The 54,256-nt window shown below is 44.7% G+C and overlaps 2 protein-coding genes across 2 annotated transcripts; one reads left to right on the forward strand and one right to left on the reverse strand.

Annotated features, from left to right (window-relative positions):
• Nucleotides 1-7,980: 7,980 nt before the first annotated feature.
• Nucleotides 7,981-38,974, forward strand: YWHAG (tyrosine 3-monooxygenase/tryptophan 5-monooxygenase activation protein gamma). The gene is made up of 2 exons (XM_060756737.2): nt 7,981-8,364; nt 34,872-38,974. The coding sequence occupies exons 1-2, from the start codon at nt 8,278-8,280 to the stop codon at nt 35,526-35,528; spliced, it is 744 nt and encodes a 247-aa protein (XP_060612720.1). The 5' UTR covers nt 7,981-8,277; the 3' UTR covers nt 35,529-38,974.
• Nucleotides 38,975-44,721: 5,747 nt separating this feature from the next.
• HSPB1 (heat shock protein family B (small) member 1) lies at nt 44,722-49,407 on the reverse strand. Its single transcript, XM_060757721.2, has 3 exons — nt 48,995-49,407; nt 46,936-46,999; nt 44,722-44,986 (listed from the first exon to the last, which is right to left on the reverse strand). Exons 1-3 carry the CDS (start codon nt 49,380-49,382, stop codon nt 44,797-44,799), a joined length of 642 nt encoding a protein of 213 aa, XP_060613704.2. The 5' UTR covers nt 49,383-49,407; the 3' UTR covers nt 44,722-44,796.
• Nucleotides 49,408-54,256: the final 4,849 nt, after the last annotated feature.

A 54,256-nucleotide genomic window follows, 5' to 3' on the forward strand; every position in this document is an offset into this window, starting at 1 on the left:
AGTGAGGTTTTCTATATCTGTGGAATGATGTCCAGGGTGGGAGAAAGAACTCTTGTTTCTTTGAGGCAAATGTGAATGTTCAGCATTGAATGGCCTTGCAGATTCAAAGCCTGGCTGCTTCCTGCCTGGGGGAATCCTATGTTGGGAGGTCTTAGCTGTCTGGCCATGTTCCAGAAGCATTCTCTCCTGGCGTTTTGCACACATCTAGGGCAGGCCTACTCAGAGGTTGTGAGGTCTGTTGGAAACTAGGCAAGTGAGGTTTTCTATATCCGTGGAACGATGTCCAGGGTGGGAGAAAGAACTCTTGTTTCTTTGAAGCAAATGTGAATGTTTAGCATTGAATGGCCTTGCAGATTCAAAGCCTGGCTGCTTCCTGCCTGAGTGAATCCTATGTTGGGAGGTCTTTGCTGTCTGGTCATGATCCAGAAGCATTCTCTTCTGATGTTTCACCCACATCTATGGCAGGCATCCTCAGAGGTTCTGAGGTCTGTTGGAAACTAAGCAAGTGAGGTTTTCTATATCCGTGGAATGATGTCCAGGGTGGGAGAAAGAACTCTTGTTTCTTTGAAGCATTGACTGGCCTTGCAGCTTCAAAGCCTGACTGCTTCCTACCTGGGGGAATCCTATATTGGGAGGTCTTAGCTGTATGGTCATGTTCCAGAAGCATTCTCTCCTGAAGTTTCTATGGTAGGCATCCTCACATCATTCTACGAATATAGAAACCCCATTTTCCTAGTTTCCAACAGATCTCACAACCTCTGAGGATGCCTGCCATAGATGTGGGCGAAATGTCAGGAGAGAATGCTTCTGGAGCATGGCCAGACAGCCCAGAAAATACACAACAACTTTCCCATCTATTTATCACTTCTATCTATCTATCTATCTATCTATCTATCTATCTATCTATCTAATGGAGCCTCCTGTGGCGCAGAGGGTTAAACTGCTGAGCTGCTAAACATGCTGACCAAAAGGTCGGTGGTTTGAATCCTGGGAGCGGGGTGAGCTCCTGTTGTTAACCCCAGCTTCTGCCAACCTAGCGGTTCAAAAACATGCAAATGTGAGTAGATCAATAGGTACCGCTCTAGCGGAAAGGCATCCTCACGTCATTCCACGGATATAGAAACCCAATTTTCCTAGTTTCCAATAGACCTCACAACCTCTGAGGATGCCTGTCACAGATGCAGGTGAAACGTCAGGAGAGAATGCTTCTGGAACATAATCAGTCCAGAAAATACACAACAAACCTATCATCTATTTATTTATCACCTATTACTATCCATCTATCTATCTGTGGCACAGTGGGTTAAACTGCTGAGCTGCTAAATGTGCTGACCAAAAGGTCGATGGTTTGAATCCTGGGAGCAGGGTGAGCTCCTGTTGTTAGCCCCACCTTCTGCCAACATCAATCTATCTATCGAATGGAGCCTCTGTTGGCGCAGCGAGTTAAACCGCTGAACTGCTAAACTTGCTGACCAAAAGGTCGGTGGTTTGAATCCTGGGAGCAGGGTGAGCTCCTGTTGTTAGCCCCACCTTCTGCCAATCTAGTGGTTCGAAAACATGCAAATGTGAGTAGATCAATAGGTACCGCTCCAGCGGAAAGGCATCCTCATCCTCCAGCGGAAAGGCATCCTCAATCCTGGGAGCGGGGTGAGCTCCTGTTGTTAGCCCCACCTTCTGCCAACATCAATCTATCGAATGGAGCCTCTGGTGGCGCAGCGGGTTAAACCGCTGAGCTTCTAAATAGGCTGACCAAAAGGTCGGCAGTTTGAATCCTGGGAGCGGGGTGAGCTCCTGTTGTTAGCCCCACCTTCTGCCAAGATCAATCTATCTATCGAATGGAGCCTCTGGTGGTGCAGCAGGTTAAACCGCCGAGCTTCTAAACATGCTGACCAAACGGTCGGTGGTTTGAATCCTGGGAGCGGGGTGAGCTCCCATTGTTAGCCCCACCTTCTGCCAACCTAGCGGTTTGAAAACATGGATGGAATGAAACAAAAACACGAATCAAACAGATGATACAGATACCGGGCCCATGACTAATAGATACTGCTTCTGCAGAAAGGTAACGGCGCTCCATGCAGTCATGCTGGCCACATGGCCTTGGAGGTGTCTAGGGACAACGCCGGCTCTTCGGTTTGGAAATGGTGATGAGCATCAACTCCCAGAGTTGGACACGATTGGACTTAACCTTTACCTTAACTATCTATCTATCTATCTATCTTTTTGAGCGATGCTGCAAAAATCCGGAAAACCTTCTGCTGTTCGATATATTCGTTTCCGAAACGTGCTCCCGAGGGTCCGTCCAAGGCTTGGGGATGCCTGAGGCCGCCCTCCCTCCTCCCAGTCTGTTCAGGCCTGCTTCCCTGCTGCGTTGCTGGCTCACGGCTCCTTCGAAAGAGGGGAAAGCGCCGCTTGCGCTGCAATGCAGCAGCAGCGGTGCCAGCGCATGCTTCTTTGCCGTAATGCAATGTGGGTTGGGAAATGGATTGCTTTCCGTCCAATGGCTGCTCCTCTTTCCTTCCTCCTGGAGAGAGAACGGATAGTCAGAGTACCACGGGTTGAGCATGAGCCCACAGTGGCCAAAGAAGGCACCATCTAATCACTCCCGACAGATGGCCGCCCAGCCCCAGCTTTGTCCTAGGCCTTTTGGGGCTCTTCAACATATTTATTATTCTTTATTCTTTATTATTTTTTTATTATTATTTATTTATTATTTATGTATTAATACTGATGATTGATTATTGATTTATCATGGGTTCTTTCCGTCCAATGGCTGCTCCTCTTTCCTTCCTCCTGGAGAGAGAATGGATAGTTGGGAGTGTTAACTAAACCACAAGTTGAGCATGAGCCCACAGTGGCCAAAGAAGGCACCATCTAATCACTCCTGACAGATGGCCGCCCAGCCCCAGCTTTGTCCAAGGCCTTTTGAGGCTCTTCAACATCTTTCTTTCTTTCTTTCTTTCTTTCTTTCTTTCTTTCTTTCTTTCTTTCTTATTATTATTATTATTATTATTATTAATTGTTTATTTTTATTTGTTATTTGTTATTTATTATTTATTATTTATTATTTATTTATTATGGGTTCTTTCCATCCAATGGCTGCTCCTCTTTCCTTCCTCCTGGAGAGAGAACGGATAGCCGGAGTGTTAACTAAACCACGGGTTGAGCATGAGCCCACAGTGGCCAAAGAAGGCACCAACTAATCACTCCCGACAGATGACCATCCAGCCCCAGCTTTGGCCAAGGCCTTTTGAGGCTCTTCAACATCTTTCTTTCTTTCTTTCTTTCTTTCTTGATTATTATTATTATTTATTGTTTATTGTTTATTATTATTTATTAATATTTATTTATTTATTTATTTATTTATTATGGGTTCTTTCCATCCAATGGCTGCTCCTCTTTCCTTCCTCCTGGAGAGAGAACGGATAGCCGGAGTGTTAACTAAACCACGAGTTGAGCATGAGCCCACAGCGGCCAAAAAAGGCACAATCTAATCACTCCCGACAGATGGCCGCCCAGTCCCAGCTTTGTTCAAGGCCTTTCAGGGCTCTTCAACATCTTTATTTATTTATTTATTCATTCATTATCATTTATTTATTTATTATTTATTATTTATTATTTATTATTATTTATTATTATTATTTTATTATTTATTATGGGTTCTTTCCATCCAATGGCTGCTCCTCTTTCCTTCCTCCTGGAGAGAGAAGGGATAGTCGGGAGTGTTAACTAAACCATGGGTTGAGCATGAGCCCACAGTAGCCAAAGAAGGCACCAACTAATCACTCCCGACAGATGACCATCCAGCCCCAGCTTTGTCCAAGGCCTTTTGAGGCTCTTCAACATCTTTCTTTCTTTCTTTCTTTCTTTCTTTCTTTCTTTCTTATTTATTATTATTATTATTATTATGTTTTATTTATTTATTGTTTATTATTATTTATTATTTTTATTAATTAATTAATTATTATTTATTTATTATGGGTTCTTTCCGTCCAATGGCTGCTCCTTTTTCCTTCCTCCTGGAGAGAGAAATTATAGTCGGAGGGTTAACTAAACCATGGGTTGAGCATGAGCCCACAGTGGCCAAATAAGGCACCATCTAATCACTCCCGACAGATGGCCATCCAGCCCCAGCTTTGTCCTAGGCCTTTCGGGGCTCTTCAACATCTTTATTATTTATTTATATATATTATTTATTTATTATTTATTATTTAATAATAAATAATAGAAAGGAGGAAACCATGAAAATGAACAAAATCTGGCTACCAGTATTATTTATTTATTTATTTATTTATTATTATTATTTATTCATTAATAATACTGGCTACCAGTATTTAAAAAAAAAAACACTCTAAAATTAGAACAGCACGACAACAGAGAGGAAACAAACCAACAAGGACATCGAATCACCTCTCACCAAAAGATTGCTCCAGGCACTGCCAGGCCATCAAATGCTAATCAAGGTAGTCCATTGAAACATTCCCACCTAGTTCCAACAGACAAGTGTCCTTTGTCCCACCCTGGACATCATTCCACAGATATATAAACCCCTTTTTCCTCGTTCCAACAGACCTCACTACCTCTGAGGATGCTTGCCATAGATGCAGGCGAAACGTCAGGAGAAAATGCCTCTAGAACATGGCCATATAGCCCGGAAAAACCTACAACAACCCAGTGATTCCGGCCATGAAAGCCTTCGACAATTTATTTATTTATATTTATTTATTTATATTCATATTTATTTATTTATTATTTATTTATTATTTATTTATTATTTATTTATTATTTATTTATTATTTATTTATTATTTATTTATTATTTATTATTTATCTTTGGACGATGAGATCACATTGGACCATCTTCTTCTTTGAGGTTTTAAGCAGAGGTTTGGATGGACCATCTGTCAAGAGGGCTTTGATTGTGTCCTCCTGCATGGCAGAAAAGGGTTGGACTAGATGGCCTTTGGGGATCCCTTCCAATCCTACGCCTTTGCACATCCAAAATGACCGCAGATTGGAAAGGGTTGTACTAAATGGCCTTTGGGGATCCCTTCTGGACCTTTGAACGTCCAAATTTAAGATCTGGGCCATCCCTTTGAAACCCATTGGGATTGGATGGAGCAAAGACAAAGGGAAGAAGCCAAACAATGGGGCAATTTGGCAGATGTTTGGGCGGCAAGAAGACATCACAGCCGAGGAGAGGAAATAATAGTGGGGTCTGCCACCTGGACCCTTTGACGCCCATCGTCCTGGGTTAATTAATAATAAATACACTATTAATGAATGATTAATAACTAAATGCTCATCCACCGAGGCCAAAGGCGCGGTCGTAAACAAAAAGACCTGGAAAAGCCATTTGCTCACTACCTCTGAGGATGCTTGCCATAGATGCAGGCGAAACGTCAGGAGAGAATGCCTCTAGACCATGGCCCTATAGCCCATTTGCTCTATGCTTGAATTCCACCTCCACATTAAGGACTGTGTCTCCTCCTCTAGAGGCTTTGAAGCACAAGCTTGGGTGGCTATCTGTTGGGAGGGATCTGATGGTGCCTTCCTGCCTGGCAGAAGGGGACTGGACTGGATGGCCTTTAGAGGGACCCCTAGGATATTTTCATTAGGTGTATAGATTATTATTATTATCAGAGGGCTGGATGACCATCTGTCAGGACGGATGGTGTTTTTCTTGTGTTTTTCTTACATGGTGTTTTTCTTACATGGCAGGAATGGGGTTGGACTGGATGGCCTTTGGGATCCCTTCAACCTCTGAAATTCTGTGGTTTGTGTTTTTAACTGAGGCTGGATGGCCATCTGACAGGAGGGATTGAATGGTGCCTTATCTATCAATACGCATAATGATTTGGAAGGGACCCCTAGAATATTAGTATTATAATATTATAATACTAATTATAATCGAATATATAATATATTATAATATAACATTATAATACTAATTATAATGTAATATAATCCTGAATAGACTACTGCAACACACTCTACGTGGGGGTTGCCCTTGAAGACTGTTCGTATAATATAACATTATAATACTAATTATAATGTAATATAATCCTGAATAGACTACTGCAACACACTCTACGTGGGGGTTGCCCTTGAAGACTGTTCGGAAACTTCAACTGGTCCAGCGAGCGGCAGCCAGATTACTCACCAGAGCATCATACAGGGAGCACCCCACCCCCCTGTTGTGTCAGCTCCACTGGCTGTCGGTCCAGTTCCGAGCACAATTCAAGGTGCTGGTTTTGACCTACAAAACCCTATACGGTTCCGGTCCAGCGTACCTGTCCGAACGCATCTCCCTCTACGTCCCACCCCGGAGTTTGAGGTCATCTGGCTAGGCCCTGCTCTCAACTCCACCTCTATCACAAGTGAGGTTGGTGGAGACGAGGAGCAGGGCCTTCTCAGTGGTGGCCCCTCACCTGTGGATCTCACTCCTGGGGGAAATTAGGTCATCAACTTCCCTCCTCTCCTTCAGGAGGAAAGTAAAGACGTGGTTATGGGACCAGGCCTTTGGGCAATCTGACAACTAGATAAGGACAATCAGACAATTAGGACTGACAGGACTGACAAAGTGGAATTGGAAACTGGACTATGAGATGGCGAACGCTGACCGTTAATGAGGTGCAATTGGTTTTTAGTGGTTTTATCGGCTTATTAGTTTTATTGTTATATGCAGAACTGTTTCTTAACTGTTAATTGCTGCTAGATTGTTTTATACTACTGTTATGTGATGTCGGCATCGAATTGTGCCTTTGTAAGCCACCCTGAGTCTCCTCCGGGGTGAGAAGGGCGGGGTAGAAGTAACCGAAATAAATAAATAATAAATAAGTTTATTATATATTATCTTACAAAATTATAATACTAATTATAATATAATATAGTATTATAATATAATATATTATAACATAATATTATAATACTAATAATTATATCATCATCATCACTTTATTTCTTAATTAGTCGCTCTCTACCAAGGTGCTCCGAGCGACTTACAATTTAAAACAGTTTATACACAATATAAAACATTCAATATAAAATATATTATATAGAAGATATAATATGTTATAATATAACATAAATATAATGTAATATATTATAATATAATACTAATTATAACAGAATATATTATAATTTGGAATGTTAATATTATGTTATAATATTATGTATTATAATATAATTATAATATACTATATAATATAATACCAATTATAATAGTATATATAACATTATTATACTAATTAAAATGTAATATATTATATATTATACTATATTATAATATAATTATAATAGAATATATTATAAAATAATATTATAATTCTAATGTAATATATTATAATATATAATATATTACATTATAATTCTAATGTAATATATAAAATAATACTAATTATAATATATGTATTATAATATAATCATAATATTCTATATATGATACTAATTATAATATAATATATTATAATATAGTATTAAATATTAGATTAGAATATTATGTATTATAATATAACTATAATATATTAAAAATAATATAATACTAATAATTTACTATATTATATATTATAATATAGTATTAAAATATTATAATATTATGTATTATAATACAATATAATGGAAAGGGACTCCTAAGAGCCATCCAGTCCAAGCCCTGAATGAGTGTGTGGCTTGAGGACAAAAAGCAGCGCGCGTGGCTTGCTGGGAAATGTAGTCCCCTCCGCCGCGGCTTCAGCTCTGACCGCGTTACTATCATTCGGCAAGGGAACTCTATCTCCCGTCGTGCTTTGCGCGCGGGGAGAGGGCGGGAGCGTTTTAGAGAAGAGGAAAAGGAGGGCGTGGCTCTCCGGAGAGAAAGAGGCGGGGCTTCTGTTTGGCAGGAGGGCCGCGCAAGCGCAGAGGGGCGGGGGAAAAAGGAGGGAGAGAAAGGGGCGGGGCTTCTGTTTGGCAGGAATGCCGCGCATGCGCAGAGGCGCGCCGCCGCCTTCGCTGCGTCGCCTCTGCCGTCAGAGCAGTCGCGGCGCGAGCGGGGAAGGAGCCTTGTGCGCGCTCTCCGTCTCTCTCCCTCTCTTTCCCTCTCTGAAGCCCGGCCAGCCAATCAGATCGCTCGCTTGCTCTTTTTCTCCTCTCTCTCTCTCTCCTTCAGCCCGGTTGGTTTTGTGTTTCTCTCTCCGAGGCGACTCGGTCGGGCGAGAAATTTCCCCATCTTCTTGTCTTTTGAATAGATATATTTAAATTTTACTATTTCTATCTATTTTAAAAACAACCGCAATCCAGGAAGATGGTGGACCGTGAGCAGCTGGTGCAGAAAGCCCGGCTGGCCGAGCAGGCTGAGCGCTACGACGACATGGCGGCTGCCATGAAGAACGTGAGTGTTTGGCGCCCGCCCGCCTCCTTTTTCGCCCCCATTGATCTCTATTGGGGAATCGATATCTATTGGTTTCTGGGCTATTGATACCTATATATCTATTCATTTCAGGGCTATTCATAGAGGTTTTTGAGGTAAAGATAGATTAATCTCAGGGCTATTCATATATATTGATTTTTGAGGTAAATCTGTATTAATATCCCATAAATTAATATATATTTACCTCAAAAATCAATATTTCTGGGGTATTAATATATATTGATATCTGGAATAATATGTATTAATATTTATTCATATATATTGATGCCGGGGTATTAATATATATAAATTTCTGGTGTATTAATATATATAAATTTCTGGTGTATTAATATATATTGATTTCTGGTGTATTTATATATATTAATTTCAGGGCTACTCATATATATTGATTTCTGATGTATTAATATATATTAATTTTGGGGATATTAATATATATTGATTTCAGGGATAAATATATAATAATTTCTGGGGTATTAATATATATTAATTTCTGGGGTAAATATATATTAATCTCAGAACTATTCATATATATTGATTTTGAGGTATTAATATATATTGATATCTGGGGTAAATATAGATTAATTTCAGGGCTATTCATATATATTGATTTCTGGGGTATTAATATATAATAATTTCTGGGGTATTGATATATATTAATTTCTGGTATATTAATATATATTAATTTCAGGTGTATTAATATATATTAATTTCTGAGGTATTAATATAGATTAATTTCTGGGGTATTAATATATATATTGATATCTGGGGTAAATATGTATTAATTTTAGAACTATTCATATATATTGATTTTTGAGGTATTAATATATATTACTTTCAGGGCTATTCGTATATATTAATTTCTGGTGTATTAATATGTATTGATTTCTGGGGTATTAATATAGATTAATTTCTGGGGTATTAATATATATTTATTTCTGGGGTATTAATATATATTGATTTCAGGGCTATTCATATATATTAATTTCTGGGGTATTAATATATATTGATTTCTGAGGTATTAATATATATTGATTTCTGGGGTATTAATATATATATTGATATCTGGGGTAAATATATTTTAATTTCAGGGCTATTCATATATATTGATTTCTGGGGTACTAATATGTATACTAATTTATGTATATACTAATATATATTAATTTCGGGTTTATTAATATCTATTGATTCCTGGGGTATTAATGTATAGATTTCTAGGGTATTAATGTATAGATTTCTGGGGTATTAATATATAGATTTCCGGGGTATTAATAGCTTATTAATATATATACATACATATTATATATACATATATGCATAATTATCTATGCTCACACATATTTAGTGTACATAGATATACACATATGTGTAGGGTGGCCTAAAAGTCCCCATAAATGGGAAAAATTAGCAAACTCGTATATTATATCTATCTATTTCTAGCTATCTATCTATATGTGAGTATTTTGCAACTAAAGGTACATTTAGCTACAATTTCTCATTTGCCCCAATGTATTTTGGGTCATACTTATGCACCTTCACACACATAATATACATAAATGCACACACCTATATGTATATGTATCACATATATAATATGTATACTTATGCACATATATATTTATACACATATATATTTTATGTGTAATATATGCATATATATATATATATAGAGAGAGAGAGAGAGAGGTATATGCATATATAGATCCACATATCGGTGTTGGTCTGCACACATAGATGTATATATAGATACCCCCATATATAGAGAGAGAAGGGGAGTATACTCATATATAGATCCACATATAGTTGTTGGTTTGCACACACACACACACATGTATATATAGATACCCCCATATAGAGAGAGGGGGGTATATACATACATAGGTCCACATATAGGTGTTGGTCTGCACACATACATATGTATATATAGAAACGCCCATATATAGCGAGAGGGGTATACGCATATATAGATCCATATATAGGTGTTGGTCTGCACATACATGTGTACGTATAGATACAGACAAACACACACAGATCCACATATAGGTATCGGTCTGCACATACACATGTACATATAGATACACCCATACACACACACACACAGATCCACATATAGATGTTGGTCTGCACACACACACATATCTATATATAGATACCCCCATATATAGAGAGGGGGGCTATGCATATATAGGTCGACATATAGGTATTGGTCTGCACGCACACACATGCATATATAGATACCCCATATACATGTAGAGAGAGAGGTATACACATATATAGGTCCACACATAGGTGTGTGTCTGCTTGCACTACATATGCATATATGGATACCCTCGAACGTAACGCATAGAGACAAGAACAGAGGGGGGAAAAGGAGAGTTACAAATGGAAAAGAGTGATTTCCAAAGATGGGAAGGAGTGCAATTTAAATTAATATATAGCAAAAAGGGGAGGTTGTGCAAAAATCGAAGGATGGATTGAAAGACAGAATGTCCAGCCATTTTTCTTTTTTACTATTCCAGTACTACTCTTCCAATATGACACAAACTGGGCTGTTGTTATCATTTGTATTGCTTGGAAAGGAATTGGTAGATTTTGTTCAATACATTGGCTCCGGTTCTGATTCCTATATATGTGTCTGGATATGGGGAACGTTAGGAATATTGCATGGCAAAGGTGGCAGCCGTTGAGTCCTTCAATGGGGGAAATAGGGGGGAAATGCCCCCATTTTTGGTAGGCAAACAAATAGAATATGAGAGAGAAAGGAAATGTCGGTGTGCTTGGAAGCGAGCTAGACTCCTATTCATATGTGTGTGTGTGTATGTATATATCTCTATCTGTCTAGCTGTCTATATAAGAAGTGAGCTGGACTCCTATTCATATGTGTGTATGTATGTATATATCTATCTCTATCTCTATCTGTATGAGAAGTGAGCTGCACTCCTATGTGTGTGTGTATGAGAAGCGAGCTGGACTCCTATTCATATGTATGTATGTATGTATGTATGTATGTATGTATGTATATCTCTATCTATATGAGAAGTGAGCTGCACTCCTATTTGTGTGTGTTTGTGTGTATGTGTGTATATATATATATGAGAGAGAAGAGAGCTGGACTCCTATTCATATGTATGTATGTATGTATGTATGTATGTATGTTTGTATCTATATCTATCTATATCTATATGAGAAGCGAGCTGGACTATTCATATGGGTGTATGTATGTATATATCTATATCTATATCTATATCTGTCTATATGAGACGTGAGCTGCACTCCTATTCATATATGTGTGTGTATGTGTGTGTGTGTGTATATATATATATATATGAGAAGCAAGTTGGACTCCTATTCATATGTATATATATATCTATATCTATTTATCTATATCTACATCTTCATCTATATGAGAAGTGAGCTGGACTATTCATATGGGTGTATGTATCTATCTATATCTATATTTCTATCTATCTACATTTATATCTATATGTGAAGTGAGCTGTACTCGTATTCATCTATCTATATTTCTATCTATCTATATGAGAAGCAAGCTGCACTCGTATTCATATCTGTGTATGTATATATCTATATCAATCAATCTATCTATATATGAGACGCAAGCTATACTATTCATATGTGTGTATGTATATCTATCTATCTATCTATATAGAGAGAGATATGAGAATTGAGCTGCACTCCTATTCATTCATATGTGTGTATGTATGTATATATCTATATCTATATGAGAAGTGAGCTGCACTCCATTCATATGTACATATGTATGTATATATCTATATCTATCTATCAATATGAGAAGTGAGCTAAACTCCTATTCATTCATTTGTGTGTATGTATGTATGTATGTATGTATGTATATATCTATCTATATCTATCTATCTATCTATATGAGAAGAGAGCTAAACTCCTATTCATTCATGTGTGTATGTATGTATGTATGTATGTATGTATGTATGTATATCTAAATGAGAAGTGAGCCGCACTCCTATTCATTCATATGTGTGTATGTATATATCTATATCTATAAGAAGATTATATAGTTGTCTGGCTTGTGTTTATACTCACAATAGACAACAATAGAAATCGATATTTTCCATTTGTACACGCATTCCATGCACACACGTCTTTGGGTAGAGGAAGTCAACGAATTGGGAGAAACTCCCTCTATATATGACATTTTTTTTTGTTTCCAGTGAGGGCAATATCTACTCCAATGCCCTCATTCCCGTCGATGCATGTGTTCCGACCAGATATGGCACCATGACGGGACGAAAAAAGCCCTTCTCGGTGATGAATCATCCCTTCTTTTTGGAAGGGGAAAGGAAGGAGGTGACACAATGCAATGCTTCTCATGCCTCCCTTGCTGCCCAACTCCAAGTGGAGCGTATGTCCAGAAACGGGCCAGTTTTGCCTGGATTTGGGGGATATTTCCCCGTCCGTTTCTATCCCTCGCTTGCTGCATTCCTTCCCAAAAGGTGCCACGGAGCCAAGACCCCCCGTGTGTTGTTCTCTTTGCGGCTCCTCCCTTGCCGTGCCACGCCTAAAAGGAAGGAAAGGAAAAAAACCTAAAGGGTTTCATGGTGGGAAGAATACAAAGACCCCCCCCCCCTTTCATCTCTCTTCCCCTCTTTCAGTGCTTGAAAAATGAAAGGAATTGGGTCTAATGTGTTTGAGCATCGTAGGCGCGGCTTCTCTGATTTTTTCGGTATGGCGGAAACTGGGTTGCTTTGTCATCTTCGCGAAGTCATTGTCTCTGATGGAAGGCGGAGGAGGAGGAGGAAGAATCCTGCTTTATCATAGGGCCTAGTTGAAGCGCTCCCCCCCCCCATATATATATATGTGTCTGTGTGTTTAGGGGATGCCTTTGTGTCCTTTTGGGTGGCTGACCCCTCTGTTTCAGAAATGGGAGGGATCCAGTGGCTGCTGCTGTGCCTTTTTTCCTTTCTCTTGTTGCCCCCCCCCCCCCCAAATCTGGCGTCTGGGCAGTGCCACTCCCTGCCACCGCTCCCCATTTGTTCGTTCAATCCCGGTTCCCACCTCTCAGGCCTCTGCAACCCCACCCACCGCCATTGCCAACTCCAGGCAGAAGCCGCCTGAAGACAGGACCGTTGGTGGCCATTATATACACACACACAAGACATAGATACACGCATGCATATATACTCATATATATATACACACACACACATATACCTCATACATATACATATGCACACATACACATATATACTCATACATATATATATATACACATAACACACAAACATATATACACACATGCACCTGTGAGAGATATATATATATATATATACACACACACACACACACATACACACACACACACACACACGCACATATGGTATATATACACACATATACATACAGATGGACTCACACACATATACACTCATATACTGTATATACATATGCACATACAGTATATATACACACACACAGTCATGCACACTTCTATGCACATACATATATACATAGATATATACTCATATATATATATATATATACACACACACACACATCCACATATGATATATGTCATACACATATATATGCATTTGTACTCATATATATACACACACATACATGCACATTTGGTATATATACACACATACATTTATATACATATATACTCTCTGATACATACACATATATATACACACATGTACACACACATATATTCACACATATATATGGTATATATACCCACATACATATATAGTCATACTCACATGTATACATGTGTACTCATATATATATACAGACATACATGTACATAAGGTATATATACACACATACATTAACATACATATATACTCTCTCACACACATGGACATACACATATATGGAATATATACCCACCTACATACATATACAGACATATATATTCAAACACACATATATACACATACATATATGCTCATTTATATACACACATACATATATGCACATATGGTATATATACACACATACATTTACATACATATATACTCTCACACACATATATATACACATCTATCTATCTATCTCATTCAACCAGACCTCTCCTGACTTCCTTACCTGTGTACAGGGTGGGGAAGAAGGCATTACAATGAGAATTTGGCATAGAGTGTATATATATGTGTGTGTATATATATATGTGTGTGTATGTGTGAATATATATGTATGTATATGTATAGCCTCTCTTTGCAATCCAGTGGTTGTGTTTCCATGCTCTCTTTTGGAGAGATATCCCTGCCTTGGAGGGGTGGGCCGCAAGGGTCTTTTCTCCGAGCCCCCCTCGCTTTCGACAGGGAGCTTTGTCATTGGGTTTGTGCGCTATTCATGCCAGGATGCGCCTGTGTACGGACCACCGTTCCCAAACGTTATCGAGGGCTTTGGGGGGGGGGGGTCTTTGTGCCTTTGTGTCTCCCCAAAGTCTCCCTCCATAGGAAAAAAAATGAATGCAAGGAGACGTCTGGATGTGTTTTCTATCCTTTCCGTTACCCAAGGTGCCAGGGATACGAGGCGTATTGGGTGTCCCGGTGGGTAACATTGAGCTGCCCTTCCTTCCTCTCCCTTGTGGGGATGGTGCCGCAAGCCGAGGAGAAGGGATCTTTTGCTCTGATCTTGCAAACAAAGCCATGGTGGGAGGCAGTATCAAGTCGTTCCAGAAGATTCTGCATTTGTCATATTGCAGAGAGGCTAGACTGGGTGGAGAGAGGAAGGGAGGGAGGGGTGCTTTGCAAGGGGGAGAAAGGCTTCCCTGCCTTCCTTCCTTCGCCTCTTTGCCTCAGCCTGCCTGCTCCGATGGAGAGGGAATACTGATCCAGAAATTGTCGCAGTCTCACTGCCTGCCTGCCTACCTGGGAGATGCTGCTCTGCCTCTTTAGTATTGCACCATTTTGCCGTAACCTTGCGTGTGTGTGTGTGTTGTGTGTGTGTGTGTGTCAAGCAGATGGGGCTGCCGGCAACACTCGGAGGGGAAGCTGCCTCTCAAAGCGGGTGGGCACGGTGAGCAACGAAAATGCACGGCGGTGCTGTATTTAAACATTTCCAACCCCAGGTCTGCGTTACGATACAGTCGGGAAGGAGCCGCACAACCCACACTGTGCATTTCGACCTCCCCGTTCCATTGTATAGCTTCTCATCCGGCTTCCTGCAAAAAGGCCACTCTACCCAGATCTGCACGCATTATGCGCTGATATATCGCACAGTCCTAGATGCTTGGGAAGTGTCCGACATGTGATAATACTGGCATAACCCAGTCAGGGTGGTTCCAGTGGTGATCGGCACACTGGGTGCAGCGCCTCAAGACCTTGGCCTGCACTTAAAAACAATAGGCCCTGACAAAATTACCACCTGGTCGCTGCAAAAGGCCATCTGACTCAGATCTGCATGCATTATGCGCCAATATATCACACAGTCCTAAACGCTTGGGAAGTGTCCGACGTGTGATCCAATACAAAAGCCAGCAGAGTGATCTTGTCTGCTGTGTAATTATAATAATACTGGCATAACCCAGCCAGGGTGGTCCCAGTGGTGATCGGCACACGGGGTGCAGTGCCTCAAGACCTTGACCTGCACTTAAAACAATAGGCCCTGACAAAATTACCACCTGGTCGCTGCAAAAGGCCATCTGACTCAGATCTGCATGCATCATTCGCCGATACATCACACAGTCCCCAAGACACAGTCCCCAAGACACAGTCCCCAATAGGCCCTCACAAAATTACCACCTGGTCGCGCAAAAAGGCCATCTGACTCAGATCTGCATGCATCATTCGCCGATACATCACACAGTCCTCAAGACCTTGGCCTGTACTTAAAAACAACATCACACAGTCCTCAAGACCTTGGCCTGTACTTAAAAACAATTGGCGCTGACAAAATTGCCACCTTGTCGCTGCAAAAGGCCATCTGACTCAGATCTGCATGCATCATGGGCCGATACATCACACAGTCCTCAAGACCTTGGCCTGTACTTAAAAACAATTGGCGCTGACAAAATTACCACCTGGTCGCTGCAAAAGGCCATCTGACTCAGATCTGCATGCATCATTCGCCGATACATCACACAGTCCTCAAGACCTTGGCCTGTACTTAAAAACAATTGGCGCTGACAAAATTGCCACCTTGTCGCTGCAAAAGGCCATCTGACTCAGATCTGCATGCATCATGGGCCGATACATCACACAGTCCTCAAGACCTTGGCCTGTACTTAAAAACAATTGGCGCTGACAAAATTACCACCTGGTCGCTGCAAAAGGCCATCTGACTCAGATCTGCATGCATCATTCGCCGATACATCACACAGTCCTCAAGACCTTGGCCTGTACTTAAAAACAATTGGCGCTGACAAAATTGCCACCTTGTCGCTGCAAAAGGCCACCTGACTCAGATCTGCATGCATCATTCGCCGATACATCACACAGTCCTCAAGACCTTGGCCTGTACTTAAAAACAATTGGCGCTGACAAAATTACCACCTGGTCGCTGCAAAAGGCCATCTGACTCAGATCTGCATGCATCATTCGCCGATACATCACACAGTCCTCAAGACCTTGGCCTGTACTTAAAAACAATTGGCGCTGACAAAATTACCACCTGGTCGCTGCAAAAGGCCATCTGACTCAGATCTGCATGCATCATTCGCCGATACATCACACAGTCCTCAAGACCTTGGCCTGTACTTAAAAACAATTGGCGCTGACAAAATTACCACCTTGTCGCTGCAAAAGGCCATCTGACTCAGATCTGCATGCATCATTCGCCGATACATCACACAGTCCTCAAGACCTTGGCCTGTACTTAAAAACAATTGGCGCTGACAAAATTACCACCTGGACGTTGCAAAAGGCCACCTGACTCAGATCTGCATGCATCATTCGCCGATACATCACACAGTCCTCAAGACCTTGGCCTGTACTTAAAAACAATTGGCGCTGACAAAATTACCACCTTGTCGCTGCAAAAGGCCATCTGACTCAGATCTGCATGCATCATTCGCCGATACATCACACAGTCCTCAAGACCTTGGCCTGTACTTAAAAACAATTGGCGCTGACAAAATTACCACCTGGACGTTGCAAAAGGCCACCTGACTCAGATCTGCATGCATCATTCGCCGATACATCACACAGTCCTCAAGACCTTGGCCTGCACTTAAAAACAATTGGCGCTGACAAAATTACCATCTGTCGGCTTCAAAAGGCCACCCTACCCGGGTCTGCACGCATTATGCACCGATATATCACACAGTCCTAGACACTTGGGAAGTGTCCGACGTGTGATCCAATACAACAGCCCTTGATTGCTGTGTAATAATAATAATACTGGCGTAAGTCAGCCAGGGTGGTCCCAGTGGTGATCGGCACCACCTCAAGACCTTGGCCTGTACTTAAAAACAATTGGCACTGACAAAATTACCATCTGTCAGGTGCAAAAGGCCACCCAACTTGGATCTGCACGTATTATGCGCTGATACATCACACAGTCCTAGATGCTTGGGAAGTGTCCGACGTGTGATCCAATACAACAACCCTTGATTGCTGTGTAATAATAATAATACTGGTGTAAGTCAGCCAGGGTGGTCCCAGTGGTGATCGGCACACTGGGTGCAGTTCCTGACAGATGTGCTTCAAAGCTCTGCTAATAATAATAATAATAATAATAATAATAATAAACTGCAAAGACTCCGTCACAAGCCAGTCAAGGTGGTCGCAGTGATGATCGGCACACTGGGTGCAGTTCTTCAAGACATTGCCCTGCACTTAAAAACAATCGACGCTGACAAAATTACCATCTGTCAGGTGCAAAAGGCCACCGTACTTGGATCTGCACGCATTATGCGCTGATACAGCACACAGTCCTAGACACTTGGGAAGTGTCCGACGTGTGATCCAATACAACAGCCAGCAGAAAGATCTTGTTTGCTGTGTAATAATAATAATACTGGCGTAAGTCAGTCAGGGTGGTCCCAGTGGTGATTGGCACACTGAGTGCAGTGCCTCAAGACCTTGGCCTGCACTTAAAAACAATTGGCACTGACAAAATTACCATCTGTCAGGTGCAAAAGGGCTGCCAGATGGTACTCAGTTCTGCACGCATTATTCACCAATACAGCACTAGACACTTGGGAAGTGTCTGATGTGTGATCCAATACAAAAGCCAACAGAGTGATCTTGTTGTGTAGCAAATACTAATAATTGTTAATATTATTGTAATTATTATTGTAGAACTGCAAAGACTCTGGCACAAACCAGTCAAGATGGTCCTAGTGGTGATCGGCACACTGGATGCAGTGCCTCGAGACCTTGGGTTGCACTTAAAAATAGTCAGCGCTGACAAAATTACCATCTGTCAGATGCAAATAATCATAATTATAATAACAGAATTGCAAAGACTCACAGACTCTAGCACAAGTCAGTCACGGAGGTCCCAATTGTGATCGGCACACTGGGCGCAGTGCCTAAAGACCTTGGCCTGCACTTAAACACAATCGACGCTGACAAAATTACCACCTGTCAGCTGCAAATAATAATAATAATAATAATAATAATAATAATAATAATAATAATAGAAGAATTGCAAAGGCTCTGGCACAAGCCAGTCAAGGAGCTCCCAGTGGTGATCGGCACACTGGGTGCAGGGCCTCAAGACATTGGGCTGCACTTAAAAACAATTGTCGCTGACAAAATTGCCATCTTTCATCTGCAAATAATAATAATAATAATAATAATAATAATAATAATACTTATTATTATTATTATTATAGAAGAACTTCAAAGGCTCTGGCACAAGCCAGTCAAGTAGGTCCCAGTGGTGATCGGCACACTGGGTGCAGGGCCTCAAGACCTTGGGTTGCACTTAAAAATAGTTGGCGCTGACAAAATTGCCATCTTTCAGCTGCAAATGATATTATTATTATTATTATTATTATTATTATTATAGAAGAACTGCAAAGGCTCTGGCACAAGCCAGTCAAGGAGGTCACAGTGGTGATCAGTAAACTGGGCATAATGCCTTAAGACCTTGGCCTGCACTTAAACACAATCGGCGCTGACAAAATTGCCATCTTTCAGCTGCAAATTATTATTATTATTATTATTATTATTATTATTATTATAGAAGAACTGCAAAGGCTCTGGCACAAGCCAGTCAAGGAGGTCACAGCGGTGATCAGCACACTGGGTGCAGTGCCTAAAGACCTTGGCCTGCACTTAAACACAATCGACAAAATTTGCAGCTGACAAAATTACCACCTGTCAGCTGCAAAAGGCCACCCTACTCAGATCTGCGCACATTATCCGCCGATACATCACACAGTCCTAGACACTTGGGAAGCTTAATGGAAACACCTCCTCACTTCCTGTTGTCTCAGCCCCATTCGTAACTAGGTGATCAGCACACTGGGTGCAGTGCCTCAAGACCTTGGTCTGCACTTAAACACAATCGACGCTGACAAAATTACCATCTGTCAGCTGCAAAAGGCCACCCTACTCAGATCTGCGCTCATTATTCGCCGATACATCACACAGTCCTAGACACTTAGGAAGCTTAATTGAAACCCCGCATTACTTCCTGTTGTCTCAGCCGCATTTGTAACTAGGAGTCGGATGTTTGTGACTCGGAGGCTGCATGTACATCGTGCTTTGAAAAAGCCAGGGACTTGCGTGTTGCAGGGAAGACGAGTGAGAACCTTAATCCCTTCTCAAGCACCAGTCTGAGAGATGAGAGCATCTTCGGCTCATCTGCCAACATCTGTCTCTTTGCATGTGGCCTCCATGGCTGGCGCAAAGATCAGGGTGGCTCGGAAGTGAGATTCCAGCCCGATGCTCCTTGACCCCTTGTCTCCTTTGCTCAGATCCCGCTCACATTTTCTCCCAGCCGTGGCCTTGCAACTCCTTCCCGTAGCAACCCCATGATGTCACGCATCACAATAGCAGCCGCAGTGGTAGCCTAGAGCCTTCAAATGGCGTTTTTCCAAAGGAATGCAGAATTGTATGGCACGTGGCCGCCTTGGGGTGGGCACCTTCATACTCGAGGGAAAGTCAATCGATCGGTCCTGAGACTCTGCTGCCATTTGCAACCCTTGATTGGGCATATTCAAGATCATTCTTTAAGAATTATGGAGGATCTTGATGCTTGGTTGTTGTATGTTTTTCCAGGCTGTCTGCCCATGTTCCAGAAGCATTCTCTCCTGACATTTTGCCTGCATATGTGACAGGCATCCTCAGAGGTTGTGAGGCCTCTGAGGATGTTTGCCACAGATGCAGGCGAAATGTCAGGAGAGGATGCTTCTGGAACAAGGCTATACAGCCCGGAAAACTTACAACAACCCAGTGATTCCGGCCATGAAAGTCTTAGACAACACATTGATCTTGATGCTATTGTCCAAGGCCAAGAGGAGTGGGTGTGGTGGGTGTATCAGAAACTAGTTGATGTGGTCTATCCAATGCAATTTTCTGAATCGGCACCCCTAATAACCAAACCGGATCTAAAGTTGACCAAAAATTGATTCGTAAGCCTCTTGGTACTAATGTTGGAGAGTGGTCGCTGGTCAACGTGGTCTCTGTTCAGAGAGGTACCTGGTCAAAGAGGTCCTCAATCAAGAGGTCCCTGGTGAAAGTGGTCGCTGGTGAAAGGGGTCCCAGGTCAATGGGGTCCCAGGTCAAGAGATTCCTGGTCAAAATGGTCCCTGGTCAAAATGGTCCCTGGTCAAAGAGGTCCCTGGTCAAAGAGGTCCCTGGTCAAGTGGTCCCTGGTCAAGTGGTCTCTGGTCAAAGAGGTCCCTGGTCAAGTGGTCTCTGGTCAAAAGGTCCCTGGTCAAAGAGGTCCCTGGTCAAAGAGGTCCCTGGTCAAGTGGTCTCTGGTCAAAGAGGTCCCTGGTCAAGTGGTCCCTGGTCAAAGAGGTCCCTGGTCAAGTGGTCTCTGGTCAAAGAGGTCCCTGGTCAAGTGGTCTCTGGTCAAAAGGTCCCTGGTCAAGTGGTCCCTGGTCAAAGAGGTCCCTGGTCAAGTGGTCTCTGGTCAAAGAGATCCCTGGTCAAAGAGGTCTCTGGTCAAAGAGGTCCCTGGTCAGAGAGGTCCTTGGCCAAGTGGTCACTGGTCAAAATGTCCCTGGTCGAGTGGTCCCTGGTCAAAGAGGTCCCTGGTCAAGTGGTCTCTGGTCAAAGAGATCCCTGGTCAAAGAGGTCCCTGGTCAAAGAGGTCTCTGGTCAAAGAGATCCCTGGTCAAAGAGATCCCTTGTCAAAGAGATCCCTGGTCAAAGAGGTCACTGGTCAGAGAGGTCACTGGTCAAAGAGGTCCCTGGTCAAAGAGGTCCCTGGTCAAGTGGTCTCTGGTCAAAGAGGTCCCTGGTCAAGTGGTCTCTGATCAAAGAGGTCCCTGGTCAAGTGGTCCCTGGTCAAAGAGGTCCCTGGTCAAGTGGTCTCTGGTCAAAGAGATCCCTGGTCAAAGAGGTCTCTGGTCAAAGAGGTCTCCGGTCAAAGAGGTCTCCGGTCAAGTGGTCCCTGGTTAAAGAGGACCCTGGTCAGCGTGGTTCCTGGTCTAAAAAAGGTTGAGAACCACTGCTGTAAGGCTGTGCAAGAGTGATTCGAATGTGGAAGAATGGGGTGTTGTTTTTTGTCATTCTACACATATAATGTGTACTGGGGATGGCCCCGAAGCGGGTGCTTCCTCAGGCACCTTTTGAACAGACGTCACTGCTTGCAACCAGCTGCCAATGGCAGGATGTCTCGATCAATAGCCATTAGTTGTAGTTCTTGCCACCTCTCTGGTGGTGGAATTGCCGGTTCCTGTGTCATAAGCCTGAAGAACAGCAACTAGGCGTTGGTATACTCCATCTTGGTTATGGTTTGGAATCAACTGAGCTTGGGTTCTAAGTTTGTGTGATAATACATGATACCTCGGACACTTCCCAAGTGTCTAGGACTGTGTGATGTATCGGTGAATAATGTGTGCAGATCCAGGTAGGGTGGCCTTTTGCAGCTGATAGATGGTGAATTGTTTTTGCATTTGTTTTTAAGTGCAGGCCAAGGTCTAGAGGCACTGCACCCAGTGTGCCGATCACCACTGGGACTACCTTGACTAGTTTGTGCCAGAGTCTTTGCAGTTCATATCATGTCAGATTTTCCAGTTGCTTCTCGTCAATCCTTCTGTCACCTGGGATTGCAACATCGACGATCCATATTTGGTTTTTTCCCACGATCGTGAGGTCAGGAGTCTTGTGCTCCAAAACTCTGTCAGTCGGAATTCAGAAGTCCCAGAGTGGCACAAGTTGCAGTGTAACAACAACAATTATTATACTAAACTATAATAATAATTATAATAATAATATAATTTTGTTGTTGTTGGTATTCCACTGGAACTTGTGCCACTGTGGGACTTTCGAATTCTGAATAATAATAATAATAATAATAATAATAATAATAATAATATAACAATAATTATAATAATACTATAATTTTTTTTTTGTTGTTGGTATTCCACTGGAACTTGTGCCACTGTGGGACTTTCGAATTCTGAATAATAATAATAAATAATAAATACTACTACTACTACTACTACTAATAGTAATAACAAACTATAACAATAATTATAATAATACTATAATTTTGTTGTTGTTATTCCACTGGAACTTGGGCCTCTGTGGGACTTTCGAATTCAGAATAATAATACTAATACTACTACTACTACTACTACTACTACTAATAGTAATAACAAACTATAACAATAATTATAATAATACTATAATTTTGTTGTTGTTATTCCACTGGAACTTGTGCCACTGTGGGACTTTCGAATTCCGAATAATAATAATAATAATAATAATAATACGATAATAATAATAATCATAATGATACTATTATTATTATTATTATTATTATTATTATTATGCTATGTAACTACTTTGAAAGTAGTTCCTCTACTCCAGAAACTTCGTTTTTGTGGCTGCCGCAAACTAGATTGAATTGGTGAGATATCTCTGTGATGTGATATTCACTGCAAAATATGCTGCAGGATGTCCCTCCTGCAAAAAAAAAAAGTTTAATTAACCATTTCCATGTATTTATGATAGAACCAATTAGGAAATAACATGGATCACCCAGGGAAAAAAAATCGTGTTACATAGTGTTGTTATTATGTTTATTTATGCACCAGGGTTGCCTGGTGGTGCAGTGGGTTAAACCGCTGAGCTGCTGAACTTGCTGACTGAAAGGTTGGTGGTTTGAATCCAGGAAGTGGGGTGAGCTCCCACTGTTAGCCCCAGCTTCTGCCAACCTAGCAGTTCAAAAACATGCCAATGTGAGTAGATCAATAGGTACTGTTTCTGTGGGAAGGTAATGCCGCTCCATGCAGTCATGCAGTCCACATGACTTTGGAGGTGTCTACGGACAATGCCAGTTCTTTGGCTTAAAAATGGAGATGAGCAGGAGAAAACTTTTACCTTTTTGAAAGACAACTTAAGCAGGTACTCTATCTCAATCCGTATGGAAAACAGCACAAAAGGCCTGCTGAGTTTCCCTCCTCCCTCTTTGCAGGAGAAGAGTGTCCCTCGGTGGCCAAGTGCCCCAAAGGTAATAATAGCATTAGGGCCAAGTGTGAGGTTACCAGTGACCTTTAATGCGCTTTGACACACTGACAGGGTGCGATCGCTATGCAAAGAGAGAGCCAAAATCTGCCCTTTGCCATTCATCTTGCAGCAGGACGTTAACCCAACAAGTGTTAACCCTTCCCTTTGCGACCCAAAGTGCTATCTATGTGTGTGTGTGTGGCTGGAGTTGTCAAACCGACAAATCCATCCTAGATTTTATGTGTTTCCTCCACCACAGACATCCCAGTGTTTCTGAGACTCTCCACTGGTGTGGAATTTGCTCAGCCCCACCCACTGCCTCTCCCATAACCGTTTCCTATGGTGCTCTGCAAACACAAAGGAATTGATCAGCCACTGCTCATACTGGAGGGGTCTGGAGGCCTGACTCCACATGATGGAAGTTGTAGTTCACCCTGCATCACTGTGACCCCCACCGACAATGGATCTGGACCACATTTGACACACAGAACCTTCCTCTTCCTCCACCTCCTTCTCCCTTTCCTTCTTCCCGTTTTCCTCCACCTACTCCTTCCTCTCCTTCTTCCCCTCTTCCTCCTTCTCCTTCCTCTCTTCCTCCTGCTCCTCTTCTTCTCCTTCCCTTTTTCTTCCTCTACCTCCTCCTCCTTCCTCTCCTCCTCCTCTTCTTCTGCCTCCTTCCTCTACTTCTCTTCCTCCTGTTCCTCCATCTCCTTCTTCCTGTTTTCCTCCACCTCCTCCTTCCTCTCCTTCTTCTCCTCTTCCTCCTTCTCCTTTCTCTCTTCCTCCTGCTCCTCTTCTTCTCCTTCCCTTTTTCTTCCTCTACCTCCTCCTCCTTCCTCTCCTCCTCCTCTTCTTCCGCCTCCTTCCTCTACTTCTCTTCCTCCTGTTCCTCCATCTCCTTCTTCCTGTTTTCCTCCACCTCCTCCTTCCTCTCCTCCTTCCCCTCTTCCTCCTTCTCCTTCCTCTCCTCCTCTTCCTCCTGCTCCTCTCCGCCTTCTCCTTCTCTTTTTCTTCCTCTGCCTCCTTCTCCTCTTCACTTCCTCCACCCTTTCCTTCTTCCCATTTTCCCCACCTCCTTCCTCACCTTCTTTCCCTCTTCCTCATTCTTCCTCTTCTCCTTCCTTCTCCTTCCTCTACCTCCTTCTGCTTCCTCTCCTCTTCCTCCACCTCTTCCTCACTCTCCTTCTTCCTGTTTTCCTCCACCACCTCCTTCCTCTCCTTCTTCCCCTCTTCCTCCTTCTCCTTCCTCTCCTCCTCTTCCTCCTGCTCCTCTTTTCCTTCCTCTCTTTTTCTTCCTCTGCCTCCTTCCTCCACCTCCTCCACCTTTTACCTCTTCCCGTTTCCCCCAACTCCTCCTTCCTCTTCTTCTTCCCCCTCTTCCTCCTTCTCCTTCCTCTTCCTCCACCTCCTCCACTCTTTCCTTCTTCCTGTTTTCCCCACTTCCTCCTTCCTCTCCTTCTTCCCCTCTTCCTCCTCCTTCTTCCTCTTCCTCCTTCTCCTCCTCCTCTTTTTCTTCCTCTACCTCCTCCTCCTTACTCTCCTTCTTCCCCTCTTCCTACACCTCCTTCTCTTCTTCTTCTTCCTCCACCTTCTTCTCCTTCGTCTCACTATAACATAAAGGCCTACTTGATCAATTCTGAATTTCAACCTGCATTTCCTTTGTGGAATGTAACTTGCACTTCCACTCTCTGTGGTTGTCGTATGTCTTCTAAGAGCGTCTTGTCTTTCGTTGTCATGATGTTGTGTCCCGCCTCGACCTTACATCGGAATAGAGCCTTCCAGCCCATCATACCATCACAACCATCTCCTTGTCCTAGACCAAGATGACCTCATTGTGGCACATTGGTTGTCACCGTCCTCCTTTGCCTTCCCAACCAAAAATGGCCGCTCTTCTTGGCTCTGCTGTTGTTCAACTGCCACAAAATACATTGTGCGGAGCTCTCTTTTGTGGGCAGGATCTTGCCCCTTTTCATGGACCAACTCTACGGTCTGTTGTGTTATTAGCCAATTAACTTGCCCATTCAAGTTTGTGTTATTTGTGTTAGTCATCAGACCATTACACAGCGCAAAGCCGACAAATGGGCTCACGATTCGGCCAGATAACGCCGCCTGGATTGTACAAACAAACAAGTAAATAAGTGATGCGAAGGTGGCGAGTCTTGGGTGGCGAGAAGCTCAATCACAGGGAACAGCCTTCTCCTTATTAGTCGGAATTAATTCCTTTGATTTCCTGCGGCGAAGAGTGTGGGGGAGAGGAACCCCACGGCTTCCCGGCTTCAGGAAATCAAGCTCTAATGGCAAACGGGTGCCTCGATCCAATGGTAGCTTTCCAAATGCAAAATTATTCCCTGTCTGGAAATCTTTTCTTCTTCTTTTCCTCCCTCCCTTGCCTTCCCTCGTACATCTTCCTTCCTTCCTTCTCTCTTCCCTTCTTTTTCTCTCTTCCCTCCCTCCCTTGCACTCTTCTGTTTTCCCTTTCCCTTCTTTTTCTCCCTTACCCCTCCATCTCTTCCTCTTTTTCTCTTCCATTCTCATCCATTCTTTCTCTTCTCTCCCTGTACCTTTCCCCCTGACATTTCCCTTCTTTCCTCCTTTTTCTTTCTTCCCTTTCCCTTCCTTTCCCTTTCTTTTCCCTCCTTCTCTCCCACACTACCTTCTTTTTTCCTTCCTTTACCCCTTCCTTCCTTCTTTCTTTTTTCCTTCCCTTCCCTCTCCCCTTTTTCCTTCTGTTTCCTTCCTTCCTTTCTTCCTCCTTTTGCGTTTCCTTCCCCTTCCCCCTTTCTCTCTTCTCTTTCCTTCCTTCCTTCCTTCCTTCCTTCCTTCCTTCCTTCCTTCCTCCCTCCCTCCCTCCCTCCCTCCCTCCCTCCCTCCCTCCCTCCCCCTCCCTCCCTTTTCCTTCCCTTCCCCCTTTCTTTCTTTTAGCCTTCCTTCCTCCCTTCTTTTTTTCCTGACCTTCCCCTCCCTTTCTTTCCCTTTTCTTTCTTTCCTTCCTTCCTGCTTTTTCCTTCCCTTCCCTTTCTCTTCCCTCCCTCCCTTCCTTCTTTTTTCCTAGCCTTCTCTCTCCCCCTTTTCCTTCTTTCCTTCCTTCCTTTTCCCTGACCTTCCCCTCCCTTTCCTTTCTTTCCATTCTCCTCCCTCCTTCCCTCCCTCCCTCCTTTTTCCTTCCCCTTCCCCCTTTCTTTCCCTTCCTCCTTTCTTTTTTCCTGACCTTCCCCTCCCTTTTTTCCCTTCTCTTTCTTTCTTTCTTTCTTTCTTTCCTTCCTTCTTTTTTCCTTCCTTTCCCTTTCTTTTCTCTTCCCTCTCTCCCTCCCTCCCTTCTTTTTTCCTGGCCTTCTCTCTCCCATTCCTTCTCATTCCTTCCTTCCTTCTTTTTTCCTGACCTTCCCCTCCCTTTTTTCCCTTCTCTTTCTTTCTTTCCTTCCTTCTTTTTTCCTTCCCTTTCCTCTCTCTTCCCTCTTTCCCTCCCTCCCTCCCTTCTTTTTTCCTGGCCTTCTCTCTCCCTATTTATTTCCTTCTCATTCCTTCCTTCCTTCTTTTTCCGTGACCTTCCCCCTCCCTTTCCTTTCTTTCCATTCTCCTCCCTCCCTCCTTTATTCTCCCTTCCCCTTCCCCCTTTCTTTTCCTTCCCCTTCCTTCCTTCCTTTCTTCCTTCTTTCCTTTCCGTCACCCACATGTCACTTAGCAGCAGCCACTTCATTCCCTTTCTTTCCTAGCCACAAGCTTAAAAATCTAGTTTTGAACGTTGCCCAGCCTGGCAAAGGAATTTTACAGAAACAGGGAGGTGGTTTAGAAAAGACAGGTAAGTATGCTCTCCAGGGAACATTAGAAAGACATGCGCATTTCAAGAGTGTGGCCAGGCAACAGAGCCCAGAGGGTGCACAAACACACACCCCCGACACGCAATGCTCCCTGCTCCCATTGTGTTTCCTTCCTTCCTTCCGAATCCCCTTTCTGCCCGCCTTTCCGGGAAACTGGATCTCTCCCCCACTTCATGGGGCCCAAATTAAACCTCCCTTTGAGGCCGTGTCAGAATTCTAGGTCAGATGCCATTAAATGCCGTGGTACGGTTTCCTGGAGCAGTGAAGCAAAGTCTAAGTTTGGAGAGCTGACGAAGTTTGCCGGGAAGCTTTGGGGGAAGGGAGCTGGCTGCCCGGAGGGAAGAAAATGGAAATGTCATTGGCAGGCGGAGAAGCATTGGGTTTCATGGAATCGTGGAAGGGACCCCCAGGGGCCCTTCTTTCTGCCAAGCGGGGAAACACCATCCAACCCTTCCCGGTAGATGGCCATCAAGCCTTGACTTCAAATCCCCCTGAAGATGGACACTCCACTGGTTTCAAGGCAGCAGAAAACATCCCTTGATCTGATCACTGATGCAGCCTAGAATCTGTTTCCATATGGAGACCATTTCAACCTAGATTGTATGTGTTTCCTCCACCACGGACACCCCAGTGTTTCTTTCTCTCTCCATTGGTGTAGTATTTCCATGACTCCGCCCACTCCCTTAACCCTTTTCTACCATTCCTATGACGCACAGCAAATGGAGAGAAATTGATCAGCATACTGTAGAGTTTGGGGGACTGACTCAACATGATGGAAGTTGTAGTTCCTCCTGCATCAAGACAGAGCACTGTGACCCCCACGAACAATGGACTTGGACCACACTTGGCACACAGCACCCCCATGACCAACGAAAAATACTGGAGAGTTTGGGAGGAATTCATCTTGATTTATAGGAGTTGTAAGTACTGGGATTTATAGTTCACTTGCCATCAAAGAGCACTTTGAACCCCACCAACCATGGATCCACAGCAAAGAATACTGGTGGTCTTTGGGTAGTTTTGTAGGAGTTGTAGTTCACATGCAACCAGAAAAACCGACCCCCACCAACGATGGATCTGAATTAATCTTGGCATACAGAACCCCCCATGACCAACAGAACCCACCTTCATTTCTGGGAGTTGTAGTTCACCTACATCTGGAGACAAGGTGACCACCACCAACAATAGACGGGGACCAAACTTGGCACAAACAACTCCCATGACCAACTGAACCTACCTTCATTTCAGGGGGTTGTAGTTCACCTACATCTGGAGACATCGTGACCACCACCGTCAATAGACAGGGACCAAACTTGGCACACACAACCCCCATGACCAACTGAACCCACCTTTGTTTCTGGGGGTTGTAATTCACCTACATCTGGAGACAACGTGACCACCACTGTCAATAGACAGGGACCAAACTTGGCACACACAACCCCCATGACCAACTGAACCCACCTTTGTTTCTGGGGGTTGTAATTCACCTACATCTGGAGACAACGTGACCACCACTGTCAATAGACAGGGACCAAACTTGGCACACACAACCCCCATGACCAACTGAACCTACCTTCATTTCGGGGGGTTGTAGTTCACATACATCTGGAGACAACGTAACCACCACCGTCAATAGAGGGGGACCAAACTTGGCGCACACAACCCCCATGACCAACTGAACCCACCTTCGTTTCTGGCGGTTGTAGTTCACCTACATCTGGAGACGACGTGACCACCACCATCAATAGGCGGGGACCAAACTTGGCACACAGAACCCCCATGACCAACTGAACTCACCTTCGTTTCTGGGGGTTGTAGTTCACCTACATCTGGAGACAATGTGACCACCACCGTCAATAGACGAGGACCAAACTTGGCACACACAATCCCCATGACCAACTGAACCTACTGTACGGGCTTGAGGGAGCTGACTCACCATAGTGGGAGTTGTAGTTCACCCTACAGTGAGAGTCCACCCTGGACCCCACCGATGATATATCTAGAACAAACTTTCTCAATGTGACAGACTATGTACTGATGGAGTTACGGGGGTTAACCTGGCATGATGTGAGTTGTAGTTCACCCACGACCTTATGCATTTTGTAATTTTTTTAAAAAAATTGACTTCTTCAACTAGCCCAGGCAACTCCGGGTCCCCAAGCTAGTAAAAAAAATAAACATGAGTCGTAAAAGAATCAGAACGTATAGCTATAACCCTAAAACACTCAAGAGGATCTCTTCAAACATGTGTAGAGCAACATAATACCTGTTGGGCTATTTCGGTTTCATTGCATTCCCTTCGGGATGAGAAGGGTTCCCGGACGTTCTTCAGATTTTGGGGTGACTTCTTATTTTGCTAATGAGTGAATTTGTGCTCTCCTTCCATTAATTTTTATTTAGACAAAATAATGCAAACCTTATATACCAATGTACAAACAAAAACAAGTTTTAAAAGATTGATTGATTGATAGACAGACACAAACCTACCTACCTACCTACCTACCGGGTTTGGACTGGATGGCCCTTTGGGGTGCCTTCAAATGTTAGGATTCTGTGATTCATAGATACATATATACATGCAAGGGATTGGACTGGATGGTCCTTAGGGTCCCTTCCAGTTTTTGAATTGTATGATTGATTGATTGAACTATACATACAGAGGTTTGACGGGATGACCCTTGGGATCCCTTCCAGTTTTTGGATTGTATGATTGTTTGTTTGATTGATTGATTGATAGAACCATACATACAGAGATTGGTCTGGATGGCCCTTGGGGTCCCTTCCAGCTTTCAGATTGTATGATTGTTTGGTTGGTTGGTTGATTGATTGATTGATTGATTGATAGAACCATACATACAGGGGTTGGACTGGATGGCCCTTGGGGTCCCTTCCAGCTTTTGGATTGTTTGATTGAATGATTGATAGAACCATACATACAGGGGTTGGACTGGATGGTCCTTAGGATCCCTTCCAGCTTTTGGATTATATGATTGATTGATTGATTGATTGATTGATAGAACCATACATGCAAGGGTTGGACTGCATGGCCCTTGGAGTCTCTTCCAGCTTTTGGATTATATGATTGATTTATTGATTGATTGAACCATATGTACAGGGGGTTGGACTGGATGGCCCTTGGGGTCCCTTCCAACTCTCGGATACTATGAAGCAGTCACAGATCCTTTGAATCCAGAGATGAGTGAGGAGCAGACAGGATTGGCAGGCGTTGTCTTGGGCTATAATTACGACTTGGTTCAACCTGGGACAGGCAGAGCCAAGGGAATTCCCAACACGCCTGCGTGAAATGCAGAGCGATAGCACGAGTGGCACTTGGCTTGAGAAAAAGAAATCCATGTGAAAGGGATGTCGGACTCTTAGCCGAAGAGGAGTCAAGAGTGTGATGCAGCAGCTCAAAAGGCCAATGCGATTCTAGACTGTCAATCCCACTAAGATTGACATCCCGTCCCCTAATATGAGAGCCACCCCAAACCTACCCTGCGGCTGGTTGTCCATAGCATTGAGCGAACCTCAGAGGCATTTTTGGAGACTCGGAAAGACGGGCAGGAGCAGATGCGGGACTCATATGATCCCCCACAGGAGGCTGAGGTACAAAAGCCACTCATGTTCTATTGGTGCGACTTGCACTCGAGAGGTGTGTTGGGGGAATTGGGACGCTTTGGCCCTATTTTGGGCAGGGCTTCGAATCCCTTTTGGAAGGGAACTTATGCCCTTTTTTGCATAGTCGGTGCAAGACTCTGGAACAAGTTGCCAGGAATATCTTGCAGATATTGTCATTCGTAAGACATCCTGTGATAATGCAGCATTTCTCATTAAGAGCCACATCCATGTTTTAATGTGGTGAGATGTGTTCCACACTGGCATGCGTGCTCAGCAGCAGAGTAGCAAAGCGTAAGGGCAGATGCCTTCACTGTGTCTGGTTGTGAAGCCAAGGTTGTGCCAGTCAGACGTCTTCACTGTGTCTGGTTGTGAAGCCCAGGTTGTGCCAGTCAGATGTGTTCACTGTGTCTGGTTGTGAAGCCCATGTTGGGACAGTCAGATGTCTTCACTGTGTCTGGTTGTGAAGGCCAGGTTGGGACAGTCAGAAGTCTTCACTGTATCTGGTTGTGAAGCCCAGGTTGGGACAGTCAAAAGTCTTCACTGTGTCTGGTTGTGAAGCCCAGGTTGGGACAGTCAAAAGTCTTTACTGTGTCTGGTTGTGAAGCCCAGGTTGGGACAGTCAGATGTCTTCACTGTGTCTGGTTGTGAAGCCCAGGTTGTGCCTGTCAGATGTCTTCACTTTGTCTGGTTGTGAAGTCCAGGTTGTGCCAGTCAAATGTCTTATCAGTGTCTGGTTGTGAAGCCCAGGTTGTGCCAGTCAGATGTCTTCACTGTGTCTGGTTGTGAAGCCCAGGTTGTGCCAGTCAGACGTCTTCACTGTGTCTGGTTGTGAAGCCCAGGTTGGGCCAGTCAGATGTCTTCACTGTGTCTGGTTGTGAAGCCCAGGTTGGGCAGTCAGATGTCTTCACTGTGTCTGGTTGTGAAGCCCATGTTGGCACAATCAGATGTCTTCACTGTGTCTTGTTGTGAAGCCCAGGTTGGGCCAGTCAGATGTCTTCACTGTGTCTGGTTGTGAAGCCCAGGTTGGGACAATCAGATGTCTTCATTGTGTCTGGTTGTGATCCCCAGGTTGGGCCTGTTTGATGTCTTCACTGTATCTGGTTGTGAAGCCCACGTTGGGTGAGTCAGATGTTTTCACTGTGTCTTGTTGTGAAGTCCAAGTTGTGCCAGTCATCACCTCGTTTCCCCTGTAATAGGTAGTAAGACCACCTAAAGCTTTGGAGAGCTTCTGTTCAACCATTTCAAAGCTCCCTGGTTGAGTGGTGATGACACGATCGTCAGCATAGATGAAACTTTCTGTCTCTTCTGGCAGTGGCTGGCGATTTGTCTAAATGTTGAACATTAATTAATGGAGCAATCATGCTTCCCTTAGGCAGGCCACTCTTCTGTTTTCGCCATCTGTTTCTCTGTTTGGTATCAGAGAGGCATTGCGTTGCTTCTCGTTCTGCAGAGAACGTGTCCGTCTTGCTGGTTGTCTCTCCCCAAGCAGCGCTTGCTGTACGGGACACACAGTGCTTTCTCTGCCTGCGGCTATGCATTTCGCGCTGTTCCCGCATGCCATCTTATTAGCTTTGTATACTGATCACTGCCTGGAACTTCCTTGCAAGGTCTCGGAGAATTGCACAACTAGGGTTTACGGTTAGTTAGGATTTGCATCCTGTTGGGATGAAAGAGCATCCGGGTCTCTCTCTCTCTCTCTCTCTCTCTATCTATCTACTTATCTATATGTATTTATCTCAATAAATAGATCAACAGATTGATTGATTGATTGATTGATAGAGATGGATAGGTGATAGATAAATAGATCAATGGCTAGATAGATACATAGATACATGTACATAGATATATACATAGATAGAAATTGATAGGTGATAGAGAGATGATAGATAACTAGATCAATAGGTAGGTAGGTAGGTAGGATACATACATAGAGATGGATAGGTGATAGATGATAGAGAGAGAGGGAGAGAGAGAGAGAGATGGAGCAAGGGTGGGATGGATGGATAGATAGAAGAGATAGATAGATAGATGGAGGGAGGGAGGGAGGGAGGGAGGGGGGATAGATAGATAGATAGATAGATAGACAGAAAGACAGACAGACGGACAGACAGACAGATAGATGGAGCGAGGGTGGGATGGATAGATAGCTAGATAGATACATAGATAGAGGGATAGATAGATAGATAGATAGATAGATACATACATACATACATACATACATACATACATACATAGCGATAGATAGGTGATGTATAGATGATATATAAATAGATCAACAGATAGCTAGATAGGTACACAGATACATAGAGATAACAGGTGATGGATGGATAGATGGATGGATTGATAGATAGATAGATGGAGATGGATAGGTGATAGATAAATTGATCAACAGATAGAGATGGATAGGTGATAGATAAGTGATGGATAGGTGATGGATAGATGAAAGATAAATAGATCAATGCATACATATATACATATATAGAGATAGGTAGGTGATGAATAGATGATAGATAAATAGATCGATTGATAGATAGAGATGGACAGGTGATAGACAGAAAAATAGATCAATAGATCGATCGATCGATAGATAGATAGATAGATAGAGATGTACAGGAGATAGATAAATAGATGAATAGATTGATAGATCCATAGATAGATAGAGATGGACAGGTGATAGAAAGATTAGATAGATCAATAGATAGATAGATCGATAGATCGATAGATCGATAGAGATGGACAGGAGATAGATGAATAGATAGATAGATAGATAGATAGATAGATAGATAGATAGATTGATCGATAGATAGATAGATAGATAGATAGATAGATAGAGATGGACAGGTGATAGATAGATTAGATAGATAGATAGATAGATCGATCGATAGATAGATAGATAGAGATGGACAGGAGATAGATAAATAGATGAATAGATTGATCGATCAATAGGTAGATAGAGATGGACAGGTGATAGATTAGCTAGAGATGGACAGGAGATAGATAGATGATAGATAAATAGATCAATAGATAGATTCATAGATAGATAGAATCTGAGAGTTGGGACCCCAAGGACCATCCAGTCCAACTCTTAAGAGATAGATAGATAGATAGATAGATAGATAGACAGACAGACAGACAGACAGAAACATAATTTGACCTCTATTATGCCGTTTTTGGATTAGATCAACTACTTTCAAAGTAAGTACCACATAATTATTTACATGGATACATAGGACACATATAGTTTTTGCCTACTATATCCCTGCCCTCTCCAATCCTTCCTCATTCAGATAGTTTTGACCATAGGGTGAAAGCCATTCACAAATTGTCTACACTGACAAAGTTGTGTTGTGTTTAGACCTGGGAAGGGCTGCCGGTGAAGAGCGGATTGTCTAACCAGGTGTCTTGTGTCCTCCTCCTTTCCTCCCCCCTTCCTTTGACCCCCGAAATGCAGGTGACGGAGCTGAACGAGCCACTCTCCAACGAAGAGCGCAACCTGCTCTCTGTGGCCTACAAGAACGTGGTGGGGGCGCGGCGCTCCTCGTGGCGCGTGATCAGCAGCATCGAGCAGAAGACCTCAGCCGACGGCAACGAGAAGAAGATCGAGATGGTGCGGGCCTACCGCGAGAAGATCGAGAAGGAGCTGGAGGCGGTGTGCCAGGACGTGCTGAGCCTGCTGGACAACTACCTGATCAAGAACTGCAGCGAGACCCAGTACGAGAGCAAGGTCTTCTACCTGAAGATGAAAGGGGACTACTACCGCTACCTGGCGGAGGTGGCCACGGGGGAGAAGCGGGCGACGGTGGTGGAGTCCTCCGAGAAGGCCTACAGCGAGGCCCACGAGATCAGCAAGGAGCACATGCAGCCCACGCACCCCATCCGGCTGGGCTTGGCCCTTAACTACTCTGTTTTCTACTACGAGATCCAGAACGCCCCGGAGCAGGCGTGCCACCTGGCCAAGACGGCCTTCGACGACGCCATCGCCGAGCTGGACACCCTCAACGAGGACTCCTACAAGGACTCCACCCTCATCATGCAGCTCCTGCGCGACAACCTAACGCTCTGGACGAGCGACCAGCAGGACGACGACGGCGGCGAAGGCAACAACTAGGGCCCTCGGACGGACTGGCAGCCGCACGCCGATGCTACTCCTGCAGTCTTTATGTTTTTTTCCCACCAGTTTTTTGGGGGGAGGGGGTCAGGGGTGGGGAGGGGAGGGGGAGAGGAGGGGCGACCTTCCCGGGAGGCTCCCCACAAACCTGTCTTGGATTGCCTCTTTGACACTTTTGCCAAAACACCACTCGTGGGAAGTCAGGCCGGCTGGGGCGTGTTTGGGAAGGGAAGAAGGGAAGGAAGGAAGGAAGGAACGGCAGCCTCGCAGTGGCATATTATGGACTGTTCTGTAGACAACTAAATAGTAATACCAGGGGAGCTGTCTTTAAGTTATCTTAACCGCTAGGCGTTGACGATGACTAACTCGAATGGAATGGCCCTCTTTTTTTAAACGTTTTCGTTTTTGGCCGTTGCGTTGCACGTTTTGGTTTGCCGTTCCGTGGTTTCCAGTTAGCTTTTTTCGGTCCATCTCTCCTTTGTTTCCTTTTCTTCCCCTATTTATAAACCTCACCCATCGTGACGTTTAAGTAGTTGTGTGTCTCTTCTCCCGGTCCTTAGTTTTGGAGCGCCGCTTGCTGACGATCGCGTCGCTTTTACAGGCGAAAAACTCGCAAAACACCCGCGTCTCGGAGCTTTCTTGAGATACTTAAGATAGCTCGCAGTATTAACGCTCAACCGCAGTTTACAGTATTTCTACGCGACAGCCATATTTGACATCAAGCCATCGAGTGTGAACTTGCTTTGCTTCTTCTTTTGTTTTCTTTTTCCCTAACTCGCTTTGCTCTCCTTTAGTCCGCCATCTTTAATTTCCTCGTTCCGATTCGTAGCCATTTTCATTGGTGCTTGGCGAGCGGCTGTATAGAAGTTTCCAAGAATCAACAAGAGGAAAGGATAGTGAGAATGAAAGTAATTAAAATTTGAAATATTCCAAGGGGAAGCCAGTGGACTGATGCCATTTCTGGGCGTCTCCTGTGACAGCCCCTAAATTCATTCTTGATTCCTTTCTCTAAAAAGGGGGGTTGCAACCTCTCCTTCGTGCTGTGTCTAAGATTTTCTGCTGGGTGGCAAGTTCACTTAGAAGATACCTTTTTTCCTTTCATGTCTTTGCTGCATGCAAACACGCATTGCCGATGATGACCTTGGTGAAAATGCGGAGCAAATTTGGAACGAAATTGTAGGCACTCCGGAACTTGAGCACTGAAACCGAATGTTTTTTTCCTTCTCTGTCTTTGCTGCATGCAAACACGTGTTGTTGACAACCTTGTCTAAAATGCAGAGTAAATTTGGAACGAAATTGTAGGCACTCCGGAACTTGAGCACCGAAACCGAATCTCTTTTCCTGAACAAAGCTTCCGTCTCAAATTAGAAAAAAGAAAAGGGTAAATTTTCTAGGAAAGGATGATTCTTGGAAATTTTAGTCATTTTCACGTTGAAGTTTTTCCTTGTCAAAAGTGGGAGAATCCTCACTTTTGCGGCTCGTGTCTTTGCATCGCATTCGATCGCAATGAGGAGGGTCCCTTTTTTGTTCTTTTTGAGGGGCCAACAAAGTGCTCGTAAACGCAGCGTTGGCGGATGGCACGATTACTTAGGAGATGCCCTTTTTCCTTCTATGTCTTTGCAGCATGCAAACACGTGTTGTTGACAACCTTGTCCAAAATGCAGAGTAAATTTGGAACGAAATTGTAGGCGCTCCGGAACTTGAGCACCGAAACCGAATGCTTTTTTCCTTCTACGTCTTTGCTGCATGCAAACACATGTTGTTGACGAACTTGTCCAAAATGCAGAGTAAATTTGGAACGAAATTGTAGGCGCTCCGGAACTTGAGCACCAAAACCGAATCTCTTCCCCCGAACGAATTATAAACGAATTACGTCTCAAATACTAAAAAATTACGTCTCAAATTTAAAAAAATTACGTCTCAAATTATAAAAAATTACGTCTCAAATTATAAAAAATTACGTCTCAAATTATTAAAAAAAAATAGCGTAAATTTTCTAGGAAAGGATGATTCTTGGAAATTTTAGTCATTTTCACGTTGTCGTTTTTCCTCGCCGAAAGTGGGAGAACGTCACTTTCGTGGTTCGTGTCTTTGCGTCGCATTCGATCGTTGCGAGAAGGGTCCTTTTTTTGTTTTGTTTTTTTCCGAGGGGCCAACAAAACGCTCGTAAACGCGGCGTCGGTGCGGACACCGTTCCTTTAGAAACCTGCCACTCGCTCATGCTTTGTTGCCGCGCGGCGGTTTGCGTCGGATAGATTTTTGCGTCCGGTGGGTTTTTTTGCGTCCGATCCGATCCGAGGAAGACTAGGAGAGGCTTGCAAAGATTTGGGACGACGGAGCCCCGAAACGTCGGGGAACCGGAGGGACATCTTCCCGCTTCTCTTTCCGTTTGCCGTCGTTGTCGTCGTCGTGTCGCATGAGCCGTGGCTTTGTTTTGGTTTGGAAGTGCTTTACTGGAATTACGAAACCCCTTCACCTACACAAAACACACACACACACATATATATAGAAACCGATATATATATATGTCTTTTCTTCTCATATACCCCTCGCTTTTAGCTCTGGCTGCTTTAGGAAAACTATACGCGCAAAAGGGGGGACAAGACCGCACAAGAGGGCTCAATTCGGAGGGAGGGTTTCGGGGGATTTGTGAGCAGCTTGAATGGTTCCGATATTTTTCCTCTCGTTTTTCTTTCTTTCGTTCGAGAAATGCACTTGCCTATGATAGCCGTCTCTCCAGTGAAATGAATTAACTGCTCCATTACTCTATTGATACAATATTGTGCATGCTGGTGTCGTATTTCTATAAGAGTAGCTTGAAATTTATTAACTTATACTGTAGGTGTTATGTATTCCTATGACAAAATAGTCTTCAGCGATTTTTTTTAAAAAAGTTTTTTTTTAATTTATTTTGAATTATTTTAATTTTTTTTCTTTTAATTTTGGGGGGCAAAATTAAAAAAAATAAAGTTTGCTCTCCCAAATAGTGACCGTAACGAAACCGATCTAGATGTTGCTATAGTGACATGCGATTCTATGCGAATTCGTTCTCTCTTTTTTTTTTTTAGTCTCGGAAGTTACGAGGAAAAAAAAAAAGTCCGAAAGCAAACGAAAACACCAGTGTTAGCCGAATCTTAATGTCTGGTGTGCGTCATGGTGAAATTATAACTATTACAGTGTAGGAGAAAAACGAAGGAAGCCTTTGTTTGTGCTTTTTCTGTCACGTTTATGATGCAGTGAACTCTTTTTAAGGTCGAATCAGTGGTTACGATTACTTTTCCTTTCCTTTTTTCCTTTTCTTTTTCCCGACTCCGTGTTTCTGTAAGGGATGATTTCACACACGGACCATTCTTAGCAGTTTTCCTCAGTGATGGAATATCATGAATGTGAGTCATTATGTAGCCGTCGTACATTGAAGCCAATAAACTTAAACAGATCTGATGTCAGTGCTGCGGCTTCACCGCTGGTCTTGTCTCCGGACTCGTTCTTCTTTTGCTGGGGATGATGGGAAACCTACTCGTTCGCGTTTCCGACCCGGGCACGACTCGTAACGGTTGTATTTCCCATCCTTTCTAAGCCAGGAGTCGGGAGTCAAAACGCCCCGGAGAAGGCAAGGATTCGTCAGTCCCGAAGACCCGGCTCTTGAATGGGAGGCAATGATGAATACTGTCTCCGCCTGACTGGTAACAGTCATGGTGACTCAAACTGAAGCATGAGCGGCGGAGGAGACGGGGACCCCATAAGTGCGCATCACCAGAGCCGGGAAGAAGGCCAAGCGGGAAAAGGCGTTTGTAGTTGGAGAAAGCTAAGGGAGTGAATCCCAGGATCGGGAGGGACCCCAAAGGCCATCCAGTCCAACCCCGTGCTGCCAGGCGAGAAGATAGACTTACCACCCTCCTCTTTCTCCTTGGCATCTTCTTCCTCCCTCCTCCTCCTTCTTCTCCTCCTTCTCATCCTCCTGCTCTTCCTTCTCTTCCTCCTTTTCCTCCTGTTCCTCTTGGTCTTCCTTCTCTTCTTCTTCCTCCTCCTCCTCCTCCTTTTCTTCCTATTCCTCCCCCTGCTCTTTCTCCTCCTCCTGTTCTTCTCTTCCTCCTGTTCCTCTTGCTCTTCCTTCTCTTCTTCCTTCTTCTCCTACTCTTCCTTCTTCTCTTCCTGCTCTTCCTCTTCCTCCTCTTCCTCATCCCCCTCTTCTTCCTCCTGCTCTTTCTCCTTCCTCCTCTTCCTCCTGTTTCTCTTGGTCTTCCTTCTCTTCTTCTTCCTCCTCCTCCTCCTCCTCTTCTTCCTATTCCTCCTCCTGCTCTTCCTCCTCAACTTGCTCTTTCTCCTCCTATTCTTCTCTTGCTCCTCTTCCTCCTGTTCCTCTTGCTCTTCCTTCTTCTCTTCCTTCTCTTCTTCTTCTTCCTCCTCCTGCTCTTCCTCCTCCCCCTCTTCTTCTTCTTCCTCCTCTTCCTTCTTTTCTTCCTCTTCCTTCTCCTCCTACTCTTCCTCCTCCTCCTGCTCTTGCTTTTCCTCCTACTCTTCCTCTTCATCCTTCTCCTCCTTATCTTCCTTCTTTTCTTCCTCTTCCTCCTCCTCCCGCTCTTCCTCTTCCTCCTGCCCTTCCTCCTCGTCCTTCTCCTTCTCTTCCTCCTCCTCCTCTTGGTCTTACTTCTCTTCTTCTCCTCCTCTTCTTCTTCTTCTCCCTCCTCCTCTTCCTGCTCCTGCTCTTCTGCCTCTTCTTCCTATTCCTCCTCCTGCTCTTCCTCCTCCTCCTCCTGCTCTTTCTCCTACTCCTGTTCTTCTCTTCCTCCTCTTCCTTCTGTTTCTCTTCATTCTTCTCTTCCTCCTCCCCCTCTTCCTCCTCCTCCTCTTCCTTCTTTTCTTCCTCTTCCTTCTCTTCCTTCTCCTCCTGCTCTTGCTCTTCCTCCTGCTCTTCCTCCTCGTCCTTCTCCTCCTTATCTTCCTTCTTTTCTTCCTCTTCCTCCTGCTCTTCCTCTTCGTCCTTCTCTTCCTTCCTCCTCCTCTTCCTCTTCTTGCTCTTCTTCCTCCTCATCCTCCTTCTTCTCTTCTTCCTTGTCTTCCTCCTCCTCCTGCTTTTCCTCCTCGTCCTTCTCCTCCTTATCTTCCTTTTCTTCCTCCTCCTGCTCTTCCTCCTCGTCTTCCTCTTCCTTCTTCCTCTTCCTGCTCTTCCTCCTCCTCCTCCTCCTTCTCCTCCTCCTCTTTTTTCAGGGTTGTGAGGGACCCTAAAGGCCATCTATTCCAACCCTTTGCTGCCAGGCGGGAAAACAGAATAACTAATCTCCTCTTCTTCCAGGACTCTAAACAGCTAACAAACATTAACTTTCTATTACTACTACTACTACTACTACTGCTATTATTAGACTCGCGTCATTGGGAGGGACCCTAAAGGCCATTTCAATGGTTGAGTGGTTCAGTGGTTTTCCTGGTGTACCATTCCTTGATGGGATCACCATAAGTCCCAAATGAGTCGAAGGCACACAAACAAGAGCCATGCAAAGTTTGATTGACAGATTGGGTTCTTCTGAGGCTGAGAGTGATTTGCCCAAGTGCACACAATGCCATTCAAAACAATCAATACTTGAGGTCGGAGAATGTGCTTTCTTCGGATCTCCTGTCCTAAGAGGCAGTGTGATCCACTTTTTCTCGCCCCCCAAAATAATATAACTGAATCCTCCCCCCTGCAATGCAGAAAGGCTGCGCATGCGCCCTTGGCCCCCTCCAGACCGCGGTGCCCACTTTGCACGTGTCTTGGCTGCCATCTTATGGATGATGCCGACATTGCAGCCTCTCAACTCATCATCATAATACTTGATGGCCTTTGGGGGTCCCTTCCAGCTCTTGAATTCTTTGATTGACAGATAAGATAGACAGACAGACAGATACAAATATACATGCAAGTGGTCAGATTAGATGGTGCTTGGGGTCCCTACCTATTTTAGGATTCTTGAGGTCCATTACAACTAGGATTCGAAGAGATAATTATAATAACAATATAAATTTAGATATAGGAGCCCCCGGTGGCCCAGTGGGTTAAACCCCTGTGCTGGCAGGACTGAAGACCGACAGGTCGCAGGTTCGAATCCGGGGAGAGGAGGATGAGCTCCCTCTATCAGCTCCAGCTCCTCATGCGGGGACATGAGAGAAACCTCCCACTGGGCAATGTCCTTGCAGACGGCCAATTCTCTCACACCAGAAGTGACTTCTGACACGACCAAAAAAATAAATGAATTTAGATATAGATGCATACACAAAGAGGGTTAGACTGGATGGCCCTTGGGGTCCCTCCCACCTCCAAAATTCTATGTTAAAGATCGATATTGATATCGATATATAAATATCATACAAGAGGTTGGACTAGATGGCCCTTGGGGTCCTTCCAATTTCAGGATTCTACGATAGATGATAGACAGACAGATAGATAGATATATTAGACAGATAGAGGATATATGATCGGTAGATAGAGGGATTGGACTGGATGGTCCTTAGGATCCCAACTTCCTATCTATCTATCTTTATCTAATATATCTGTCCATCTATCTAATATATCTATCTGTCTACCCTATTCTGTCTGATAGGAAGATTGAGGGGTTGGCCCTTGGGGTCCTTCCAACATCAGGATTCTATGATGGAAGATAGATAGACAGACAGACATATATTAGACAAATAGAAAAATCGATCGATAGATAGATAATAGGTTGGACTAGATGGCCCTTGGGGTCTTTCCAACATCAGGATTCTATTATGGAAGATAGACAGACAGACATATTAGACAGACAGACAGATAGATAGATGATACGTTGGACTAGATAGCGCTTGGGGTCTGCCCAATGTCAGGATTCTATGATAGATAGATAGATAGATAGATAGATAGATAGATAGATAGATAGATAGATAGATGACAATAGGTTGGACTAGATGGCCCTTGGGGTCCTTCCAACATCAGGATTCGATGATAGTACATAGACAGACAGACATATTAGACGGACAGACAGACAGAAAGATAGATGATAAGTTGGACTAGATGGCCCTTGGGGTCCGCCCAATGTCAGGATCCTATGATAGATAGATACATAGACAGATAGATAGATAGATGGATGGATGATAGGTTGATGGCCTTTGGGGTCCTTCCAACATCAGGATTCTATGATAGTAGACAGACAGACAGACAGACAGATAATAGGTTGAACTAGATGGCCCTTGTGGTTCTTCCAACATCAGGATTCTATGATAGATAGAGAGATAGATAGACAGACAGACAGATAGATAATAGTTTGGACTAGATGGCCTTTAGGGTCTTTCCAACATCAGGATTCTATGATAGTAGATAGACAGACATATTAGACAGACAGACAGATAGTTGATACGTTGGACTAGATAGCCCTTGGGGTCCTTCCAACATCAGGATTCTATAATAGATAGATAGATAGATAATAGGTTGAACTAGATGGCCCTTGAGGTCCTTCCAACATCAGGATTCTATGATAGTAGATAGACAGACAGATAGATAGATAGATAACAGGTTGGACTATATGGCCCTAGGGGTCCTTCCAACATCAGGATTTGATGATAGTAGATAGATAGACAGACAGACATATTAGACAGACAGATGATAGGTTGGACTAGATGGCCCTTGGGTCCTTCCGACGTCAGGATTCTATGGTAGTAGACAGACAGACAGACAGACAGATAGATGATAGGTTGGACTAGATGGCCCTTGGGGTCCTTCCAATGTCAGGATTCGATGATAGATAATGATAGGTTGGACTAGATGGCCCTTAGGGTCCTTCTAATGTCAGGATTCGAAGATAGATGGATGGAAGGATGGATGATAGGTTGGACTAGATGGCCCTTGGAGTCTTTTCAACATCAGGATTCAATGATAGTAGACAGACAGACAGACAGACAGATAGATAATAGGTTGGACTAGATGGCCCTTGGAGCCCTTCCAGCTTCAGGATTCAATGATAGATAGATAGATAGATAGATAGATAGATAGATAGATAGACGGACAGATGGACAGATGGACAGATGGACAGATGGACAGATGGATAGATAGAGATGATAGGTTGGACTAGATGGCCCTTGGGGCCCTTCCAGCTTCAGGATTCAATGATTGATAGATAAATAGATAGATAGATAGATAGATAGATAGGTTGGACTAGATGGCCCTTAGGGTCCTTCCAACGTCAGGATTCTATGGTAGTAGATAGACAGACAGACAGATGATAGGTTGGACTGGTTGGCCTTTGGGGTCCTTCCAACATCAGGATTCAATGATAGATAGATAGATAGATAGATAGATAGATAGATAGAGATGATAGGTTGGACTAGATGGCCCTTGGGGTCCTTCCAAAGTCAGGATTCTATGGTAGTAGATAGACAGACTGATAGATTGATGATAGGTTGGACTAGATGGCCCTTGGGGTCCCTCCAACGTCAGGATTCGATGATAGATAGATACTCCTTGGGATCCCTTCTAACTTCATGCTCCTGTGTCAAAGATAGATCTCTCTATCCCTATGGGTTCATGCACAATGTAAACAAGGTTGGTGTGGCTGTCCCTTGGGACCCCTTCCATCTCTGCGCTCCCCTGGTTCCAAGGGACAATAAGGATGTGCTAATGCATCCAATGGGGTGTGAGGAGGCCCCACTGGAGAGGAGGCCTTGACCTTCCCAGGGCTGTGGCATGTGCGACATGGTCATAAGGGGGCTGCGGTGGCGCATGCCTCCCTCACAAACCGCACTCCACCCCCTTTTGTCCTGGCACACACAGGCAGGCAGTCAGGCAGGCGCGCCTTGCACACGCTCTGGCACACTCACCCTGGGCCTGGCTGGCCAATGGGCGCCACAGCAGCGGTGGTGCAGCAGCCAATGAGTCAAGGCGAGCGCAAGCTGCCAAATCACTCCTCTGTTGCTAAGGCTTGGAAGAACTGAATGAGGAGAGATATGGATGGAGGAGGAGGCAGTCAGGCGCATGGGCACACACCTCTCCATTCGTCCTCACAGCACATGTTATGCAAGCAGGCCGCTGGGTCATGCCCTGGCAGAGGTCATGATTCAGAGAGAGATACACATATAGCTATGCACAGCGACACAGGTAGACACAGAGACGCAGGGCGTTGGACTGGATGGCCTTTGGAGCGCCTTCCAACCAACTCTAGGCAGGAAAACAACCCAAATATTCAATCATAAGCAGGTTTGGAAGGAATTTATTGATGCGCATCAAATCTCGATTTTAGAAAAAAGGGCGAAGCAAGATGTTTGGGGCTCATTTGGCGGCCCCTTCCTCGGGCTTCTTGACCTCTGGCCTGGGGATCTGGGCGTGGGCCTCGAAGGTGACCGGGATCTTGATCTCCGCAGACTGCAAGGCTGGCTTGGGCAGCGGCGCCTCCACCGTCAGAAGGCCCTCCGGGGACAGGGAAGAGCGGACCGCCGAGGGGTCCACGCCCGGGGGGAGCCTGAGGAAGGAAAGGGAATCGGAAGGGAAAGAAAGGAGGAAGGAAGGAAGGAAGGAAGGAAGGAAGGAGGAAGGGAGGAAAGAAAAGAAAAGAAAAGAAAAGAAAAGAAGGGAGGGAGGGAGGGAGGGAGGGAGGGAGGGAGGGAGGGAGGGAGGGAGGGAGGGAGGGAGGGAGGGAGGGAGGGAGGGAGGGAGGGAGGGAGGGAGGGAGGGAGGGAGAAAGAAAGAAAGAAAGAAAGAAAGAAAGAAAGAAAGAAAGAAAGAAAGAAAGAAGGAGAAGGATGGATGGGAGGAAGGATGGATGGAAGAAAGGATAGATAGAAGAAAGGGAGGAAGGAAGGAAGAAGGGTGGAAGGAAGGAGGAAGAATGGATGGATGGAAGAAAGGAAGAAGGATGGATGGAAGAAAGGAAGGGGGAAGGAAAGAAGGAAGAGAAGGATGGATGGAAAGAAGGAAGGAAGGAAGGATGGAATAAAAGGAGGAGGAAGAAAGGAAGAAGGATGGATGGAAGAACGAAGGGGGAAGGAATAAAAGAAGGAGGAAGGAAGAAGGGTGGAAGGAAGGAGGAAGAATGGATGGATGGAAGAAAGGAAGAAGGATGGACAAGAAAGGAAGGAAAGCATGGATGGAAAAAAGGAAGGAAAAAGGAAGGATGGATGGAAGAAATGAAGGAGGAAGGAAAGAAGGAAGGGAAGGTTGAATGGAAAGGAGGAAGGTAGGAATGATGGATGGATGGAAGCAAGGAAGGAAGGAAGGAAGGGGGAAGGATGGACGGAAGAAAGGAAGGAGGAAGGATGGATGGAAGAAATGAAGGAGGAAGGAAAGAAGGAAGGGAAGGTTGAATGGAAAGGAGGAAGGTAGGAATGATGGATGGATGGAAGCAAGGAAGGAAGGAAGGAAGGAAGGGGGAAGGATGGACGGAAGAAAGGAAGGAGGAAGGATGGATGGAAGAAATGAAGGAGGAAGGAAAGAAGGAAGGGAAGGTTGAATGGAAAGGAGGAAGGTAGGAATGATGGATGGATGGAAGCAAGGAAGGAAGGAAGGGGGAAGGATGGACGGAAGAAAGGAAGGAGGAAGGATGGATGGAAGAAATGAAGGAGGAAGGAAAGAAGGAAGGGAAGGTTGAATGGAAAGGAGGAAGGTAGGAATGATGGATGGATGGAAGCAAGGAAGGAAGGAAGGGGGAAGGATGGACGGAAGAAAGGAAGGAGGAAGGATGGATGGATGGAAAGAAGAAGGAAGGAAGAGGGGAGGGAGGATGGATGGATGGAAGAAAGGAAGGAAGGATGGAAGAAAGGAAAGATGGGAGGGAAGATAAGAGGGAAGAAGGATGGAAGAAGGAAGGAAGGAAGGAAGGAAGGAAGGAAGGAAGGAAAGGATGGATGGATGGAAGGAAAAGGAAAGGGATAGAAGAAGGAAGGGAAGTAAGAGAGGAAGGAACGATGGACAGAGGAAAAGAAGGAAGGAAGGGATGGAAGAAGGAGAGGGGAGGGACAGAAGAAGGAAGGAAAGACCAAGAGGGAGGGAGAGCACAGCAGTTGAGGATGCTTGCCATAGATGCAGGCGAAACGTCAGGAGAAATGCCTCTAGAACATGGCCATATAGCCCGAAAAAACCCACAAGAACTGAGTTTCCTCCCTATTTCCCTATTTGGAGAAAATATAACAAAAGGTGCCATTTTCCATCTGGCCACAGGATGGCGACAAAGTGGACTCAGCAGGAGCCCTCTACTGCTAGGCTGCACTAAAAGGGTGCAATTCCCGAGTTGGCCACTGGATGGCAGCAAAGAGACATGCCATTAAGGCATTGCAGGGCTCAGGATGGGCCTCCTTCTGCACTGTCTGGGGATGATGGGACCTGTTGTTGTTTCAACTCCCCAGGTAAAAGGATCAAAGGAAACGGGTCCCTCCATTGGGAAGGAACTGACCAGAAACCCGCCCAGCAACTTACGTGTATTTCCTGGTGAAACACCTGGAAATAAATCCATGCTCATCTTGTCGTTCTTCGTGTTTTCCTGAAAGAGACGGAAGGAGAGAACGTAAACAAACCCCACATTTGGACACAGACCTATTCTTACATTTTATTATTGGCTTATTACATATTATTTTAATATATATTATTTTATAATATAACATTATATTATTATATATTTTTATATTATTGTTGCTTTAGTTTATTGTTGTTATATTGTGACTGTATTAATGCAATCGCAATCGTATAAAGCAATTATAATGTAAAGTAACAATAATTTATAATACTACAAAATAAAATAATATAAAACATAGTAAAAACAGGATGCAAATAAATCTATACTAGTATTACTATTAAACATAATTTATCAATCAATCAATCAAAACCTAATGTTTGAAAAGACCCCAAAGACTACCCTATCTATCTATCTATCTATCTATCTATCTATCTATCTATCCATCCATCCATCCATCCATCCATCCCAGCATTGGAAGAGACCCTAAGGGCCATCCCATCCAATTCCCTGTATGTATGTATGTGTCAGTTTGCCTCTCTCATAGATAGATAAATAGACATAGATAGATAGATAGATAGATAGATAGATAGATAGACAGAGGGATGGATGGATGGATGGACGGATGGACGGACAGATAGACAGATAGAGGGATAAACAGATAGATGAATGGATGGATGGATAGATGGATAGACGGACAGACAGACAGACAGACAGATAGATAGATAGATGGATGGATGGAGGGATAGACAGACAGATAGATAGAGGGATGGGTGAGTAGGTAGATAGGATGATAGATACATAAGAAGATAGATGGGAAGATATACACATACAAGTAGTTGGACTCTAGTTGGATTCTATGATAGATGGATGGCTAGATAGATAGATAGATAGATAGATGTATACGTACATACAGAGGGTTGGATAGATAGGTTAGTAGCTAGGTGGATGGATAGAAAGATATCTAGATGCAGAAGGTTGGACTGGATGGCCCTTGGAGTCTCTTCCAACGTCACGATTTTATGATGGATGGGTGGATGGATAGACAGATAAATAGATAAGTGGCAGGTGGGTCAGTGGGTACGTAGGTAGGTGGATGGATGGATGGATGGATGGATGGCTAGATAGATGGATGAATGGATGGATGGATAGAGGGATAGACAGAGGGATAGATAAAGTGGTTGGGTGGGTCAGTGGGTAGGTAGATAGATAAGTAGATAGATAGGATGATAGATACATGCGAAGATACAAACATACACATACAAAGTTGGACTGGATGGCCCTTGGGGTTCCTTCCAACTAGGATTCTTTGATTGATTGATAGATAGATAGATAGATAGATAGATAGATAGATAGATAGATAGATGGTGGATGGATTGATGTATTGATGGATCAATGGATCAATGGATCAATAGATAGACCAATAGATAGATAGAGCGATGGATGGATGGATGGATGGATGGATGGATGAATGGATGGATGGATAGATAGAGATAGATAGATAGATAGATAGATAGATGGTGGATGGATTGATGTATTGATGGATCAATGGATCAATGGATCAATAGATAGACCAATAGATAGATAGAGCGATGGATGGATGGATGGATGGATGGATGGATGGATGGATGGATGGATGAATGGATGGATGGATAGATAGAGATAGATAGATAGATAGATAGATAGATAGATAGAGGGATAGAGGGATAGAGGGATAGAGGGATAGAGGGATGGGTGGGTAGGTAGATAGGGTGATAGATACATGGGAAGATAGATAGATGGGAAGATATACACATACAGGTAGTTGGACTGGATGACCCTTGAAGTCCCTTCCAACTTCAGGATTCTAAGATGGATGGATGGGAAGATCGGCACATATACATACATACAGAAGGTTGGACTGGGGGGCCCTTGGCTCCCCTTCTAACTCTAGGACTCCCTGACCCACCAGCCCCCTATTCAATCACTGCCTTGGCCGAGGGTGGGGCTGGATGCCCTCCTGGGCCCCTTTCCTTCCATCCTTACCGGTGATCTCCACCACGCCGTCCTTGGTCTTGACCAGGAGCTCCTCAGGGGCGAAGTGGTTGACGTCGAGGGCCACCTTCCACCCTTCGGGGGTCTGCCGGATCTCGGAGACGCCGCTGCTGAGCTGCCGGCTGAGGGCCCGGCTGTAGGCCGGATGGGCCCCCGGAGGGCCAGCGCTGGCCGGAGTGGCCGGCTCGGGGCTCTGGATCATGGGGCGGACGTAGCCCGGCCATCCGCTGCTGCTGCCGGCGGGCCACCTATACCAGTCATCGGGGACCATGGGCATCCCGAAGGCCTGGTCGAAGAGGCGGCCGCCTCGGTACCAGTCCCGGAAGGGCTCCCAGCTGGGGCTGCGGAGGAAGGTGAAGGGCACCTGGCGCTCCGACATGGCCAACGCTCCTTTGTCCGGCCGGGCCAGCTGGCCCTTCTCATCCAGAGGCAAAGGGCTATTTTGGGAGAAGAATGTCTCCTTGTCTATTAATGGAAATGGCGCTCCCAGGAATGGAGCGGGAGGGAAAGGCCTTTTTTGGACTGCGGGACGGGCCCTGGCATACGGAGCGGGAACGGGGACCCCGAGGGCCATCTAGTCCAGCCCCATCCTGAAAAGATGGACATTGCAGGACCATTGCATACAACAAAGCGCTCTGAAAAGATGGACGTTGTGGGATCATTGCATACAATGGGAAGAGACCACCAAATCCTTCCCAAAAGATGGCCATTGTTGGGACCATTGCTTAGAATTACAGAGCTGGAAGGGTCCCCCAAGGGTCATCCAGTCCACCCCCATTATGCTCCCCTAAAAGACGACCATTGCATACAATGAGAAGAGACCACTAAAGCCTTCCCAAAAGATGGCCAATGTGCAACCACTGCATACAATGGGAAGAGACCACCAAATCCTTCCCAAAAGATGGCCATTGTGCAGCCACTGCATACAATGAGAAGAGACCACCAAATCCTTCCCAAAAGATGGCCAATGTGCAGCCACTGCATACAATGAGAGGAGACCACCAAATCCTTCCCAAAAGATGGCCATTGTGCAGCCACTGCATACAATGAGAGGAGACCACCAAATCCTTCCCAAAAGATGGCCATTGTTGGGACCATTGCATAGAATTCCAGAGCTGGAAGGGACTCCCAAGGGTCATCCAGTCCAGCCCGATTCAGCTCTACACCTAAAGCACTCTCAAAAGATGGCCATTGTGGGACCATTGCATACAATGAGAAGAGACCACGAAAGCACTCCCAAACGATGGCCACTGTGCATAGCATTACAGAGCTGAAGGGACCCTGAGGGTCATCTAGCCCAGCCTGTTTCAGCCCTACAACTAAAGCACTCCCGAAAGATGTCCATTGTGGGACCATTGCATAGAATTACATCTCTGGAAGGGGCCCCCAAGGGTCATCCAGTCCAGCCCCATTCAGCTCTACACCTAAAGTACTCCCGAAGGATGGTCATTGTGGGATCATTGCATACAATGAGAAGAGACCACTAAAGCCTTCCAAAAGATGACCACCATTGGACCATTGCATGGGATTCCAGAGCTGGAAGGGACCCTTGAGGGTCATGTAGTCCAGCCCCATTCCGCTAGGCAGGAAGAGACCACCAAATCCCACCAATTGTTGGGACCGTTGCATAGAATTATAGAGCTGGAGGGAACCCCTGAGGGTCATCTAGTCCAGCCTCAAAATGCCTACACCTAAAGCACTCCCAAAGATGGCCATTGTGGAGACCATTGCATAGAATTACATATTTGGAAGGGACCCCCAAGGGTCATCCAGTCCAGCCCCATTATGCTCTACACCTAAAGCACTCTTGGCGTTGGGACCATTGCATACAATGAGAAGAGACCAAAAGATGGCCACTGTTGGACTATTGCATAGGATTCCAAAGCTGGAAGGGACCCTCGAGGGGCATGTAGTCCAGCCCCATTCAGCCAGGCAGGAAGAGACCACCAAATCCCTCCCATTGTTGGAACCATTGCATAGAATTACATATCTGGAAGGGATCCCCAAGGGTCATCTAGTCCCACCTCATTCCCAAAGATGGCCATTGTGGGGACAATTGCATAGAATTACAGATCTGGAAGGGACCCCAAGGGTCATCCAGTCCAGCCCCATTATGCTCTAAGTACTCTTGAAATATGGTCATTATGGGACCATTGCATACAATGTGAAGAGACCACTAAAGCCCTCCCAAAAGATGGCCACTGTGGGACCACTGCATAGGATTACAGACCTGGAGGGGACCCCTGAGGGTCATCCAATCCAGCCTCATTCTGCCGAAGAAGAAGAGACCACCAGATCCCTCCCACTGTTGGAACCATTGCATAGAATTCCAGAGCTGGAAGGGACCCTCGAGGGTCATCCAGTCCAGCCCCATTCCGCCAGGCAGGAAGAGACCACCAAATCCCTCCCATTGTTGGAACTATTGCAGAGAATTCCAGAGCTGGAAGGGACCCCCGGGAGTCATCTAGTCCAGTCTCATTATACTCTACACCTAAAGCACCCCTGAAAGATGGCCATCGTGGGACCATTGTATACAAATGAGACCACCAAATCTCTCCCATTGCTGGGACCATTGCATAGAATTACAAAGCTGGAAGGGTTCCCTGAGGGTCATCCAGTCCACCCCTATTCTGCCGGGCAAGAAGAGACCACCAAATCCCTCCCATTGTTGGAACTATTGCAGAGAATTACAGAGCTGGAAGGGACCCCCGGGAGTCATCTAGTCCAGTCTCATTATGCTCTACACCTAAATCATTCCTGAAAGATGGCCATCGTGGGACTATTGTATACAAATGAGAAGAGACCACCAAATCTCTCCCATTGTTGGGACCATTGCAGAGAATTACAGAAATGGAAGGGACCCCCGAGGGTTATCTAGTCCAGCCCCATTCCGCCAGGCAGGAAGAGACCACCAAATCCCACCCATTGTTGGGACCATTGCATAGAATTATGGAGCTGGAAGGGTTCCCTGAGGATCATCCAGTCCAGCCCCATTCTGCCCTATACTTAAAGCACTCCCGAAAGATGCCCCCCCAACCTCTGTTGAAGGACAGCCTAAGAGACTCCCATGAGCTCGCCCAAATGTCAGTCCAGAGCAGACCAGTTCACCTCCAAGGATTGAAAGACCTTTTGGGAGGTGCCAAGCAGAACGTGGCACAGACCGAGCGAGGGGAAAGAGGAGGAGAGAGCGGGGCACCAGAGGGACTATCCTTGGTGTTTTTGGGAAGCGGAGAGCGGGATCTCTCTTGCTCCGGCCGTGAGTCACTGTCCGCCAAAGGGACCGGCTGCCTCTTCTCTGAGGTCATCATCCTTCTGAAGGTCCAGGCTCTGCGGGAACATTCTTGGCCGGGACTCTAATTTTCCTTCAAAAAAGCAAGACTGAGATGGATTAGAAGGGACCCCAAAGGCCATCCAGTCTATCCTTTGTAGCTATGTGTACTTTCCGACCTGTCAGTCATGGGACATTCGATCCAACCGCCCTGTTTTCAAACGTAGTGACAGAGTGTCTCACCAAAAACAGAGGACACGGCCCCGACAAAGATCCCATTACAATCGATCGATCTTGTATATTTTATTATAATTGAATCAGCTCATGGGAATCTACAACTGAAGTCGCGGCCGGAAGAAAGGAGAGAGAAATAAAAGAAGGAGAGATAGATAGATAGAGAGAGAGAGAACGTTGTTGTTGTTCCGACTGGCTATCATTTGCAGAGACGGCGACGAATAAACAAATGCTCGGAAGACTGAAAGAAATGTCCCTGATGGGAGAGGCCCCCAAAGGCCATCCAGTCCAACCCCCTTCTACCACAAACGACACCGTTTGATCCCTCCGGACAGATGGCCATCCAGCCTCTGCTTAAAAACCTCCAAGAATTGAGACTGTCCTCATATTCCGGTGCCATTCAAATCCATGGCTCCATTTGTCCTCATATTCCGGTGCCATTCGAATCAATGGCTCCACTGTATCCTCGTCTACAGAGTATCTGGACACTCAATCCTTACTGATGCAGCCTAGAATTGCATTGGCCCTTTTCGCTAGGTATATTATTATCGTCAAGCTATAGCTATATTGGTTTGTTGTGTGTTTTCTGGGCTGCATGGCCATGTTCCAGAAGCATTCTCTCCTGATGTTTCTCCTGCATCTTGTGAGGTCTATGGCTCATCTATGGCAGGCATCCTCAGAGGTTGTGAGGACCTCACAACCTCTGAGGATGCCTGTCACAGATGCAGGTGAAACATCAGGAGAGAATTCTTCTGGAACTAGGCCATACAGCCCTGAAAACACACAACAAACCAGTGATTCTGGCCATGAAAGCCTTTGACAATATTACTTTCCTCCATTTAGACTCCGATGGATGCAGCCTGGAATTGCATGGACCTTCTGAGCTGCTGCATCCCAATCTTGGCTCGTCTTCAGTCATATATCTCAAGCCATGGCTATATTACTTTCCTCCATTTGGACACTAGACCCCGACAGATGCAGCCTTTCAAGCTGCTACATCCCACTCGTGGCTCGTTTTGAAGCCTTGCAGGAACAGGACGCTTTTGGGCATCCAACGTTGCTTCGGATCTTCTCACCCGACTGGTGAAAGCTTTCCCCGAATCCCACAAAGTTCTCCAAAGTCACTTGAGACTGTACGGCTTTCACCAGAGTCTATATTTCCAGAGTGAACCGGTTTCTGTCAGCAATACGGTTCCAGAGATGCTTTGTGGGTTCCTCCTAGATCGCAATGTCCCTATTTGCACGTTCTTCTTCTCTTCCTCCTCCTCCGACCTTCCTGGATTCCCCCCTCCCCAATTGTCTCCACTTGAGATGCCTATCTCTGAACTGTATCCTTCCAGAATGTTCTTCCCCTTCTTTCCAGACACCCCCCACCCCCAGCCCTGAAAATAAGTTTAAGTACAATCATCCGGGGGGAGGATATATATCAAAACAAGCCCAGTCGATAGATCAAAACAATGACAATAAACATGGTTGGTCAGCCTCCTCTGAAGCTGAAAGTAGAGTTCTGTGAGCTACGTTTGTTTGGGGAGGAAAAAGAAACAGAGAAGGGGGGGAAAAGAGGAACATAAATAAATAAATAAATACATAAATAAATAAATATATAAATAAGTAAACAAACAAGTAACCTCCTCTTTCTCCCTTTCTCCTCTCCCATTTTCCTAACTTAGCGAGCGGAGTTGAGTTTCGTCCATTTGTTCGGAAGGCAAAAGATTTCTTCATCCCGTACTTCACCCTTCCCTACCTTTGTC

The sequence above is a fragment of the Anolis sagrei genome, chromosome 11, assembly GCF_037176765.1.
Source record: "Anolis sagrei isolate rAnoSag1 chromosome 11, rAnoSag1.mat, whole genome shotgun sequence".
Classification (NCBI taxonomy): Eukaryota; Metazoa; Chordata; class Lepidosauria; order Squamata; family Dactyloidae; genus Anolis; species Anolis sagrei.

What these genes read in the sequence shown, in the direction of transcription:
- HSPB1 (XM_060757721.2), bottom strand. Translation starts at nt 49,382, where the DNA reads ATGTCGGAGCGCCAGGTGCCCTTCACCTTCCTCCGCAGCCCCAGCTGG. An exon ending in CGGCGTGGTGGAGATCACCG is followed by an intron (nt 47,000 to 48,994) that starts GTAAGGATGGAA and finishes CGTCTCTTTCAG; the next exon opens with GAAAACACGAAGAACGACAA. An exon ending in TGTTTCACCAGGAAATACAC is followed by an intron (nt 44,987 to 46,935) that starts GTAAGTTGCTGG and finishes TTCCTTCCTCAG; the next exon opens with GCTCCCCCCGGGCGTGGACC.
- YWHAG (XM_060756737.2), top strand. Translation starts at nt 8,278, where the DNA reads ATGGTGGACCGTGAGCAGCTGGTGCAGAAAGCCCGGCTGGCCGAGCAG. An exon ending in TGGCGGCTGCCATGAAGAAC is followed by an intron (nt 8,365 to 34,871) that starts GTGAGTGTTTGG and finishes CCCGAAATGCAG; the next exon opens with GTGACGGAGCTGAACGAGCC.